The sequence below is a fragment of the Hippocampus bargibanti genome, linkage group LG01 (assembly GCF_051943395.1).
Source record: "Hippocampus bargibanti isolate YZ-2025 linkage group LG01, ASM5194339v1, whole genome shotgun sequence".
Classification (NCBI taxonomy): Eukaryota; Metazoa; Chordata; class Actinopteri; order Syngnathiformes; family Syngnathidae; genus Hippocampus; species Hippocampus bargibanti.
The window spans coordinates 8,062,117-8,134,205 of NC_142734.1; the positions used below are offsets into that span (position 1 = coordinate 8,062,117).

The window sequence follows — 72,089 nt, forward strand, 5'->3', positions numbered from 1 at the left end:
CATCAGAAAAAAAGAGTTAATTCCTACATTATATGGGTCTGTAGTTTTATGAGCTTGAAATGAAGGCAACAGTCCAAAATACAATGCAAAACATACATGTTGATTTATATAGTGCTTTGACAACAGCCTAAGCGGGAACAAAGCGCTAACAGGGAATAAAGGGAAACATTGCCAGAGGTCCGGCCAGCGCTTTATCGGCACCCAAGCAAGAAAAAACAAACCTGAATAAATTCGGGAATGACACTCTACGTCATATTTTCAATTCACGAATCAATTTGTGAATGGCAGTGAATGAGTTAAAGAACACGAACTTCGCTGGACTTTTTGAGGATCCTGGTACAGAGTAACAGTGTTTCTATTCATTTCAATGAGAAGATATTTGATTTTTTTTTACATTCAAGGTACCAGTGTTTGTGGTTCATACAATCACTGGGGCCCTCTGAGCAAAACAGTAACAATTGACTATTGCTGCCTGTGATAAAAAGACTCCTTACTAAGTTTTCAGTGAAGCTAGCATGCATATTTTGGGATGTGAAGAAAAAGCATACAAGTTCAATGAGTAGACAAACTTCACACAGGAAGGTGCCAAAAATCATCAGTGGGCTCATGGTAAGGACAGACAAAAGAGGTGACTCAGAGCGCTCATTTATAGCTCTGTTGCTCATGTAGCCCGGTTCTTTGCTCCAGACAGATTCCACCTGTGCTACAAAAGCAATGGGCTTTAAATGGCTGCACTTTTTATTTTTTACTCTGGGATGTAACAAAAGACGCTCAGGAAACTGGAAGCAAAGTGAGCCTGCAGCTATTTATGTTGTTGTTTCTTTTATTCATTATAAATAGTCAGGAGTCTGTTGCTAATCTATTACTTTTGAACACAGGTGCCTTGATGCACAGCCGGGGAATCTGATGTGGCCCATTAATGCAAATTGTTTAATTTGTACTACATTTTTATGACTATTAGCTAGCTAGCTCGGTTTCTATCTATTTGAGTTACTTCCGGGTTGAGTGAACGCTGGCTCATGTGGCTGCCGCTGCTCACCCACAGACAAATGTATCCCATGACTGTAAAGTGACCTTGAGAGTTTTGAAAGGCGCTTAGAAATGACATGTATTATTATTATTATTATTATTATTATTATTATAAAAGCCATTTCTGGAAAATTCTTGAAACTTGTCATCACTTTGAATAACACGAGGCATTTCTTTTTATTACTGACCACCGATTCAACAACTAGTATCGGTTTGCATAGCTGATCTAATATCAGTCAAGTGGCTCTGTACAGGAAATCTTAAAGGACAACCGACATCTCCGGACAAGTTGTGTCCATAATTTGTAAAATGGTTTCAAATAACTTCTACGGAGCGTATTTTAATAAGATTCCACCGCATATAGCTATATTTTACGTTTTAAGACTCGCTCTGAATATTCAGGAAGTCTTGTTTTTGAGTTGGTGACGAGTCCGTACGTGACGTCACTAAAGGAACGCCCCTAACCAAAAAAGACACATTGTAGCAGTCCTTCCATCACGTCAATGTATTTTGCTGTACATGTTTGGTCTGAAAACTGTGTTGCACCCAAAAGCTGCCAGAAGAGGGTGTCCAAGCTCCATATAAGGAATTTATCAGCCTGTGGAAACGGAGGTGGCCACAGGAGGTCGCCATTTTGTGCCTCTTTTCTGGTGATTGATTTCCCCCCAATTTTGCCTCAAAATGGCATGGAATAAATTCTTTAATCTATTGCAAACATGTATGCTTTCCTCTTCAGAACTATTTGAATCATATTCATAACTGGATGTGTAACAAGAAAGCATATTCTCCGAATCTGAAGCTATTGTTTGGATTCTCCAGCAATGCAAGACGTCTTGGCGTGATGACGAACTTGGCGTGATGACGAACTGGGGGCGGGACTTCCTGAAAAAGCCCAATTCGCAGCTCAATTTTTTTGCAGATTTTGGACACTAAGTCATTTTTATTGGTGTTTTGCATTTGAATAAAAATATCATACTGCGTGTTTTGGGTATTTTATATGCTATAAAACGTTTTTTCTGATGTCAGTTAAGAAACAAAAAAGTGATGTCGGTTGTCCTGTAACCACAAAATCAGTTCTGAAATCATATGAGAATCGAAATGACACATTGGTTGGAAAAAGAAATGAAGTGTAATGAAGAACTATTTGTTCTCTTTTAAACTATTCTCCCTCTCGCCAATGTTCTTTGGCTTTTGGATCTTTAATGGGGTAAAACGTCTGCCAGGAGTTGAGGAGGCAGTGCCGGAGAAACATTATTGCAAGGCAAGCATGCTGCCTTCATGACAACCTGCATTACACTTGTCTGATGTCATCACGGCGTTGCTTCCATGAAACTGGAGCGCCTCTCCAACCCCCACTTGAGTTTTTCTCTTTTTTGCAATGCTGCAGAGTCATCTGTATAGCACCAGTGAGTGTTTGGACCCCACGGTTGCCAAAACAAAGCATATTTGCGAGTGACGTTCACAATTGAATTTAATCTAATAAAAGTGTGGCCTGCGCAGCAAATCTAGCTATCAACTAAGATGTTGGGACGCACATGTTATTTGCATTTCATTAGTGCCACTTTACACCTGTTACCATCATATTTCATTCATTTAAAATTGTCCACATCTCCATTTCCTCAGCCTCCACGTACGGTGTATGACATAGTGGTCATAATGCAAGGAGCAGCGGAACTGTGACCGCAAGTACATATTAACCTGTGTATAAATGTTTTTAAAATTATTAAGAAATGACTTACTGGAAATGTGCATTAGGAAAAAGTTTTTTATTCACTTTACTTTGAATCACTACTTTAGATTAATTACGAAAGTTTAGGTAGCGGCGTCAACAAAGTAAGAACTTTCCAAATATTAAAACTTATTCACTGTCATTCACAAATTTATTTGGGAATTGAAAATATGACATGGAGCGCCATTCGCGAATTTGTTTGAGTTTTTTTTTTTTTGTTTTGCGGGGGTGACGCTAAAGCGCTGGTGAGAACTCTGGCAATGAATTTTCCCTTTCCATGTGGTGGCAGCATTTGCCTTTCGTACAGCCGCCTCCACTGGCACCTCATATTAATCCAGAACCAAAAAAGCTAGAAATGATTTTTTTTTTCATATAAAAGAAGATGGTCTACTGTTTCTTATGCTGCATTGAATGTTTATGTAGTCCTAAAACTCAATATTCTGTGGGTCCTGCAATTTAAGTGAAGATGACAAAACCCCTGGCACTGGAGTGGACACATTTTTGCACGTCGCCTGGCAGTGAATGAGTAAAACAGGAGCGATTCGATCGAGTACAGTCAACTGGTGTGCAGTATTTGATATGGAAAACAATTTTTTGGGTCTGTAAAAGTGATCCATCGGAAACAACACGCTACAGGAAATGATCATTAATGTGAAATCTTCAGAACTGCCTGAGAATGAAATGATTTGGATGAATGACAATATCCATATGCATCTCTCCATGGAAGCCTGGCCAAAATGCTTTCCAGTGTGTTTTTATATTTTTTCCCTCGGGGCCCTCTCATTGGATTGGGCCCAGAACACCTCGCCATTCTTAACAGATGCAAGAGTCACCCTATTTTGACCCTCCCGTACTCTGAGGCCCTCCCCAGTTGAGCCTGCTTCTCATCCTCTCTTTGAGGAAAGCCCAGACACCCTGTGGAAGAAAGTAATTTGGCCAGTTGGATGGGTGATTGTATTGTTTCGGTCACGACCAAGTGAGCATGACAACAGACCAAAGCTCAGATTTGGAGGCCATGCCAACCGCCTTACACCTGTCTGTGAACTATGTCAGTGAGAATTGGAGATTGCGGCTTGATCAAGCCAACAATATCTCATCAACTGCAAAAAAACAGAGATGCAATCCAAATGCCACCAAAACCAATGCTTTTACCCAGTTGTGGGTCATCAGGACCTTAAAAGCCTTCTCTGCTGGCTTAAAAATATCTGAACCACAGACTAATGTGAATTATATTTTGTCCATGAATTCTTATTAAATAATTCCAAAAGCTTTCAGCTTCCTTTCATTGATTTTCCCCTGTTGCGCTGCTTCCAGATATGTGTTTTCGATTTAAGCAGCTGGAAACGTCAGAGTTTACACAAATTATGATTGGCTCGTCACATGATTGGCTAGTCACAAGCCAGCAATAAGAGCATACTGGCCTCAGTGGCCTGAGATAGCACACTGTATCTGTAGCGACCTGCCTAAGTAAATATATTTTCGTGTTGATTTAATAGCAGTTTGGTCAACCCACAATAGCTGAAGGAGGAGAATAGATTTGGTTGCAGATATACTGTTAAAGCCATTTTCAAGATAGACTTATCAAGAATAGATGGACATCATTAAGAAAAGGTTGGACACCTCAGAAGGTAGCAGAAATAGCAAATATATTGAGATGTTATTAGGTTATCATGAATCCACGCATTTATTGTAAAAATTTGAACCGTTTTGTGACAGTATTTCTTATGTTTCAAGTCACAAGTCATAGCCTGACCAACGGCACCCTCTAGTGGACATGTAATAATATTTCACCACACTCGCAGCTGATTGATTCAGATGTAGCACGACTGAAGGCGTAGGAGTGACATGCACGGCACGCCACTGCTTTTCACCCTTATGTTGCGTCTAAAAAAAAATCATAAAAGTTAAGCCTGGTTCACATGGCGAGATTTAAAAACTGTCGGCAAACTTCCTTTCCGAGAGGTCAAAACCAATCTGATCAAGACATACTGCAGGAGAACATAATGCTTATGCTCTTTGGAGCTATTGCAATAATCGGCTTGTCAAGGTCATCTTTGTTGTCAAATGTGTTCTACGTATAACATACAGCATGGATTAAATGTCCTTACAACACATTAAGAGATGGAATTCAAATAATTACTTTTAAAAGATGGTAATAGTCATTTACAAATCACCGTGAAGAGTGAAGCTACATTAAGAAAGACTTGCGCAATGATTTCAAAACATTTTTAAAAAGTCAATTCATTATTTATTCTACCCTGCTTTTTCGGGGGTGGGGGGGTGCAAATTGTTTCCTGGGTTTGACTTTAAAAAGTTATTTTCTTGATCTTCCAAAATGAACCAGTTATCCTTTTTAAAATACGTACATTTTTCCTGGCAAATGCTCAAATAGACCAGATGAAAAATGTTTGAGTTTGCGTCACCAAGATGCATCTGGTGAAAAATATTGTGCCAAACAAATCACACGCTTTGTCCACCCCTGATTATCTGAATCTAAATTCAGATCAAGAACAATTTGTTTTCATACAGAGCTGCCAGCTGTTACGGATTGTCTGTATCTTGTTACATTTGTCGTATTGTGTCACTCAACTCCCTCTTATTACAGCCTTAAGACAGTCTTAAAAAGACCGGAAGCATACATGTAAACGCACACGCACATAAAAAAAAAAACATGGATCACCACGCTCAAACAGGTTAAAAAAGGAGACAAAAGACTTAGCGGTTCCGCTGATGTAATGCATCGCTCCTAATTCCACTCCACAGCACTAGGAATCAAGCAGAGGTGGGGATTCAGCCAAAAGATTATTTGAGAATAGGTGCTAGTGTTCACACATTAAGATCGAAGAAAAAGGGCAGCGGTTTCATCACCAGATTAGGATCCATAACGCATGGACAACAATTGATTGCTAATAACAAAATGATACAATCAAAGTGTTGGCACTGGGTCATGACTGCCATGCATCATACAGTGATACCTCAGCTCATGAACTTAATTGGTTCCCAGAAAATGTGTGTAAGGCAAAAAGTTCGTCTGCCGAACATTTACTGTAGAGACCATTAAAATGAGAATAATCTGTTCCCAGGTCCCCATAAAACATAATTTAACTAAATAAGCCTTAAAAGTACACACAGTATACCTTATTTTATGTATAATAAATGTGCTATGGTATTGTAATTAAAGAAATAAGCTGTACTATATAATAAAGTTGTTTTATTTACCTTTGTGATGGTTGTTGATGGCTTGATGGAATGGATAGCTTTTTTGTATAAAGTGTCTCAAGGAGCTCTGGGTTGTATATCTTAGAAGTTATGATATTGCAAAACTTACAGATGCAGGCAGACACGCTAGAACAGGGGTGGGCAAACTTTTTGACTCGCGGGCCGCATTGGGTTCTAAAATTTGACAGAGGGGCTGGGCCAGGAGCATTTAGAGGGAGTGTTTGGGCCAGAAATACTAAGCCTAAAGCATTAAAGGACAACCGACGCCTTCCGACAAGTTATGTCCATAATTTATAAAATCACTTCAAATGACTTTGACTGAGCGTATTTTACAAAGATTCCACAGCATATAGCTATAGTTTACGTTCTAAGACTTGCGCTGAATATTCACTAAGTCTTGTTTTCGAGTTGATGACGATCCCCATGTGACGTCACGTTTGGACCGCCCCTGACCGAGAAAGCGACACACAATGCATTTTGGGTACTTTGTTTGGTCTGAAAACTTCGTGTTGATGGCGAAATTAGAAGGAAAACACAACACATAAATAACGCCATGGTGAATCGTTGTGTGTTGCACCAAGACAACTATTTGATATTCGCTGACACAAATTCCCAGCTGACAAATCAGCCCATTTCCAACGGAGCTTGGGCGCAATCTTCTGCATTTTCTGGGTGCTACATTGCTGTCATTGGCGGCTCGAATTGATATGGGAGGACTCCTTGAATCAATTGCAAACATTTATGCTTTCCTCTTCAGAACTATTTGAATCATATTCATAACTGGATGAGTAACAAGAAAACATCTTCTCCGAATCTGAAGCCATTGTTTTGATTCTCGAGCAAGGCAAGACGTCTTGGCGTGGGGTGGGACCTTCTGAAACTGGCCATTTCCGGATTCATTTTGAAGTCATTTTTATTGGTGTTTTTCATTTAACTAAAAATATCAGCCTGCCTGTTTTGGGTATTATAGACGCTATAAAACGTTGTTATAATGTCAGTGGGAAACACGAAAAAATGGTGCCGGTTGTCCTTTAAATGTAGTGTGTACAAACCTCATAGCACAGTAAGACCCCAATTTATTAACTGTCTTTCAAATGTGAAAGATATCCCTGATCAGGTAAATTTGTCTCAAGGAATATGGCGTTTACAGACTATTTCGCAGATACTTGGAGGAGGAAATGGAAATAGATTAAAATAACATATGCATTGTGATTCATCAAGATTGCGTCTGTTTTTAATAAGTTTTCATTGGAGGGGCAAAGTTAAAGAAATCAACATTTATTGAAAAATGGAATCACTTTCAACATTCAAAACATATTATTCCACAACGAAATATTCAAGCTCAATAATGCCTACTTGTGTTAAATTCCGTCAAATCATAGATGGTTTGTCCTGACCGCGCGCTCAACAAACTCCTCACTGACGCCCTCGCCTTCACGCGCAAACAATACACGTGCACCGTCGCCGAGCACACAGACATAGGCAACCTGCAGTGAAATTTGCATACTCGGCACGGCAGCCAATCAGAAGCCTGCTTCTTTCTTCCGGACTTTCGCAAGCGTTATAAAGTCGTCCAATTGCATATAATTTTCCGAAATAGATGCACAGAACCTCAGCCCAGAAGAAAGATTCAAAAGAAGCTAACAACATATGTGACGCTACAAAATGTAAATTTACATTAAACCGTGACTGTAAAGTGTACGTGAGACTCATGAAAGGGGCTGAGTGGCTCGTAGGAAGCAATGCAAACGTTGCATTGTGCACCACAATGACAATCGACTACTGCAGCAAAATCTAGCCATGCACATTTACCGTAAATTATGCAAGGTAGCATTTGTAGTAGGTACATTCTTGATTTAAAAGAAAACGTTATACTTTGTGACAATGTTTTTTAATGTGATTAGTTGTCTCATTGTGCTTCAGGTTGTGAAAAATGGGGCAGGCAACTTTTCAGTTATCTGCCCTGTTGTCCGCTGACTTTTTGTCATGAGTTTCAGACGCTGTTTTTACTATAATTTGGACAGGTCCGGCGGGCCGGATTAAAAAGCCTAACGGGCCGTATGTGGCCCGCGGGCCGTAGTTTGCCCATACCTGCGCTAGAAACTTCATTAATAGCTGGTTCCCTTGCTTGTAGGTTCTCTTCAAATTAAAATTGTGCGGGTTATTTGTGGAGACTGATTGATGTGATATTTTAACCTTGCAGTCTGCACTCTGCCTTTGAACTTTTTTTTTGTTTTCAATCCATGTTCTCACCTTTTCACTTTTGTTTTTTTTTTTTTTTGTTTCAAGCTGTCGTCTCCCTTTCATGTGTGTGTGTGTGTGTGTGTGTGTGTGTGTGTGTGTGTGTGTGTGTGTGTGTGTGTGTGTTTCTGTAACCTCTCCCCCCCATTACTGCTGCATGTGTTCTGCTGCGTGTGTCCCCTCCTCTACTACGGATCTTGACCAATCACGTGTGGGTTTAACCGAAGACTGGGGTCGGGGAATAGAGGGGGAAAAAAAGCCGGGTGCCATTTTCAACTCCTTGTTAGGAGCGCCAAGAACTGGCTCGTTTGCGAACGACACATCACTCACTGTGGTTCTCCGTGTGTTTTCCGAAAAATAGTTTGTATGCCAAAATTATATTCTCGCAATTTTAACGTTCAGAAGGCAAAAAAGTTCGTGAGCTAAAGCGTTCGTAAGCCGAGGTATCACTGTACTTGGCAATAAAGATGATTGTGTTTCTGATTCTGATTCCATACAAACTATAGCACTAAAGCAATTTATGAACAAATTCACCTTACGAACAACCGTATCTCGTTCCTAAGTTGGGGAGTGTCTGTAATAATAATACATTTTATTTATAAGCACCTTTCAAAGCTCTCAAGGACACTTTACAATCACGAAGCAGGGACATAAGTAAAACCACAGATGAAATTATAAATAAGACAAAACAAACATTGTAAGAATTGTTTGCGCAAACGGTGTCAGACATGCTGGCTCAGCGTACGTGATGCGCCATCCATGAGAAAAACAAACTGTCATGTTTGCTTTTCAGATCTGTCTTTTTTTTATTTGTTCAGATCAAGATCATGAGGTCTCAGATGATTTTGAAATCTCAAGATTGGCAATTTGTTTTTTTTAGTTCTGTGGGTGAACCATGAACTAACAGTCAAACCCATGCGGCCTTGCACATTAAGGGGCGTCAAAACCCATGGCCCCTCAACACAAAAGCATTCAGGATGATGCTGCTCTAATGCTAATTCATGAGCTTTCATCTTTCCTTTAATCTTAGGAAAGCTACCGGCTGTCGGGGCAGTCTGGAGAGGGATGAAGCAGTAAATCCAGCAGGAATGAAGCCTTAAGCTGACTTGTCTGTTCTCAGCCCATCTCCTGCCATTAGCCTTTCTTTCCTAAGATGTATTTCTGGGCAGTCAATGTCTCCAACAGCTTTTGATCGTCTTGTAAGGATGCTGCGGAAGTGACAAATGACCAAGAAGCCGTTGCCGTGCCCTCGCACGAAGTGATTAACCTAGAGATTTTGAAATACTTCACATCTTGAAGGACAGCAATGTTAAGATCAGTCTGAGGATAAGGCTTTATCATTTTGTGTTTTCATATTATTTCACTCATGCTTCTTTCAGCGGTTCATTACGTGTACGCGATATGGCCTCCTTCCCGACTTCAAAGCTCCCGGCTTTGTCTGATCCATGGCTTCCGATCCTCCTGTTGCCAAATGCTGTGAAAACATCATGCAAGAAATGCTTTCGTGAGATATTCTTTGACCTGTAGGATGTGTCGGTGAACATGTTGCTTCATTTTTCTCCTTGTACATTAGCCCAATACTGCTTTTTAGCTTTCAACAATGAGGTGACTGTTATTTATGTATTACCTTATTATTTTTTTTGTTATTTTGTGGGGGTGACAGACCTGAAAATTGAGAATGAACGCCTTCCCCAACATATTTTTTAGTGAAAAATGTTGCTTTTTCAGACATTTTTTTTTAAAATTTATGTTCAATGTGGTATTGTTGATGCTGGTTCATATTCACTATCATCTGTTGAAGTAGACATTTGGGTTGTAAAATGCCACAAAAATAATGAATGCAAGAATGCAAATGTAGATGCGAACACCGTGACGACGACAACGGCTGTCGGAGCAAGTCTCGTAACAATGTCTTTGAAATCCCACAGCTCTACCCTATCGTGAAATTACTCGTTTCACATGTAGAATGGCTCACAAAGGCTTAAAATCGACTAGTATATACAAATGTAGCTGGTTTATTAAGGTACGTTGTAGGCAGTGACGTGCGGTGAGGTTCATGGCTGGTGAGGCACTGACGTCATCACAGTCAGATTTACAAAAATAGGAACTCTACAGAGTAGCTTATTCACCATTTGATTGGCAAGAGTTAACATGTTTTGTTTAAAATATCATGTCAGCATTCTTTATATCTACAAACTATAGCATAGAAAAAAAGAATTAAAAAAAACGGTAAGATCGTGTGACCTTTACTTATAAATGAAGTCCATGCGCCTCTCCTTCTGAAGAAAGGCATCGATAACTTCTTTGTAGAAGCCTTCCTTATTTTTTAAATTTGAATTTCTTTCAATTTAGACATGTAATCCTCCATTCTGAAAATAAGGCCAAGCAACCCGAAAAAATGACTGGATGGTTGCACTTGACTTGCTAACTGTTTACTGTAGCTTGCTCTCACTAATTCTATTATTCTGCAGCCGAGGAGGCGCAAGAAGAATAAGTAATCACCAGCACCCCCTTTCATGAGGCAGGAGAACTGTGTGCCTCACCTATGGACACAGTTTTGATAAAAATAAAATAAACTAAACACTGTAGTACAGTGTTTATAATGTAAAGTGACTGTACATTATATACACCAGGTAAACTGTAGAAATTTAGATCATATACTAAAAGTGTTTGAACACTTTAATAGCGATATGCAGAGGGACAGCAATGCGGGGCAAGCCAGCACAGTTAGCATAGTCATTGCGCAATCCACGGTGAGGCTCAGCCGGCTGCTGCCTCGCCGCTCGTCTCTACTTAGTATTGGAACGGTAAATGTGAACATTCAGCGATTTTGAAACAAAATCCAAAAATGAAGTTCAATGGAAAACACCTTTAAAGTACAAATCACTAAATTAATTGGATTTTGGATTGGATTTGCCTTTATTAGTCTCGCAGTGGAGAAATTTACATTTCACAGCAGCAAAGTGATAAAAGGGATGGAAGTAGAAAAACAAAATACATGAGCTGCTGTAAAAGCAGCCACTCTCGCGGCGCCGTCTTTTAGCACTATCATGACCGTCAAACAGTTGAGGTTTTTAAACAATAAGGTATGAGTGAAAATTTCAAAAAGCAAACAAAAATAACAATGACAAACTTGTGTCAGTGTAAAAACAAATACAAAACAATCCTTGGAAGATGGAACAAGTCAGGATAGTGACCTTAGTGTTTTCAAACACAAGCTGTACACAATGTGCATTGTATCAATGCAAGGCTAATTGCTTGTTGGATAGCTAACAGATGACGGTATATGTTGTCCTAGGGGTCCCATTTATGTAACTCCAAACCACCAACAAGATTTGTTTTCTTCTGTTTTTCGATGGTGGTATTGTACTTCTGTTTCCACGGCCCCTGTGCTCTCCTTGCCCTGGGAACCAACTCCAGGTTTCCTGAGAACTGGGCCACATGCTCACAAACCATCCAAGTAGACCTATCAGAACTCACACGCTTATTGGTGATTATTTAGGCAAGCTGAAAGTGCTACGCAACAGATTTGGTTCAAGCTGAGTCAAGCTGACACCCAATGCGCCTTCAGATATATCACAAAATGAGTCAACTACCGCTTGCAGACAATTAAGGTACACTGGAAATAAAAATATAACAAACATATACAACACAAAACAGTTTTTTGCATTCACAGAGTGATCAGATTATTATGCTAGGTTTAGTGTTGTTTTCCTAAATCAAAAGACAAACAAAAGTGGTACCTGTACTCAGGAAATTAATTGGTTCTGGAAGAGATTTCTTAGTCCAATGAAACAGTCAAATGTCAGTGGCACTTTGACAAGCCCCATGCTAATGTTAGCATCAATATACTTCTGCGAGAGACAGCAGAAAGCAAGTGTGGAAGCTAATGAGCCGTGTGCAGGCTAGCTTGCAGTACCTTCGCGTATGGACCCAGCAAGTTGACTTTCATTCCGATCATTTGGCTGGATTATTTTTACCAATCATGAGGAATAGAACAGTATTCATATTAATGGTGAGTATTATTTTAAATAATATATTCTGACATTTTGTTGAAATCACGTGCGTGCGTGCGTGTCTGTGTGTGTGTGTGTGTGTGTGTGCGTGCGTGCGTGCGTACATGGGTGTGTGTGGCTCTCACTGAAAAACATTTCTAAATATTTTACTTTTATGGCTCTCTTAGTCAATAAAGTTCCCGACCCCCTGGCCTACGGAATGCCAGGATGATGCTCGATAATAGCCAATGGCAGGGCAGTATATTGGGTTCAGGAAAGCTCCAAGTAGCAGAATATACTGTATTCTTACTTTTTGTACAATTCATATGAACAACGGACAATTTCATATGAAGAGACGTTTGTGAAGAGAGGTCCCACTGTATTTCGAAATTTTGAGGATGGCTTGTCATATCCTAAAAGTCAAAGTCAAGTATCAAACACCAAGTCAAAGGAAACTTGAGCTTTTCCTACGTTGGACCCAAATTGTCAAGTGTGAGTCGAGTCCTCCACCTCTGGTGCGATCTTGTACACAAGAAGCCCACCAAGAAAGCCGATAGTGAATCTGACACCTGCCAAACAGACAGTATGGTGACTGACTTAATGTTTCATTGAGTGTAACACGAGTGCAGCACCGTTTGTGTTTTATGCGCGCTTGTGTGTGCTCGCAACTATCTACATGCGCTCGCCTCAACTGGAGACTTTCCATGCGCCATCCAACCATGTTCTCCCCCAGAGGGAAAAACAGAAAGTTGACCCCTTTCGTAATCACTGCTCTCGTATTCTGCTTGGTTTATTCCATGGTCCAAAAACCTAATATCCCGGGTGCCTTCTCCGTTTGCTTGTTAACCTTGCTGTTCAGGGTAAAGCACGCAATTTGTGATCACAGATCGAATTGAAATTAGGTATCTCTTTTTTAACCACTCCAGTCGAGTGTCATAGCATCATTATCATACCCCAATCGCAATAAAGCCTTCCGGATGATGCACCATGACCATCTGTGTCTTGGATTTTGCTTCGCTTAAAGGACAACAACACCATTTTTTTGTTTCCTAACTGACATCAGAAAAACGTTTTATCGCATCTAAAATACCCAAAACACGCAGGCTGATATTTTTAGTCAAGTGAAAAACACCAAGAAAAATGAGTTCGTGTCCCAAAACTTCTTCAAAATGACCTCGGAGATGCAGTTTCAGAAGGTCCCGCCCCCTTGTTCATGACGTCACGCCAGGACGTCTTGCCTTGCTCTAGAATCAAAACAATGGCTTCAGATTTGGAGAAGATGCTTTGTTGTTACTCATCCAATTATGAATATGATTCAAATAGTTCTGAAGAGGAAAGCATAAATGTTTGCAATCGATGAAAGAAGTCCTCCCATATCAATTCGAGCCGTCAATGACACCAATGTAGCGTCCCAGAAAATGCACAAGATGGCGCCCAAGCTCTGTTGGAAATGAGCTGATTTGTCTGCTAGGAAACCATCGCGTTATTTATGTGTTTTCCTTCTAATTTCGCCATCAACACGGATCAACACGAAGTTTTTAGACCAAACAAAGTACCCAAAATGCATTGTGTATCGCTTTCTCGGTCTTTCTCGGTCAGGGATGTTCCTGACACCATGTCGCGTCATGAATCGTCACCAACTCAAAAACAAGACTTCTTGAATACCCAGCGCGAGACTTAAAATGTAAAATATAGCTATATGCGGTCGAATCTTTGTAAAATGCGCTCAGAAGTCATTTGAAGTGATTTTACAAATTATGGAAACAACTTGTCTGAAGGCGTCGGTTGTCCTTTAAGTTCAAAAAGCTACATACGGGGGTCTTGCGAACCAGCTACAGCGCATCACAGATACAACGTGTCTATGAACATGTTTGTCCTAAGAATTCCTGGATGGTTTACACTCGTCTTTGTCATCTGTTTCCTGTCCTCGCTGAGGCCTCTCTCACTTTGTTTGGAGGACAATTTGTCAGAGGCCTCTAACTGATGGATCCCTCTAAAGGATTTTCTTTTCTTGTGCGGCAAACATGCATAAAAACCCATATTAGTCAAAGAAAGACACTGACAGCAAAATATAAACACAACAGTTTAAGTAAACGAGTTTTTTTCCCCCTGAAAAGCCATTTAGACAATCTATGGGTAAGCTTTTCTGTTATCAAATAATGCCTGCCTCCATCCATATTGTTCTTTTAATTGTAAAGTGTCCTTAGGTGATTTGAAAGGTGCTTGTAAATTCAATGATTTATTATCATCATTATTATTATTATTATTATTATTATTATTATTATTATTATTATTATTATTATTATTATTATTATTATCATCATCCTTTTTTATGTCAGTTTTCAGATGCCAGGTGAGCTGGACGATGGGTTGCACAGCCTCGACTATTCACCAATAAATTCTTAATGAAGTCACACCGCAATGAGAGTTATTTGTGTTTGTCTGGTCACTTTGTTTTAATTTGAAAGAATTACTCTCTTCTCCTTTCTTACCTTTACTCCTGTGCCAATCTGATTCCCAGCCCGCACCGTGATTTTTTTTCACCTGTTGCTTCTCGTCTAAATTGTCCTTGTCTCCTGTCGTCTTGTGCAAGTGTCTTTCATAGATATCTTCATTGAGCAGAGCTGATTTTTGGACGAACTTTCCATAACCTTTGTGGAAAAGTTCACTGGGGTGAAGCAAAATCAAACTAAATTCAAGATGAAAATAATACCCTGTAAAAACATGACAATGACTCTTGACATAAATTAAACGTTTTTGAGTTGAGCATAAGCAGTAGTTACGTTATTTAAAGGACAACCAACGTCTCCGGACAAGTTTTGTCCATAATTTGTAAAATGGCTTCAAATGACTTCTACTGAGCGTATTTTAAAAAGATTTCACCGCATATAGCTATATTTTACATTTTAAGACTCGCACTGAATATTCAGGAAGTCTTTTGTCTTTTGTCTATTCAGTCTTTTTGAGTTGGTGACGAGTCCGTACGTGACGTCACTAAAGGAACGCCCACACCGAAAAAAAGACACATCGTAGCAGTCCTTCCATTACGTCAATGTATTTTGCTGTATTGTTTGGTCTGAAAACCTTGTGTTGCACTCAAAAGCCGCCAGAAGAGGGTGTCCAAGCTCCATATAAGGAATTTATCAGTCTGTGGAAACGGAGGTGGCCACAGGAGGTCGCCATTTTGTGCCTCTTTTCTGGTGATTGTTTCTCCCCAATGTTGCCTCAAAATGGCATGGAATAAATTATTTAATCGATTGCAAACATGTATGCTTTCCTCTTCAGAACTACAGTGATACCTCGGTTCTCGACCATAATCCGTTCCAGAACGCTGTTCGAAAAGCGATTTCTTCGAACACGAAACCATTTTTCCCATTATAAATAATGTAAATCGTTTTAATCCGTTCCAACACCCATAATGTTTACTTTTGGAGTACAGTTTTTTATACATTATTTTATGCATTAAAATTGCACATTAAAATGCTGTCCAACACATAAAAAGCAATGTATATCTCAGAAAATGTTAAGCAAAATGGCAAAGTCACAAATAACAAACATAAATGTAACCCAGGCTAATTGTACGTTCGTAAAGAAAAGAATTCTGAATAGGATTTTTTACCTTTGTGGTGGTCAGCAGAAGGCGCAGGTGGACGGCGCAGGTGGACGGCGCAGGTGGACGGCGCAGGTGGACGGAAGAAGGAAATGTATTGTTTGGAAGGAGAGTCACCTTCCATAAACACTTTGGGGAGCTCTTCTGTCTGAGGGGTGCTCACACGTTCAAATCTCTTTGCTACGGATGACTCGGCTACAGGATGTTCTTTTCTCTTAAAATATCTATCCAATGACACTTGCTCTCACTCCCATACCCACATCGCTAGATTTCACAGCCTCCTTATTCTTTAATATCGTACTGATCGTAGATTTCGCCATGCTGTATTCCCTACCAGGGGTGCTCAATACGTCGATCGTGATCGACCAATCGATCTCCAGGTACTATTGGTAGATCGCAAGACAAGGTGATGTGACATTGTCAGGAACTGACACTTAACAAATCAAGTGGAGTTCTTTTGAAAAAAACTTGACGTCAGCCAATCAGCCATCCCTGTATTTGATTGATACACCAGAGAACCAATCAAATGAGATCTCATTGAGAGACTCACTGCGGGCTCAAACAACGCTCCTTTGTTGCAAAGTGAACAAGGATGTCGTTAGTTACATCCTAATTTTTCGCTCGGTTTTTCCCCTTAAACGTAAGATAGAGTATAAAAAAGTGGAAGAGCTGGACCAAGTAAGAAGAAAAAACGTATCACTTTCATACGGAATGAGAGGATGACTTTTTTTCACGATGACATTTTCAAGTGCGGTTGTCTCGTCTGACAGTTATCAGAGTGAACTCAGGTAATGGCAAACAATTGGCATACGTACTTATGTTGTGTTGTGCAACATATGCGGACATACATCAACATAAATTGCAATAATCTTCACTATATTTCTCAATAAATATAATGAGTAGATCATTTTGACTTGGTCATTATCAAAAGTAGCTCCCTTGCTGAAAAAAGTGTGAGCACCCCTGCCCTAGCCAGATCAGACACTCGCACACCTCCTTCATATTTTGCTATTATTTCTTTCTTAAATGCAATAGTTGTACGCACTACTTTTCTTTTTTCACTTGTAGCAGCACTTACTTTCTTTGGAGGCATGATTAGGGGCTAAAACTCTTCGTACACCTATATTAAACGCGAGAGCAAAACGCAGCACGTCCGCAAGCGACAACAGTTGGTCACGAAGAGAGCGATATACGCGTACGCCGCTCAGCATCCCACCCTCGCGTACGCACTCACGCGTCGTACTGGCCTTCGAAATCCGATTGTTGTTTGAACTACGAAGCAAGAATTTCTCGAATATATTGTTCGGACTCCGATTTGTTCGAACTGTGAGTCGTTCGAAAACCGAGGTTCCACTGTATTTGAATCATATTCATAACTGGAGGTGTAACAAGAAAGCATATTCTCAGAATCTGAAGCCATTGTTTTGATTCTCCAGAAATGCAAGACGGCTTGGCGTGACGTCACGAACTGGGGGCCCACTTTCTGAAAATGCCCAAATCGCAGCTCAATTTTTTGCTGATTTTCTGATGTCAGAAACAAAAAAGTGACGTCGGTTGTCCTTTAAGTATACACTGAGCAAAGATGCAGGTGTTTGACTTTTCAAATAGTGGAGGCATTGCACAGCGTAAACATTACTTGTTCCGATGCTTGGCGACCAGATGCAAAAAGCTTGAAAAATGTGTGTTGTGGATGTGGAGGGTCTCTGATAATGTTTTGTAATCTCTTTGTGCCATGGCTGTCTTAGATATACTGTGGTAGGGTTGGAGGCTATTTCACAGATGTGATCAGCATTTTAAATGACATGCTGGACACCGTTTTTGTCATGTATGCAAGTTTTGCTTTTTAGAATACAGGAAGTCAGCACCAATAATCTTTTCCTAACTGACATTATAGCATGGCGTAGAGTAAGTGGGAATAACTATGGAGGGTCAATTTATGTTGCTGAATACATTCTTTCACCTAACATGCCTTTTTAAGTTTGTTTTTCTTCGTTCGTTACTGTTTTGTGGCGTACTGCTGACTTGCTCAAGATTTGGCTTTTTTTCCACAGGGTTTCTTTTCTTTTACTTCTGTATAATGAATTTTCCCTTTCACAAAGGATTATGGGTTACATCTATTTTGTCAGGGTTGATTGGAGTTTCCTATGCTCTGTGGGTTGAAGCTCGCATTGAGATACCACTGTTAACTCATTCACTGCCAGACGATGTGCAAAAATGTTGTCACTCCAGTGACAGGGTTTTTGTCATTTTCACTAAAATTGCAGGGCCCACAGTATAGTGAGTTTAAGGTCTACATACACATTCAATACAGCATTAGAAACCTTAGACTCTCTTCTTTCAACAGAAAAAATATTCAATTCCTAAGTTATATCGGTCTGGAATTATCTGAGCTTAAAATGGTGGCAATGCAATACATACATTTTGATTTATATGATTTATATAGAGCTTTAACAGCTGCTGAAGCTGTAAAGAAGCGCTAACATGGACAAAAGTCAAATGCTGCCCCTTCATGCAAGTGAAAAAAACATTGCCAGAGGTCTGACCAGCGCTTTATCGGCACCCCCGCAAGAAAAACCAAACCCGAACAAATTCAGGAATGGCACCCCACGTCACACTTTTCAAAACCCGAATAAATTCCGGAATGACAGGGAATGAGTTTCACAGTTTTAAAATGCAAACCTTTCCTGTGAGTACTTCTGTGTAACTTCATTCAGATAGAATAAGAAACCAAAGTTCTGAGGAAAAAAATATTTCAATAATAGGGATCATATTGACCTTTTATTGCATATTCACAAAACTACTTCTGAAACCAGAAGCCCAAGTAAATGTGTGTGCTTTTTTATACACCAATAAAGGTTAAATCAAGTTGCAGTTTTGTAGCAAAGGACATGAGAGAGGTAGCGGTCCACAAACACACCACGTGGCAAACTGGATGTGACTTTCCAAAAGAGATATGTCTTGTTATGCTCAGTGTATGAGCATCCTGGAAAAAGAAATACCGACTAGTGGCTGATTAGGAATCATAGGGATGAAGCAGAGAGGGCAAGAGAGTGGGCAATGGAAGGTGTATGTTCTGGTCACACACCAAAGTGGAGAAGCTGTGACATCACAACAAAATAAAGACTTTATTTCATGAGCATTGCCTCTGTGGACCCTTGAACACGCCTGTGAGCACAACGTGAGGCCGTGTACTCGCGTGTGAGTGCGCGCTTGTATACCTCGTGCATCTACGCAAGTGCAGAGCATGTTTCCATTCACATTGGAAGTTTGTTTAGAGAAGCATGAGAAGCGAGCTTGCAGATGCGGACGTGTTGAGTACGACTGTGCGTGTGAGAGCTCGCCACCATCGACCGTCACAAAACGTTTTCAGGTTTTTTTCTGGCTCTACGAGCTCATGTCAGTCAACACCTCATATTTGTGTACATGTCAGTTAACATATTAAGAAATGCATGTACATCATTTCATCAGGTGTACAGCCAGAAATCAAAAAGTTCACTGTGCCTCTGCCTGCAGATGCCAAAGGGCCCCAAAAGCCTGCATCAAAATTGGATTATATGTCCTTTTTTTTCCACGTCAAACCTTATTTACAGGAATTTGTTTAACTTCGTTTCACCTTATAGTGCACTTTACTTACCCCGTGTTCATAAAAATATCCTTGTACTAGAGTGTTTTTTTTTTCCCGGTTACTTTGCCGGGAAAAAAAAAGCGGAAAGTGAGGTGGAGGTAAAGATGGAAAGTCATTCCAAGGCTTTTTGTTTATTCGTCAGGGGCCATGTACAGAAAAGATTGAATTTAAGAAAAGAGATGTTTTATGCCAGATGATAGCTTTTTGGCTCATTTTCAATCTGAAGACCTTGTGTCAGGTAAGAAAGAAAGTTCTGTGGTAGAACTTAAATGAGAGTTGTCACAGTGTACAGCTTTACATTAATAAAGTGCGTAACTTAAAGGACAACCGACGTCACTTTTTTGTTTCCTGACATCAGAAAAACATTTTATAGCATCTAAAATACCCAAAACACGCAGTATGATATTTTTATTCAAATGCAAAACACCAATAAAAATGACTTAAAGTGTCCAAAATCTGCAAAAAATTGAGCTGCGAATTGGGAATTTTCAGAAAGTCCCGCCCCCAGTTCGTGACGTCACGCCAAGACGTCTTGCATTGCTGGAGAATCAAAACAATGGCTTCAGATTCTGAGAATATGCTTTCTTGTTACACCTCCAGTTATGAATATGATTCAAATAGTTCTGAAGAGGAAAGCATACATGTTTGCAATCGATTAAAGAATTTATTCCGTAACATTTTGAGGCAACATTGGGGGGAAATGTCTCACCCAAAAAGAGGCAGAAAATGGCCACCAACCTCCTGTCAGGAATGAATCAGCCCATTTCCACAGGCTGATAAATTCCTTATATGGAGCTTGGACGCCCTCTTCTGGCTCTTTCTGGTGCAACACAAGGTTTTCAGACCAAAGAAGCATTGGCGTGATGGAAGGACTGCTACAATGTGTCCTTTTTTTCAGTCAGGGGCATTCCTTCAGTGACGTCACGTACGGACTCGTCACCAACTCAAAAACAAGACTTCCGGAATATTCAGCACGAGTCTTAAAACGTAAAATCTAGCTATATGCGGTGGAATCTTTGTAAAATACGCTCAGTAGAAGTCATTTGAAGCCATTTTACAAATTATTGACACAACTTGTCCGGAGACGTCGGTTGTCTTTTAAAGGAAGGTAAACACAAGTCGATGCTGACAAGCTTTGCTTGTTGCAATCAAGGTTTTCGTTTCCTGAAAGAAGGTTGTGTAATTTCGATACAGTGGAGCACCTGATCCATTCTTTCAGGGCTATGACTTAAAAGTATGAGGCCACTATTAAAAAAAAATAGTCTTCACTGTGCACGAATCCACTTTTTACTTATTTGGTTGTTTGCAATATATTTTTAATTGGTTATTGGCTTGGGCCCTCCATGCAAAATAGAGGCAGCATAGAGTGTACGGGGTGTACCCATTAGCTCACTTTGGCTGCAGGGCCTCTTTCAGTAAGTAAACTATGAGCCACGCATCTTCTGAGCAGAGGCAAACGGGAGTGGAGATAGCTACCAGATGAGCTGCCGCTATTTGTTTTGAAAGCTCTGCCTGAATCCTGAAACATCTCATCCAAAAGCCCCCAAAAGAAAAGCTGTGTTAAACACCAGAAGAGATGGATGAAGACTTCCAGCTGTGGAGAAAATGAACTCGATGACAGTGGAAGCATATCAATCTCATGAGCAGGCAGAAACCAGACTGAAAGGTTTCTTAGGGAGAGAAGCAAAAGCCTGGGCTATTTTTTCTGACTGCATTTATTATTATTGTTATTGTAATATCTTATTATTTGTCTTCAAATCTTTAAATGGCCTCGCTCTTCCTTAACTCACCGAGCTCATTCACCCTTATACACCTTCTCAGCAACTCAGGCCTGCTGACCAGACATTATTAAATGTGCCAAAAACTAAACGGAGGCTCAGACATTGGCAAGCCCCCTCGCTCCCCATCTTTAAAACCCGTCTCAAAACTCACTTGTACTCTTTAGTATTTGACTCAGCATGATTCCAACTTTCACTCCCTGTTACTTTCTACTATCTTTGTCACTGCTTTATGTCCTGTATATGATAGCTGTCCATGTTAAGCGCTTTGTTACAGCGCTAAATAAACATGTATTGTATTATTATTATTAATAAATCATTTTCATAGTTCACAAGTCCACCGGTTTACAATTCAATGATCCAAACATCTGCGAATTACAAATGTGTTCACATGGTTGTAACATGAATTTCTTTTGAATTTCACCGCCATGAATATCTGGTCTTTCCTTCATTATATAGGATGAGTAAAAAAACAGCAGAGACCAAGAACATCAAGGTTCATTTTTACAACACTATTAAAGTAAAACAATGTATTAAATTGAATTTTTTTTAATCAGATTTGGTTTTCTTGTTTTGAAAGTCATCAGAAAAGAAGAGTAGACCAGATTAGTAACATTGAAATGTTACTTAGCGGACTAACTGTCTCTCTGTGTCTTTGTGTCATATTATTTATTTAGTTTTTTAGTTTACTTCGTTACTTCCCGGTTGAGTGTACGCTGGCGCGTGTGGCTGCCGCTGTTCGCCCGCAGAAAAAATATCCTGTGACTGTAAAGTGTCCTTGAGAGTTTTGAAAGGCACTTATAAATGAAACGTATTATTATTATTATTATTATTATTATTATTATTAGCATCATCATTATTATTATTAACTGTGTAGTTAGGAAACACTTTATGAAGGTGAACGTCTGGGCTCTGGCATGAAGGAAAAAAAATATGTTCTCAATGGGAAATGTTTTGAAAGTTTGAAAGTTGCCCAAATTTTCCAGAAAGGTAACAAGCAAGTATAGAAAGTGCAGACTCCCTTGTGGCAACTGTGAGACTAATAAAGGCATATCCAATCCAATCCAAATGGAGAGAGAGAGAGAGAGAGAGAGAGAGAGAGAGAGAGAGAGAGAGAGAGAGAGAGAGAGAGAGAGAGAGAGAGAGAGAGAGAGAGAGAGAGAGAGAGAGAGAGAGAGAGTGCATTTTGCCGTGTTCATTGCAACATAATTGGAGCAGACTTCACTTCGCAGGGGTTGACGTCATTGTGCATGTGATAATTATGATGCCCATGTTTATTCATCTGCAGCAGTGGATAGGGCTTGAATGAGCGTAGTGTGTGAGGAGCAGGAGATCAGCATGCAAGTAGGAGGAAGGAGCTTGCGAGGAAGAGGAGGCTACCCAAGATCGAGTCAATAGTGCTGTGTGCAAGATGCGAGGGGGGGGGGGTGCTTATAAGATGTTTCCAAGTAATGCTTTGCAAGGTTTTTCATTCCTGCATTATTGTCGTTCATCAAAGTGTGCGAAAGAGCGAGACGATAAGTAGATGGGATTGTTTTCTTCTAAGAAGTGATGGTCTGCTGTGCTAAATGGAAAACAAATAGAGCCCCCAGCATTCTGCCATTACACAAGGCAGTTGAACGGCATCCAAGTCGGAAAAGACATGATCATTTTTCACTTTCTCTGGCTAACGATGAGCGAATGTTTGTTTCACGCAAGCCGATGTGTGGAGCGCATTGTATGAGCTCCAAGTCAACCCTGATGTTGGGATGCCAACCCGGAAAAATAATTTCTCCACTGCGAGACTAATAAAAGTCAATCCAATCCAGTAAGGGAGGTTGTTTCGCAATGATTGTATTTTCTTGAAAACAACGTACATTTAAAAAAAAAAAAAAAAGCGAGCACATTATACACGACTTTACAGAAAAAGTGAAGATTCCTCACCAAAATGACATGTAAGGAGATAAGGTCAACTACAGTATATATGTAACTGCAGCTGGTTATATTGCAAGGATAAAAAATACATTATAATTGCTTTTGGACATTGTAAATTAGCCACAAAAATTGGATTATGTATAAAATGAATACAAGAACTCATCAAAATGTAAAATAGGTACCGTATATTCCGGTGTATAAGGCACACCAGAGTATAAAGGGCACCCACAATGGTGTATTTTCAAACTTTTTCCATGTATAAGGCACATCGGACTACAAGGCGCATCTTCAATGAATGAAAAACGTTTTTCAAATATAATATATAAATGTTTTCCAAATATAAGGCACAGCACATTATAAGGCGCTACAGTAGAGGCTGAGGTTACGCACTACTTCTTATATAGGGGGAAATGGAGTCGGTGGCTGCGGACAATAATTGCGAGACCGGTTGTGGGTCAATATTACTTGACATATAAGGCGCACCTGTGTATTAGTCACAGGGTTATCTTTTGGAGAAAATTAAGCCTTTTGGGTGCACCTTATACACTCTGAGTATTTCAAATAGATACACATATTAAGCAGTCCAATACCTTGCAAGTATAAAATATTGAAAAAGGTGTTTTGTTTTTCCTTTTAAATGTGAGTTTTCCTTTTATGGCAGCTCTGAATTGATTTCTTTTTTGTTTAACTGGACACAAAATAAGTTTATCGTGCACACGTAATACTGGTTGGCGGATTTAAAATCATTCCCACGAACGACTTGAATGTCTTGGTAAGCAAATGGAGCGTAACTGCACTCCTGAGGAGACACATGCCATTTTCTCATTTTACTGTCCAGGATTGAGAATATTTATGAAGTTGTATTTTGCAAGCATTCGAACCATTGACCAATGTTAAACGAATTGATGAACACTACATTGCCTGTTGGAACACGACGACTACTAATATGACGCTCAAGCTGAGGATCAGTTTGGTGTTATTTTCCAAGCTGTCCAGTGAAGCAAGGAGTGTCATTTGAGTCTAAAATACTAGGTAAGGTGAGAACTGCAAGCTATCTGAAGGATTTAGGAGTAGCAGGAAGAAAGTACAAACACTGGGTGGGGGAAGTGGGCTCGTTACCTGGCTCAGGTAGCGAAAACTAAGCCACACAACCACAAGACATTTATCTCTATTTACGTTGTGATTGACAGCTGACTGCACTTTGATCTACCTGGCCTCTTGTTCAAAAGCCTGGGATAGGTGAGATTGGGTGTATTTGTATTTTATTTATTTATGTTTCTATGACGATCTTCACGGGAATGCATCCCCTACTGTGATGAAAGTCAGAAAGATCGGCATCTCAGGAGAATATCGGGGTATAGGTACGACTTCAAAGATTTCAAATGCGCTTTTGATCGACTGTGGCTTGTGACACGTAATGTCGAATTACAATCTGTGCGATCAAGGCCCTCACGACAATGATTACAGTCCTTGCACATCATGGAGAATGTTCGGCGCATTGCTGCAACTCATTAGAGATGAGATCATGAGTGCTTGTGACAAACCACATACGTAAATGTGGACCATATTTGCAACCTCGTTCGTTGATAATGGCCATTTAATGGAGTAAGAAAGAGCCACAAGTTTTCCTGGGCAGAACACCGGTCAGCGCCGAAGAAGTCAAACGTCGTTAGCAAGGATGAAATCATCTTTCTCAAGTTAAAGCTATGAGCGCAAGATGCAGACCAAACACAACCAGCCTGTGACTACTGTGCGAGTCACATCGAGATGTCAACATGGGTAATCCTCACTGACAGAATATATGACACCCCAGATCATCTCAGTCAAAGTCCTTTGTTAAACGTGTTAATCTTCCATTTGCCAGATGATTGACTGAAAATGCAACATGTCCCTACCAATGGAGGCCACCTTTGTCATGGACCGTTGCAAAAAGTCAACAGTGGCTTAACCTGTCAGAGTCCAAAGACTGCTAAAAAAAAGACCGGACGGTTCAAGAACAACTACGGCTCAATTCAAGTAAGAGGCAGAGAGAGAGTATTTTGTGACACTTTATCTGAAACTATGATGTTGGTAAAAGCTGGAAGTTAGCCTAAAGTAAGTATGGTCAAGTTTTCGGAACTGCGCTGAATTTACAGAGAATGAGTAAAGCAAAGTTGGCTAACAAGCCGGGTGGGTTTTCCTGCACAGTGGTGCAAACGCCCCCCTCTGCTTATGCTTGATAATAGTAAAGAAAGACATCTTCAACCAGGCGCAGAGTGAGACTTGCAGATTTACTCTGGGCACGAAAATAGAACCCTAAATATCCAAAACAAGCCAATGAAAATAGACAGAGTGGTGGAAAAATCAATAGCACTGAGGATAAGAGAGGCTGGGGTGGAAATAAAGCATCTTATTACTGACTCAGCAAACTTGGAATCACAGGAGAGGACTATCCAGCTGGTATCCTTCTGCGTTATTCATGGCTTGACTGACAGTAAATGGCTCTCGCAGAGGTGTCTTCGTTTGTTGTGTGCCAACAGGTGTTGTGTTCCCGTGTGCTCCTCAAGCCAAGTCATGGCTCCGTCCGAAGCATGCAAAACAAAGACAAATCCTTTGGCCTCTCACATTCCACTCAAACCGAAAAACATCTTTTTTTTAAGATGTTGGCAGCCATTAGCGGAATGTGACTGAATGCCAAAGGAATCCGAGAAACCTGGAAATTTGATTGAAGGAATGCAGGAGCCACTGATGAATGGCTTTGTCATGTAACAGTAATGACATTGCAACATTTGTTGTAATCGTCCTCACTGATTCACTGAAACGTCTCTGCTAATCGAGGAAAATAACTGTATTTTCATTTCTGCGGAAATATATGACAACATGGCATTTCAGAATGGCATTGTGGTGATGCTAGCAGTAATCAGAATCACAGTCGTCTTTATTGGCCAAGTATGTAGAACACACAAGGAATTTGTCTCTGGTAGAACACGCTGCACTAGTATAATCATAAAAAAGACAAGACAAATAAGTATGGAGGTCACTAATAAAGGCTAATCTAATCTAATCTAATCTAATTCCTTAATGTACCTCTCGGGAACATCTGTGAGACAACGTGCAAAGTATCAAGCAGACTGTGGTTCAAGTGAATTCGAGCTCTGGAGCTACTAAGATTATGACGGGATGCTGTTCCATAGGGTTGTGCAAAATTGCAAAGAGGCACTATACAGTTACATTTGGGTTACTGTTTAGAGAGTTAATGGGTAGGCCGGCCGGGACTAGGTAGCGCCTGCCTAAAGGGAGTAGCTGGAAAAGGTGGTTGGTGGTGTGCGGAGGGTCCAGTAGGATTTTCCGCACTCTTGTCAGAATCCGAATCAGAATCAGAATCATCTTTATTGCCAAGTATGTAGAACACACAAGGAATTTGTTTCCGATAGAACACGCTGCACTAGTATCTAGTAGTAAGTGGCACTATATAGTTCCATTTGGGCTACTGATGAAAGAGTTCAAAGAGTTCAAAGAGTTAATAGCTTGGGGGAAGAAGCTGTTTAAATGTCTGCTGGATTTGGTGCGCATGGATCGGTAGCGCCTGCCTGAGGGGAGTAGCTGGAAAAGGTGGTGGGCAGGGTGCGGAGGGTCCAGTAGGATTTTACGAGCCCTAGTTTGGATTCTTGCAGTGTGCAAGTCCTTGATGTCTTGATTCTTGCAGTGTGCAAGTCCTCGAGAGTGGGTATGGCGGTGCCAATTTTGTATTGGCCCTGTAAATATGTTAAGGCAAGCCAAAATGTTGAGAATGTAAGTCAAGCTAACCATGCGCATCAACTTGAGAATATAAGCCTAGAAAGGTTTTTGAGGTTATGGTTTGAGAAGCTTTTGTTTTAAAGTTGCCAGTTTCTTACGTTATAAGGATTTTGCAAATCACTTGAAACATCAAAATGACAGCACACGTGATAAATAAACTGTTTAAAAAAACGTATTTTTATTTTTTTTTTTTTTTATTTGAGGCCCTCAAATTACCAAAGGCGTCTTATGAGTATCACAAGAACAAGGAAGAAATAGAATGACAGATTGCTGCGGGATCATGTGACGTCCCAGTATGCCGTAAAAGCTCCAGGGAAAGCTGGGGACTAAAATTGAGAAGTAATCTCAGTCCTGTTGTGGACTAGCCCATGGATTCAAACTTTAACTGATATTTAACTCATTCTCTGCCAGATGATGTGCAAAAATGTGTCCACTCCAGTGCCAAGGTTTTTGTCATTTTCACTAAAATTGCAGGACGCACAGAATATTGAGTTTTAGGACTACACAAACATTCAAATCAGCGTCAGAAACCTTAGACTCACTTCTTTCATAAAAAAAAAGTTAATTCCAAAATCTATATGGGTCTGGAGTTATCTGAGCTTGAAATGGGAGCTGCTGTTAAAAATACAATACAATAAATACATATTGATTTATATAGCGCTTTAACACCAGGTGAAGCTGTAACAAAGCTCTAACATGGACAAAAGGTAAAGACTGCCCCCTCGCGGGAGGGAAAAACATTGGCAGAGGTCTGACCAGCGCTTTATCGGCACCCCCGCAAGAAAAAACAACCTGAACAAATTTGGGAATGGCGCTCCACGTCATGCTTTTCAATTCCCATATGAATTTGGGAATAGCAGTGAATGAGTTAAAAGATGACTTTTAAAAATAACCGGTTTAGAAATTACCCACTTTGGGGCAGAAGAAAAAAAAACGTTTGAAGAAGACTCCCCAACCAGCGCTCCAATCTAAACTTAACGTCTCTCTGACATACAACAATCTTGGCTGTCAAAAAAGATGTATGACTTCGACATGCTCAATTGTAACAAATCACTGTACTACCCATTTCGACAAGGCATTCGTTGCATCTTGAACTGTTTAAGGGTGTTCCAGAAAGAGCACAAATAATGGGGCATATTTAAATCGAAATTGACTGCAGAGGTTCCACCTGGTGTTGTAAAATTTTTGCAAGTGCAACGGACTTACTCAAAGTCACTTAGAGAACAGGCCTGACATTGAATGCGCGGGAGAGACTTTTTTTCTCCCCCACGTCAACCTTTGTACCTGCCAAGGTCAAATGTGCTGACTCAGCCAAATGACATTCCTGCATACATCGTGATGTCCAACAGGCACTCGGCCTCCAACAACAAAGGACAAGGCAGGGGCGTGCTCCGAATTAAAAGAAAAGTGGCATATATGCACAAGGCACACATGGGTTGAATGGGGCAAGGGACCCCCACCCTACACACACACGCCCTCCCACCGGCAAACATGAAGCTTGATTTGTTCCGAACATGCGAGCTGTGGCGCATTGACACTTCACAGGCATGTAGAACAATCACAGCCCTCCTAGCGCGCCTCCACGTTCGCTCCACCCTCAGCCCTTGAGGACAGGCTTGACCCAGGAGGAGGGGATACACCAGGGGGAATAGGGGGAGGCAGCAGCTCAAATGTATTTGCACTGGTGCAGCAAGCAGAAGGCAGAGCACGGTGGAAGAGCAGAAAAAAGTGACACACAAGCCGGTAACCATTGTGGATTACTCCAAAAATTACAAGAGAGGACTTTTGGGGGAGAAAAAACTAAAACGACAACAACAAATGCTTACATGAAGGTGCGGTGACATTTGTTGTTTATTTACCATCCAACCTGAGTCATAGCAGAGCCGCCAGACCTGGATCTACTATTTATTTCTTCTGACAACTCTCACACAGTTGCACAGCCAAAGTGGATGAAACGTGAGTATCTTTCATGTAAACCCTCAACTCTTTTTACTATTATAATGGTTGTTTTTAGTGTCATCATGGCACACATGTTGAAATCCTATTCCCCTTGAGTGGTTGTGTGGGTCATCTATCTGCAAACAAACAGCTGAGGTCTCCACGAGACTCACACACGCCGCCTTGACGGTGTCGTTATGAGCGCTCAAACAATTCAGTCATTTATGTGTTATATTATATAAAGCGCACCCTCACTAGCAGGCAATGCAAAAGAATAACGTGTAACCTGAGCGGCGTGGGGATGCATGCAAATTCCAAAACAAATGCGTGACATGGTGCTTCTTTTTGTAATAAGATGATCGGAGCAACCAGAGGGAAGTTGTGAAATATTTACCCTCAAAACAAGAGCGGTAATTCAATATTATTATTTGTCTGAATAAACGGCACTTCAAACGAACAGTAGACAGACTTTGACCGAAACCAATTAATGAGTAGAGAACTGTTTTGAATCTTCATTTTGATTATATATAGGAGAATATAAACTAAACTAAGATTAGTACAAAAATGAACATCAAGGTTCATTTTTACAACACTGTCAATATGTCCTCCAAGAGCGCCACTGGCTCCCGGTCTAATATAGAATCAACTTTAAAATTCTTCTTTATACATTTAAAGCTATCCACAACCTTGCCCCCTATACTTAGATTAGATTAGATTTGTCTTTATTAGTCTCGCAGTGGAGAAATTTACATTTCACAGCAGCAAAGTGATGAAAGGAATGAAAGTAAAAAAACAAAATACATGAACTCCTGGAAAGGCAGCTCATGTAAAGGCAGGCATATCACAACACAAAGACAATATGACAACACATAGACACATAGTCATTCCTTCTTAAGCACTCTCTGTACCCTTTTTGTTACATGAAGCAGTTCTAGATGAAAGAGGAGAGGATCACAGCATCTTTTCACCAGTAGATCAGGGACATCATGGTGGAATGTGCACGTCGAGTACAAGCTAAATGTTGAAAGCAAACATGCAGCTGTAGCATCCATTGACGAAAAGAAACCTATCTGACCTTCTTCAAATTTCTATTCCGTCTCGTTCCCTTAGATCCTCTTCCTCCCTCCAGCTCTGTGTGCCCCCCCTGCCCGTCTCAGCACAATGGGGGGCAGAGCTTTTAGCTGCTCTGCCCCAAACTCTGGAACTCACATCCTCACAATATTTGTAACATCGATTCTCTTCCCACCTTCAAATCCCATCTCAAAACCCACCTATTTAAAACTGCATTTTCTGTGTAGCTCTATCTCTTGTTTCTATTTATAATTGTATTTTATTTATTGTATTCTATTTATAATTGCATTTTATTTATTATTGTATATATGCTTGTCTGTGACTGTAAAGTGTCCTTGAGAGCTTTGAAAGGCACTTAAAATAAAATTTATTATTATTTTTCTAAATTATTATGATTATTATTGTATCGATAAAAAATATTGCAGTAAAATAAGTGTATTTGTGTAACGGCACGGGTCCCTCACAAGGTGTATGGCTGGATTAGTCTAGAAACAGTACCATTTGACACGTGTGAAGCGCTGAAGCCTGAAATGTTAATGGGCTTTAAATGGTAGGGGCGCCAATATTTTGTCTAGCAGTCACGGTCGTAAAAACCTGCACGGGGAACCGCACATAGTAAGCTGGGAGGAAGCGTGTGCATTTGCGCCACACGTTTTAATAATTGATCAAATAATCATTTAGAATTCTGCCGATTGCTGGAAGTGAGAATTGATTCATCGCGTCTTTAGCGGGGGATGGTGGTATATGATGCTGAAAGCCTTTGGGGCCCATTTTCACACCCAGTTCAAGTCTAGTGCAGAAAGCCGTCGAACGATGCACATGGGTGAGTTGACATGCCTCTTGACCACTTCTATTCCCTTTAAATTCAGCGACTTTGATGATGTGGAAATAGAAATAAACTCGCTGGGGTCCACTGAGATGATCGACGCATGCAGAGTAGTTTCACAGACGATGATAATAATGATGCGTTTAGTGACTTTATTTCAACAATGATTCCAAGGGTTCACTCCACGTTGTTACTGTCATTTTAAATTACTGTAATGTATTTTCCAGTGTAGAAGACACACCCAAAAGCCTTGATGTTTTTTCAAAAGATGACCATGCGCGTATATGCGAAGTAATATTTACCCATAACAGGACTTGCAACTCCTGTCAGCAGCTACCGACTCCATTTCCCCCTGTAGAAGAAGTGGTACGTAACCTCAACCTCTACTGTAGCGCCTTATAATGTGATTTGCCTTATATTTGGAAAATATTTGTACATTTATATATTATATTTGGAAAGGTTATTTCATTCATCTAAGGTGCGCCTTAACATTTAAAGCATTTTTCTCAAGATTCTATATTTGCAAGGTGTGTTCAAGTACCGTATTGTCTGGTGTATAAAGCGCACCCAAAATCCTTGATTTTCTTCAAAGGTTGACCCTGCGCCATATACACAGATGTGCCTTATATGTGAAGTAATATTGAGCAACAACAGGTCTCGCAACTACTCCATTTCCCCCCCGTAGGAGAAGTTGTGCGTAACCCCAGTCTGTACCGTAGAGCCTTATAATGTGTTGTGCCTTATATTTGGTATAGTTTTATATATTTATATATTATATTTGTAAAACGTTTTTAATTCATTAAAGGTGTACCTTATCCTCAGATGCAACTTATATATGAAACAAGTTTGAAAATACACCATTCATAGGGGCTTATACTCCGGTGCGCCTTCTGCACCGGAAAATATGGTAATACAATGACATACATGCACTCAACACATCAGTGTAACCTAAAATCTGTTTGCCTGCTCTAAACGGATCTAAAGACTCGTCCATGTTCAGTCACCATATTTTCAGTTGACATGAAAGCAACTGCTTTAATTTGGGGCACATGTGCACCTGTCAAAAAATGGAGTTGTCGATGTAATAGGACTTCAAAAAAGCAAAACTTCAATACGTCCAAATTCCTCAAATCACAACTTCTAATCCATGTGCCGATTTGTCACTTTAGATTGTTTTAACTTCATTCCACATCTTTGGTGGAGTGAACCAAACTGCACTAGGGTCCAGATATCAGCGTTCACTTTGTACCATAGGGCATAAGCAGTCCTGCAATCGCAGCAGAGGACTTTTGAACGCAAGCAAATGTGACAAATGTGGGCGGGGAATTATCATACTTCTCATTTTCCAATCCCCAGTAATTTTTCCCATATTTTTTTTTATTACTGTGTCTGAAGAAGATTGCTTTTTTTTAACACCAAAGCCTGAGAAAAGCATATTTTTATCCCGCACGTGTGCTCGCAGTACTTTCCAGATGGCGCAATAGCAATTAATCCCAGAATGTTTTTCAGTGTGTCTGCTAAAACAGCGAATCAATTTTTGGCAAATATCTGAATGACAAAGTCCAAGAATGCATTTGTTATTTTTTGCATCAACACTGAGGCTCCAGCAGGCTTGTTCCATTCATCATTCAATACATTTAATTACCAGCCCCCCATCTCCATCCCCCAAGTGCTTTGTCCGGTCCAGGACGAGCACAAAAGGACTTCCCTTGGCCTGTTGTCATGTGGAAAAATCCGCCATGTCACCTCTCCTCTCCTCTGCGGCAAATAGTTTGTTCAAAGCACGTGTTGCTGGTTAATGATACATTGAACACTCCGCACCCCCACAACAAGAGCAAACTTCTTCATTACTGCCCTATTGGTGCGCTGTGTATTGTGGAAATACACGTCGCCTGTTTGCGAGTGACACAGAGTGAAGGTGGTAGTGACAATGAGGGTGACTAATGAGGTGTGGTTCCACACCATTAACATTTAATGATCTGTTGTGGTGTCGCAGTGCAAGAACAAATTGTTTACTTTTATTACCCATATAGCACTACGTCTGATGAATAAATCAGCCACCAATTGCCGCTAATCCACATTAAAAGGGTAGAACATTCCACCTGTTTACTGGCATGCGTTTGGGCTCGCATATAGTCTCTCATCCAAGTCCAAGATGGCGCCCGAGTAGGCAGCCGTCAGCAAGTGCTCTCATGAGCCTTGCTTTTTTTGGTTGTTTTTGTCTTGTTTTGTGTTTTCTTTTGTCACTTTGTGTCGTTGGGCGTCGTGTGGAATGGATACGGATTGTTTTTCAGCATTTTTGACCACAACATTCATCAAGGAGGAGACTGTGCTGAGCGGTTGCGCCTTTTCGGCAGCATGAATATGCCAGTACTGTTTTTGAATGGGAGGAATGTCGGTGCCATTCGACTGTCATCGCTGTACAGCTCTGGGGCCATTTAGATTTTTTGCGCCTGTAATGGGCAGCACCTTCACATCCCTGCTTTGTTCAGTGGAAGGTCGGTGCTGTTGGACAGTCTGCGGCTGGATGGATACATGGCTTGAGGAGCCCGCGATAAAAAGGAAGGAGCGTCAGCGCAGAGCGCCGATGCGTATATGGAACTGTCGCGGGATGGAATTGAAGCTGATTTATGGGGGACAGGAGATGTGAGACAATCTCTTTTCGTCAATGGATGCTACACCTGCGTGTTTGCTTTCAACATTTAGCTTGTAGTCGACGTGCACGTTCCACCATGATGTCCTTGATCCGCTGGTGGAAAGACGCTTTGATCCTCTCCTCTTTCATCTAGAACTGCTTCATGTCATCGCGAAGAGGGTACAGCAAGTCCTGAAGAATGACTCTCCGTGTCTTTGTTTTCAGAATCAGAATCAGAATACCTTTATTCGTCCCACAATGGGGAAATTTGTCTTTGTGCTGTCATATTATTTCATATTTCATATATACAGTAAAGTCTCGTTATATCGATATCGGATATATCGATAGTCCCGGTTATATCGATACTATTTCTATGCACGCACGGAGAAAATTACATGCAAACAGGGTCGGATATATCGATAGTCCCGGTTATATCGATATTTTTTCGGACTCCCTTGAATATCGATATAACGAGACTTTACTGTATTATTATTGTCATATTATTTGTTTAGTTTTATTTGTTCTTTTGACTTCAAGACGGCGCCGCGAGAGTGGCTGCCTTTCCAGCATGTATATTTTGTTTTTCTACTTTCATTCCTTTCATCACTTTGCTGCTGTGAAATGTAAATTTCTCCACTGTGAGACTAATAAAGGCAAATCCAATCCAATCCAATCCAATATAATGACAGTTAACCAAGAAAGCCCGCCGGCGCAGGTTTTGTGATGTGCAGGTGACTCACCCGGCCCGTTGTTGTATCGATCAATATGGAAATGAATTATTTTGCCTCAGCAACACAAAACTCACCACACTGGACTTTGCAAATATCGTTGCTGTACATTGTACAGTAACATTATTAGGTTCAGGGGTAGGGAACCTATGGCTGACGAGCCATATATGGCTCTTTTGATGATTCATTATGGTTCGGCGATCTAAATCTAAATCTAAATACATATTCTCGCTTTTTTTCTGTTCATTTTTTGTTGGTGCTGCAGTTGGCGGAAAGCGCAATTTTGATTGGATGACACTGACATAGGTCGGCGGAAAGCGCAATTTTGATTGGATGATACTGGCCATCAGTCGAAAAAGGTAAACGGCCCTTTAAATGAGCCCCACGAGTAAAAACAAAGTACGTACACTTTAGCTTGAATACACCGAGGATTCGCCTTTGTGGAGAGAAAAGGTTCTGATTGTAATTTGCAATGAAACAATACCATCGATGCTAGTTAGTTATTACTAGTGCAGCGTGTTCTATCGGAAACAAATTCCTTGTGTGTTCTACATACTTGGCAATAAAGATGATTTTGATTCTGATTCTGATGAAACAGTCAAATGTCAGTGACATTTTAACAAGTCCCATGTTAACGTTAGCATCAACATACTTCTGTGAGAAGTATGTTGCATAGCAAGTGTGGAAGCTAATGAGCCGTGTGCAGGTATACGCAGGTGCGTCTTATATGAGAAGTAATATTGAGCCACAACAGGTCTCGCAACTACTGTCAGCAGCCACCGACTGTATTTCCCCCCCCGTAGAAGTAGTGCATTACCCCAGCCTCTACAGAACCGCCTTATAATATGGTGTGCCTTATATTTGGGACTTTTATCTATTTATATTTATAACTTTTATCTATTTATATATTATACTATTTGGAAAACTTTTCATTCATTCATTGAAGGTGCGCCTTATAGTCCAGTGTGCCTTATATATATGGAAAAGGTTTGAAAATACACCTTTATTTGGGGTGCGCTTTATACTCCAGTGCATCTTTTACACCGGAAAATACAGTATTCGTATGCCATGGCACCCTCACCCCAACAGTATTTATGAGGCTTCTTCCCTGACTGAATTTTGACGAGATATACAGAGAAGCAGTGGTGCCTTGAAGTTCCACTATACTCCGTTCCCACGCAGGCATCAGTCCCCTAAATAAATACATGAGCTCAACTTCCCATAGTTTGTAATGGTTTGTACTTGATGAAATGAGCACTCAACAGTTCACATTACATATTGCCATCATGCTGAATGCAGTTGTTTTCATGCATGCCGCGTTTCTTTCCAATGAGGCGGTCTTGTTTCGCTTCAATGGCTGACAAAGACGTGTATTTTGTTGAATTGTTTTGCACTATGTCTTTAATTTTTTATCCAAGTTCTGCGGCCATATTTCATCGGATAATGTCCGAGAGTTGGACGGTGTGTGCATAGTTTGCCCATGACATCATTTTCAGCCTTTTGAGCCAAACGCACACAGGACTGACGCGTTGAAAGCTTCCTGAGGCTGCTCATATTTTATCACGCGTGTTTCAGTCAAGGCTAAGGCATTGTTTCTGAATAGGCTGAGCTTGGAGAGGACAAGGACGCCACAGAAAGTGATGGCTGTGCACAGGTTTGTCTCTGGAAAGATACATGGGGAATGAGCAGACGCCTTCATTAATCTGAGTGAAAGCCGGAGAGTCAAGCCAACGCCCAGTGTCGCATGCATGACAATCAAGAGCAATGACTGCAGCCCGTCCAATCAATGCTATTTATTTTCTATGTGCTTATAAAACAACTAATGTTCAACAAAGTGTTGTATTCGGAGATGAAAATGGGATTCTATTCATTTAAGGAACTAAATCATCCAAAATAAGTACCTGTACTGTAAAATCTACTCAAGGCAAGACTGATATCATAGATAGATAGATAGCATGACCCAAAATAAGCACAGGATGCGTGGATCAGTTGTGGTCAAGCTTCGGCTTTCGGAGCTTTCGGAGCCATTTGAAAATCAGGATGCAAAATAGCATACATTTTTTGTACATTAGAGGGAGGATGAGTTATCTAGTACACTGTGAAGCGGAAACTCCCAAACTTGCCTCTGTCATATTTTAACGTTTTTGCAAAATATGAAAACAAATCAAAATAACAAAAAAACAAAGCCAAACAAATAGAGTCTAATTGCATAAATTCACACTTGATAGATTACAATGACCTGGATGAGAACCCCCATAGACAAAGAAAAAAATAATATTTGTAGCCTTTTTTTCAATAATGTGATATAATGTGATATCAGAAAACAAAAAGACACAGCACTACTCATATTTCTTGACAAATACGTATGTTTCAAAGTTGGATTTTGGTTGGATTTATCATATACAATTTGGTCTCTTAATTGCGTTTTAAACTTCTTGTGCTTTTGTTGATTTTTAATTGTATACTTCTTTTGTGTGCCAGTGTTATTAAATCATGAAGTGAAATGTGATGTTCACTATATCTTCATCAAATTGGAGTTAGCTTTTGGGGTTTTGCCTTGTAATCATACCTTATTGGCTTCCAGGCGGAAAAAAAAACAAGATAATGAGATGATATTACGGGCACAAAGAATCCTCTATGGCCTAATTACAGAGAGGGGAGCAAGAAAGAAAGAGGCCAAAGGAAATTAAAACCTCCTTATAACACTATACCTTAATTAAATAAAGGAATAAAGAACTTGGAAAAACAGTTATTCACATCACGCCATATCTATCCGAAGGCAACAACAATTCACAAAAGCCCCCTTTTGCTAAAGGCTGTTTTGGTGTGCCGTATACAATATATTGCAATACATATTGATTTATATAGCGCCTTAACAACAGCTGAAGCTGTAACAATGCGCTTAACATGGACAACTATCATACAGGAAATAATATGGATAAAGTACAGTCATAACAGATGAGAATATTTGAAAACCAAGGACATGGAGATGTGGAGGAATGTTTGACAAGAGAAGAGTCCTATTCTCCAAGTCTCATCGACGTCCATCTGGCATGGCTTCTCACACATTCCTCTGTCAAAGTCGGCATGCGACACTTGACGGGAAGTCACGCGGCACGATTAGTGCTGGTAAGTTTAGTTCACTGACAAAGCTCTTCTTATGAGGAGCGAAACATCCGACACCGTCAAAGAAGTACAGATGACGGCTGAAGAAACCTTTTCATTGATGGACCACTCCTGTACGACTGAGAGTCTAAACCAGGGGTCGGGAACCTTTTTGACTAAGAGAGCCATAAAAGTAAAATATTTAGAAATGTTTTTCAGCGAAAGCCACACGCACGCGCGCGCACACATACAAACGCACGCGCGCGCACACACACACACATGCGCACGTGCGGCTACTTTTCAAGAAAATATCAGAATGTATTATTTAAAATAACTTTGTGATAGTACTCACCGTTAACATGGATGGTTTTCTGTTCCTCGTGTTTGGTAAAAATCCATGAAAATGATCGGAATGAAATTCAATTTGCCGGTCCAGAGGCGAAGTTACTGCTAGCTAGCCTGCACACGGCTCATAAGCTTCCACACTTGCTATCTGCAATCTACTTCTCGCAGAAGTATGTCAATGCTAACGTTAACATGGGGCTTGTTAAAATGTCACTGACATTCGACTGTTTCATCGATGGTATTGTTTCATTGCAAATTAGAATCAGAACATTTTCTCTCCTCTAATGCTCCGGTGCATTCACGCTGAAGTGCACAAGTTGGGCTCATTTAAAGGGGCGTTTACCTATTTCAACATGACGGCCACTATCATCCAATCAACATGGCGCATTCGGCCATTCTAGGTCAGTGTCATCCAATCAAAATTGCGCTTTCCGCCAACTGCAGCCCCAACGGGAAATGAATGACGAAAAAAACGTCAATATGTATTATAATATGTAATATTTATCGGTGAGCCATATGCAATCATCAAAAGAGCCATATATGGCTCGCGAGCCATAGGTTCCCGACCCCTGGTCTAAACAGATGTGAGGACCAAACAGCTAAACTAAGATCAAGTCTGAGGAAGTAGAAAGCAACCAAAGCAAAAGCGTTAACAGAACTAAATAGGTCCTCAGAGAAGAAAGAGGCATCCATGTGATCGCTGGCACGAGAAGCATCACACAGTTAAAGCCGCTGCATTGAACGCAACCAACCTCTCTTAAGAGCCATAACGAGCCACCCGCACCTTTCTGATCATCAACTATGACTTTTTGACTTTATCTGTACTATTTTCTTTTCTGGAATCCACCTCCACACTCCCCTCATCATATTTTCTCGTACTTTCTTCTATGTCCATGTTTATTTGCGAAGCATTGCTCACAGACTCCCATGAACCCGTTGTTCCTTAGATTGTCATGTCATTCCTCTCTTGCGACATTCAAGAAATTTATTTATAAGCAAGGGAAAACAAACGTGACTTTTATTCCACTCAACAGTGACACGGGGAGGAGAAAAGAATGAGATGTATACGCAAGGCAGCAAAAGAAAAATAAGGGAAAGCGGGAATGTGGCGGGTACGCATGGGGTGATAAAGTGGAGGCAAGGTGACGGAATACATTTGGAGGGATCAAGGGAAAAATCTGTCTATCAACTTTGCGAAAATATGAAAGGGAAAATAAACGGTGCTGGATTTGCGTCAAACTGAACAGAATAATCCGGGAAGTGGACAAATTCCCAGACGGACGATAGGGATTTATTATAAAGCAGAGATGGAATGATATTCACATGGAAATATGATCGCCTGTCAAATAATGTTGAGGCTGTTTGTAGCTAATGCTACGATTTTCAGCGCCTCCAATGTGGAGAGTAAAGACCAAAACAAGCAAAATTAAAACAAGAGACTTAACCAGTTTTGATAAAATAATGACAACGGTCATCTCATGATTGCACCAAGCAAAACCTTTTCATCATTCCCCACACATAGTAAACGAGGAGAACCCTTGACCATGTCATTTCTCTTGCAGGAATGGAAAGCATCAGTGTCCAAACAGACTGGGATGCCTTAACCCTCTCCTCTCTGGTGGCGATGGGAAGAAACAACCGCACTTCGTCGTCTCTGTTTGAGCTCAACAGCCTCAACGGCTCCCGCAGCGGAAGCTCCTTCTTCGGGATATTTCCGGAGAATGGCTCCACCACCACCCCGTACCCATTGCCCCAGCCCAGGGTGAGGGACCAGGGCCTAGCCCGGGCCGAAATCGCCGTGCTCGGGGTGGTGCTGGCTCTGACCACCCTGGGGAACAGCTTTGTGCTGTGGGTCCTACTCAGGAGGAGGAAGCACAATGCACCCATGCATGTGTTCATGGTCAACTTGTGTGTGGCTGACCTGGTGGTGGCCTTTTTTCAGGTGACCTCATGACTTCCCATCTTTGGTATTTATGCCTACGAGTTCGATGACGCATTGCTAATATAACAGTTCCTTTTTCAGATGTCTCCCTCCTCTAATACGCCCAATTCAAATGAACTATTGTGTCGGAGGAGGGGCACATCTAAAACGTGCTGGATAGGCTCTTGGGGCCAGAACTTGGGCACCCCGGGGGTTATATACATTCCCCAAGGGATAACTGTTCTCACAGGCATTTGCTTGGGTTGTACAGTAAAAATAACAAAACAAGATTATTTTGGGTGACTTGACCCATGCGTTCTCTATCAATCTGATCATCTTCTCTCAGTCAATTTTAAATAGCTATCGGTTACGTAAAACGAATGAAAACAGTTACGGATGAGGACTGGTATCCTGTATGAACGCAACGTTTTGGGGGTCTTCCAGTCAAGATAATACATAGAGTAGAGTCAGTCCTGAGTTTTTTCATGACATCATCCTGGCAAATGACACAGGAGGCTATGTGTGTCTGTTTTTGCTGGTTTTAACTGCGACACTTGATACACTGAAGCGATGTATTTTGGGGGGCGCTCGTTTGCAGCACCTGATGGGCATTGGCGGCAGCACTATTCAGTGGTTTCGGTTCTATTTGGCTCACAAAACGTTTGGAGTTCACCTTGGTTGCTGAGTCACAAACTGGCACACTGCCACGTGGTGCTCCACAGAGCTCCTTTCTAGGGCCTCTGCTGTTCTTGCAGTATCTGCACGTTTTGGGTTCCATCTTAAGGAGACATGCTATATATCCTTCCACTGCTATGTGGGTGGCTGTCTGATCATTGTGCTGATGAGCAAAGATTATACTTTATGTTTGAGGCCACTTTCATCCAGTCTGGTGAAAATCAAGACCTGCTTAGCACTGAATGTCTTTAATTCCAATGAAAAGAAAACAGATGTGACGGTTCCAGTGACCCTTGTAAATCTCATCATGTGTACACGGGCTCCCTTCGCTTCAGCAACAATGTTGAACTTAGATCTTGAACCAGGTTTCAATTTTAATTTGGACGGACAAATTGGTGCTGTTGATAAATCCAGATTCTTTCATTTGTAAAAGCTCTCCTTTCTCAGGAGCATTTTGGAAAAGTAATTTGTGGCATCATTACACCTCGACTTGATTGTAATGCACTTTTCAGGATTGCATACCGAAAAGATTAAGTGATTATACAAGTTATTTATTATTTTGAAAATGGAAAAGTTGTCAACAAAGAAATTAATCATTGCACTACTGATGTGGATTCCTATTTTTGAAATTCACTTTAACATGTGTTTTTATTGTGAAATGTATTCTTATAATAATGAAGTTATTATTCTGTCCTTTAAAAGCCAGAATATCACATTCCTTGTGCCTTTACTAAAGATCGTGAGTGTAAGCTGTCACTCAACGGACAATAGGAAAGCGGCAGGTCTCATTAAGGCTACTACTTAAAGCACTGGCATCATAAGGCTAACTTCGAACATCTGCAAATCATTTTCAAGATCCTGCATCTGTCTGACTCGCTGATTGGGGATTTCTTGCCAGCAGCTCAAATAACATCATCATCATCATTGATGCCAACTCGGTGAAGCAATCACAACCATTCAAAGATATGAATCAACAGGTCAAAGAATCATTTCTCCTATAGAGATGTGTTTTCCCAAATGTCAGTTGCAAGAAACTCCAGTTGGCAACAGTAAAACCAAAAAATAAAGACAATCAACCGAAATAATAATAATTATAATAATGTGTGTATCCAGGTTCTTCCTCAGCTCATTTGGGACATCACAGATAAATTTCAGGGACCCGATTTCCTGTGCCGCTCCATCAAGTACTTGCAGATAGTCGGAATGTTTGCATCTTCCTACATGATCGTGGCCATGACGGTGGACAGGCACCACGCCATCTGCTGCCCGCTGCAGGCTTACCGTAGTGGGGCAGTGTCCAGCTGGAACACACCGGTCATGGTTGCTTGGGGTTTGGCACTTGTCCTCAGCCTACCTCAGGTAAGCGCTCATATAATCACCTTTCACTTTTGTACCAAAGCCAGGCTGGTGACTACACAGACCAGAGAACTAAATTTATTTTTTGAGCAATGAGGTCACTGCTGAATTAAGATTGATGTGAACTTGAAGAAAGTGCCGTCTTTTCATTCTATCAGGTGTTTATCTTCTCACGCTCAGAAGTGAATCCTGGAGAGTTTGAGTGCTGGGGTCACTTTGCCGAGGTGTGGGGTCTCAAAGCCTACATCACCTGGATGACGGTGGCCGTCTTTCTCCTGCCCGCCCTCATCATAACCATCTGTCAGGTAAGATTGTTTTCAGACAATTCTGGCTCATACACAAAGACCAGGATGTCGACTACTTTGAGGCAGACAATTGAATCCCATAATCATGTGTGCTGTCTGGCTACTATAACAAGAGTAGACAAACACTGGAATTGTGTGCATGAGCCTTCAACAACAAGAAAATTAGCCAAGATGCAACTGGTGATGTGCCCTTTATATAAATCAACAAGCCACGGAGCTTGGCGGTCGGTGTTTGTCACATCCATCCATGGTAGGCAGGTCTCCTGGCAGCAACCCAAACCACTGGCATAACTCGTTACTTTTCTATTTGGAGAACGATATTACCGGAGTCGAGCTGTTATCACTAATTAAGACAACAGTTGGAGGACCACCGCTGAAATGGGCTGCCCAAAACAGCTGCCCACATGGGAACTCTCTGCCAAAGACAGTTGATCTCAGCCAAACAGAATGGCTGACAATTTATTTTTATGAGCCCATTGCACGTTTCAGGCACATTTTCAAATGCGACATTTTCTCTGCCAATAAGAAATTCAGCATTTCAATCGACTTAGCTGTTTCGATACATGCTAGCTAGCTGTCTATCTATTATGTCTACTAGCGATCACGTCTAGAAAAAAAAAGAAAAAAGTAGTAAATGTCAAAAGTAATGTTGGGGATTAAGGAACACAAGTTATTTTAAAGATAATTAGATCACCATGTGGCTATGAGCACTGAGGGTTCATTTTGAACACAAATTATAAAGTGAATTGGATCATGCCGCACAAAAAAGTCTGTGGTTGGTTTACTGCTAATGGTGAAGGTCAACACACACAACACAAACACACTCATTCTTTTGTTTTTATATCCTGAAACTCTCCAACCACAAATACAAACATGATAACTTGCAGCTTAATCTGGCCATTGCCCATTGTAAAATTGAAGCCAAAACAAATGTCTTGATGATGACATTTCAACTGTGTTAATTGGCCATTTTCTAGATAAGAATCTTCCGGGAGATCCACAATAACATCTACCTTAAGTCGGAGAGGACGGTGGTGGAGGTTAAGAGGAATGAAATCTTCTTCCGCTTCAAAAGCTTTAGGCAGGAAGAGGAACGGACTCGGCCAAGGGGTTGGCGGACATCTGGAGGTGGAGGTTGGGGAGGGCTGCATTTGAAGCCCGTGAAAAACAAAGTCCACAAAAATACATCCAGTGCAAGTCAGGTGGGAGACGCCACAGCAAAAACCACACCGCCGGCAGCTCAGCAGCAAGTGAGCAGTTCTGACTGTCAGGAGTCCTGCACATCATACGAGGTGGCCTCAGGTTCACCTCGCTGCTCCCTCGATTATGTCCCCCATGACTCTGCCTCTGTGCCGCCATCAAGCATCACCAGAGCCATGTCCAAAACAGTGAGAATGACACTTGTCATCGTCCTGGTCTACACCGTCTGCTGGTCCCCTTTCTTCATTGTCCAACTGTGGGCCGCATGGGACCCGAACTCTCCCAACCAAGGTGAGTAACGTATACGTTGATAAAAAGTTTGAGATGTTTGACTTTGGGTTCTTTAATTTGTCTCTAAGCTTTTAAGTACACACATCCAACTTCCCACTGTGCTGCCACATGCCGAAGCTCCTCATTCAATATGTTGTATGTCACTCATAAAAATTCATAAAAAGATAGTGTTTGATAGGGAAATTCGAATGTAACTCATGTATGCATTCATTGATCGGACAAGAATGAATTGACTCAATAAATTAAAGACTAAAAACTAGCATTGTAGTAAATTATTAGAGAAGGGCAAGAGCAAAATTAAAAACACATGAAGGACAATAAAAGACTTTCAACAAGGGGAATTTGATGGCAACAAAGCCCAACTATTTCGTCATAAATTATGTCACTACCACTTGTGCCATGGCCAAAACTGCTCAGGAATTCAACACTCGTGCCGTTCCAGGTTTGGTTAATGAGATTGCAGAATCTCGTGATGAAGCGGTAAAGAGCAAAGATATGTCAAAGAAACATTTTTTCCCATGAGGAACTAATGAAAAATAAATCATTGATGCCGTGAAAAAATAGAGAAATATATCGTACTGATATCAATATGACAGCTGTTAAAAGCATAATGGCGGACATTGCCAGCTCTCTGTCTCACATCTGCAAAATGTCTTTACAAACTGGCATATTTCAGAGTAAAATTAAAACCGTTACAAGAAACATGTACTGTTAAACAAAAGACCCATTTTACTACTACCACAGTTCTTCAAAAGATTCAACACAAGACTGGGTCACCTCATCAACAACATAATGAAGTCAACAAGCTACAATATGGATTCGGGACAAAAAAGGACAACTTAATTAGCACATAGAAAATATGTTGAAGGCATCACAATTGCAATAGAAATAATATGAATATTCTTGGACTAAAAATAAAGACTGTATGTTGATGACACAAAGCTCCCATGCCATGGCAACATCTTGGAGCGACCATTACAAAATGCACATTGAGAGCCGAGAAGGATAAAGATGTAGGTTTACCAGGTTCAAATGACATTACATTTTATGAAAATGTAAACTAAACTTAGAATCGCATCGGAACTGGTCAATAAATTCCAGCCAGAAATACATGACAATCACCACAAAGTGAAAAAAATAACAAATACATTTTCCAGAATAAATTGAGAATATATTTAGCAAGCATTGATGAATTTTACCTATGCCGAAACATCCAAATAAATTGCAATAAGACAATACTGAACTTTTTGAACATACACGCTTTTTGACTGTTTGCTTACACTGCCATACATTTCTTAATTGGAAATGCGGCAAACACAAACAAAACACATCTAGCACGTATTCGTCCTACAAAACGAGTCATTCGTATCGTCAATTAAACCCAGAGAGCAGACAAACCCAAGTAATCAAATTACAATTACCCAAATTCAATGATCTAATTGTCTATAAAATTCTCAAAATCCTGCAGAAAGCAACTGACCACTGGTTACCCTGCAGTATCCATACAAGAGTGGTCCCAGCTGAGAGAAAATAAACACAATACCAAGGGAAATTTCATGTTCCAAAAAAACAGCTTCGGAATAAACGTTTAAACCGACGGAAATCACAAGACACCTTAATCAAGTCCAAAAATATTTAGAAACCCGAACTCCAAAATATGATATGACAATATTATTATAAATGTGGTCGTGTTTTGTTTTACTTTGCCAGATTTAAAATCATGTTTTTTCTTTGTTTCATTTTTATGTAAATTTTTACATATCTACACATCCACAAATATGAATCGGGTAAGCACTCACGTATGCCCCGATGAGCTGTACCCTTAAAAATCAACAAAACGGGAAACGAAAGTAGACAAAAGTTTGCGGGTTTGTGAAAAGCAAATCACTGCCTACCTTCATAGAGACCAGACGCACTTTTGCAGCGTGTTCACAATCGTCGTTCCGTGCACCGTTTCAAAATGTCAGTTACTTTTCCGAATGCTCCGTGACACAAACACTGAATTAAAATAGTAATTATAAGATAAAACTCAACAGGTTTAATCGCAAACTGCAACTTCCGGTAAAGCTAGTCACGTGCCGTTTTATATTAGTTTTTAAAGACTTTTTGTGAGAGAGCATGCATCTTAATTCTCCCGATTTTGATCACAATACTTGCAATACTCACTTTATAAAGCAACTATTAACACAATACAGACAGTTCATTAATAAGGTAAAAAAAGAACATGCAAAAAACAAAATACATTTTATACTAATTGAATTTATAAAAAAAACATTGAAAGCATTTTTGTGTTTCATTTATTACAAAATTACAAATTCTCCCATGTAAACCACAATAACAGTCATTATTTTTGACTTAATTAAATTAGTTAATTTGTTGTGCACTCTGTATGTAAAATGTGGAGGGGAGGAAACATTCTAATGGCTTCTAACAGCCACCGAAAGGAAACTGTAACTACAATGTGGCCCGCGGCAAAAAAAATTCCTGACACCTGTGGTTTAAACAATCAATTTGCAATCATATTTGTTGTACTATGCAAACACGCACAAACAGTGCTCGGCGACCTATTGATGAAGTGCTTTTATGACTCAGCATTGCCATCAGTGACAGCGGGAACTCAACCCCCAAAGAATAAAAATGGTTTTTAAGATGAGTATTAAAGATGTTCTAAGAGGGGCCTTGCCTCACGTTCGGAGGCAGATCAATCCAAAGATAAATTGGGTACGACAATAAGGTCATACTGTTTTCAGGAGTGGCCTTCACGATCCTCATGCTGCTGGCCAGTCTTAACTCTTGCACGAATCCGTGGATCTACGCAGCCTTCTCCAGCAGCGTGTCCAGAGAGCTGCAACATCTACTTCACTGTGGCTCGCGAGCCGGGCGTCGGGGATCGCTGCCCGATGACTCCACCGCCACACACACTTCCACTACCAAGGACAGCCAGTACTGACTGACCGAGACAACCTCGGGGACGCACGTGCGTCCTTGCCTCATCCTCTGAAGGTGACTCGCTTGCACCAGATGTTCCAGACGACAAATGACAGCTAGTTGTCAGCAGGAACTAGCAGGGTGTTGGCGGAGGTGTCTATGCATGATGGAATGCTCAGCGACAAGGTGGTTTGGGCCCGGCATTTGAGTGCCACAAAGAAGTTGTGTCATTTTAAGGAGATAAAGAACGCAAGGTGTGAATCATGAAGGACATATTCTAGGACAAAGGGCAAGCATGCAGACAGTGGAGACGGCGAAGCTGCCGCCGCCATGGGACTGGCAACAGACGGCGGTGCTGGTGAACAATGTGGTGAATGATGTGAACAAACTTTGTTAAATCAATACAAGCGATGGCTATAAGAAACCCGTGGAGTTTCTCAGTCCAACAGGGAGCTGCAAGCAAGCTGGACACAGGCTCATTCAAGAACTGAAACATCCACAGTCACACACTCGGATACATTCACCCAAACAAACACGAACAATTCAGCTTTCCGCAAGCCAGTGGGATACAATGATGTGTTTTTATTACACGTACAAAAAACAAGTGAAGGATACAAATGGACCTTCCTGACTGTAAAGCCTTTGGCAATCAGCTGAAGGAACAAGAGGAAACGTTTCCAAAAACATTCCACGTACGAGAACAAACTACACGTCAAAACTGATCATGCACATCAGACTAGACGTGCAATGTCAATGTTATCGCATATTATCATTTATATGGTCATAAAGCTGTTTAACCTGTATGGAAATACTCCAGTCAAAGATAAGCTTATGGTCTTCTTTACCAGAAAAGGACCCTCCAAGGCTATCAGAAGAAACAAATAAAGTGGAAGCTATTCAGAAAGTAGTCCCAGTTCAAAGCAAGTGTCTGTGAATAGCCATGGACACACACACACACACACACACACACACACACACACACACACACACACACACACACACACACACACACACACACACACACACACACACACACACGCACACACACACACACACACACACACCGCCCTACCCCCCCAAGTTTAACATCCCGCTAATGTCAGCCATGTTGTTCTCAGAGGCGCTATCACCAGAGGCCGGCTCCTGTGTTCTATCTCGCCAGCACCCCTTCATATTTCAACAATTTCTATTTTATGTCTGCTTGCAAAATTGAAATACTGTGTTCTGTTCCTTGACTGCTGACAGGCATCAAGTACACCTATGAATGTTTTTTTTTGTTTTTTTTTTTTTTTTTTTTTTGGGGGGGGGGGTTTGCTACACGAGCTTCTGAGAATGCAAATAGATGTGAGTGTGTATTAACTGAGATCACAACAAAGTGTACAGTCCTAGGCCACAGCATTGGGTACACGTGCAAGAGCATTCAATGTTATAATTACACTGCTGGTTGAAGTGCCTGATTCTGATGCCACCCTTTCCCTTGTCAACCGGGATAGTAAATACCTTATGTACAGTATTTATTTATTTATTTTAAATTTCATTCCATTCACTAAAGCTGTCAACCCGCTGGAGGAATTTCTGACACGTTGCTTTATTTGGCATGTTCGTTCCACACCGCACCAGGAATCATATGTTACAAATGCTGCCTGGATAGGGAAAGATTGGCTTGGATTAGCCTTTGTTCATCTTGCAGTGGAGAAATGTACTATTCACAGCACCAAAGTGATGAAAGTAAGCGGAAAGGAAAGGAAGAAGTAGAAAAACAAAATACAGGACCTGTTGTAAAGGCAGGCACTCTCGCGGCGCCATCTTGAAGTTGAAAACTACAACAAAATTACCTAAATAACAAACAACGTGACACAACACAAAAGACACATAGCACTTTCTGCACCCTCTGTGTTGAATGAAGCGTTTCTAGATAAAAGCGGAGAGGATCAAAGCGTCTTTTTCTCCAGTGAATCAGGGACGTCATGGTGGAATGTGCACGTCTACTACAAGCTAAATGTTGAAGGCAAACACAACGCTGTAGCACCCATTGACAAAAAGAGATTGTTTGACATTTCCTGTCCCACGTAAATCCGCTTCAATTTCAAGCGTCGAAAGTTCCGCATACGCATCGGCGCTCTGCCCCGACGCTCCTTTCGCGGGGCTGTGAAAATCTTGCCAGGCACAAAAAAGCACAATCGCTCCAGAGCTGTCCAGCGATGACAGTCAAATGGCACAGACATTCCTCCCAAATCAAAAACGGTGCTGGCATATTTGTGCTGCCGATGAAGGCGCAACCGCTCAGCAGAGTATCCTCCTTGATGAATTTCGTGGCGTAAAATGCTGAAAAGCAATCCGTATCCATTCCACATGATGCACAACAACTCAAAGTGACAAAAGAAAAGATAAAAACTACACAAACGCAAAAAAATAAATACAAAATAAAAAATAAAGCAAGGCTCGTGGAGAGCACCTGCTGACGGCTGTCTACTCGGGTGCCATCTTGCACTTCATAGTGATGTCAGAGTGATAAATCCATGATGTGAATGTGGTGGAAACAAGCATATCTGATTCGCCACATTGACATAAACCTGACATGATTGAAAAGCAAGCACATGTGGTGGTGGTGTCAAACATGTAAATATTTGAGTATGGGTGTGGATGATGAAATAAGAAAATAGACTCCTACTAGACTAAATAGACTCCTACTAGAAGTTGGCGGAATAATATTTACCTGGCAGCTTATGACTGCCCATCAGCGGCAGGTATAGCTGTACGTTTGGTATATTTGTTCCGTTTCCTGCTACATTTTGTATTTAGGGGAGGATTTCAACTTGTAAATGTACATTGAATAGAAGCAAAGGACATGGTAAAAAAAGTGCTTCAAATTCTATTTACTGGTGATATTAAAGCATGGGCAGCCCGGTATTCGAGTAGTTCGCACGGCAACTTCACAGTGCAGGGGTACCGGGTTCAATTGCAGCTTTGGCCTCCTGTGTGGAGTTTGACTGTTCTACTCGGGCCTGCGTGGGTTTTCTCCGGTTCCTACGGCTGCCTCCCATATTCCAAAAGACTAATTGAACACGCTAAATTGTCCCGAGGTGTGAATGTGACATTGAATGATTGTTCGTTTCTGTGGGCCTTGATTGCTGGCAACCAGTTCAGTGTGTCCCCTTCCTTCCTTTTGCCCGAAGATAGAAGTTGTGATAGGCTCCAGCATCACTCGTGACCATAGTGAGGATAAAGCAGTTCATAAATTATGAATCGTAATCATGAATATTAATGTTTTTTTTTAAATTTTATTTTACATAGTGCATTTTTTATGGGAGCCTGGACTAGATTGTCATTTTCATTCATCTAAGTGGATGAAGACGATTTCAGAGTGTTTTGAGTTAGGAGCACAATCATGGAACAGATTAAAAATGTCCACAAGGCACCACTGTAGAAATGAGTTTACAGTATAACATGGAACACTGCAATCTATGCCGGCAGGATCATATACATCCGGTATTGTTCCATTCATTCATTCATTCACAAAGCCTCATTAAATTGTTCAGACGGAGCCATTGAAGAGGACAAGATCAAAAGCATACATTTCAGATGTTTTGTTTTTGTGTTCAACTCACAAAAGCCTGAAGACAATGATGAGATGCTTTCAAGATGTCTCTGGAATCCTCGTTCGTGTCGAAGGAGAAGCCTCACCTTTTCCTCTCATCCGGCTCTCCGTTGCATTTGTTCCACAGCCACAAGGTTCCACTTTGAAACTTTGCCAGATGAGAAGTTACATCAACACCCTGTCGTGTCCAACTTTGTTTCATCAGGAAATGGATGAAGTTCTCCCACATCTCATTTGGGTGTTAATATATGATCCTCTTCTTGATAGGAAATGGTGAGGTCAATGGATTCTTCTCCACTGCTAATCCTCATTCATTGCCTTTGAACATTTCTGCTCCTCAATAATACACACGAGAGCTTGCAGACGCCCAAATACACACACTGAACTTCGTCCCATACACACCAAACATTGCGATGTGACGCTAGCACTGAACCATTCATCATAATCGTGATCTTAGCAAGGTTTTTGATCGTCTAATCCTTTCCCTGAAATGATTAATATGAATACCAGGCAACTTGGGTAACCATTCAGTCTCTGTTTAAAACAGTGTAGTCTCATGTCTAAATATGGGAAAAATATCTTCACAAGATTTTACATTTGTGTAAGAACATTTTTCATCGACATGTGTGAAATATGTTTGGTTAATTCATCCATTTTTAAAAACACGACTACCAGTAATCATTTTCTCTCTTCTTTCAACAGCAAGAAAGAGTCAATTCCTAAATTACATAGGTCTGGAGTTATATGATCTTGAAATAAGGGTGACTGTCCAAAATACAATGCTTATACATACATATTGGTTTATATTGCGCTTTAACGGCTGAAGATGGAACAGAGTGCTAACATGGACAAAAGGGAAATGCTGCTCCCTTGTGGAAAAGAAAAACATTGCCAGAGGCCATTGCCAGAGGCCATGGCCACCGCTTTATCAGCACCCAACCCTGAAAAAAACAAAACTCGAACAAATTCGGGAAATGTGCTCTAGGTCATATTTTCAATTCCCGAATAAATTTGTGAATGCCAGTGAATGTGTTAAACATGACGGAAAGAAATAGTTCTTGCTTAGATTAACCATTTTTTTTTAGATCTTGAAAAAGAACTGCCTCCTCAGTGTCCACACTTGATTAGAGTTCTACCATTTAATGTTTTGACGGTATGACGGAATTTTCCATCAATTGCACTGAAGTTTGATTAAATTGCAATATCTTTCAGGAAAAAAAAACCCTATCCAATCGTTTCTTCAAACCGTTAAGCCTCATCTGAGGCACTCCACTCGTAATAGCCTCAGAAGACAAAGTCCAGATGAAGTCCATTTGTATGTAAAGGTGAGCAAAAATAATAAACTCATAAAGCATAGATCCTTTTAATTTACTTGGGTCACTGTTTCTGTATATTTAAAAGGGTAATGCTCTTATTTAAATTAGGGGAAAATTTAAGTGTACAGTGTTCACCCCCTCACCTTTCTGTTTGTTCCTGTTATAGTTCGATGCACATTGTGATGTTCCTTCTGGTGTACACGCCTTCGCCACCTGAAGACACCACAATAAGAGTGTTTGTTCATGGAGATGGTGTCATGATCTGGTTGGCGACCAACGGGGGGCGCTGTCGGCCCCGCCTGCACCTGCACAGGTGCTGGTCGTCCCGATCAGATTGGCGACCAGCGGGTAGTGACGTCAGCCCTGCCGGCAGCCTCGCAGGTGCTGGTCGTTATAATCAATAACACTTAAAAGGACACCTGGCACGATCATCCGGTGCCGATTCATTGTTTGTTTGCTGTTTGTTTGCTGCATGCATTGTGTACGTGTTTGTTTAACCTTGGCGGACTTTTACACTTGGTTTTCTTTTGCTACTTTGTATTTTTTCCATTCAGATCATTTTGATGTTTTACATTTTGTTACTGCTGACCTTTATTTTAATACAATTTGTCAAACAACCTCCTGCTCCCTCCTGCCTGCTTTTTGGGATCCGAACCCGCCATCACCACCTCGCAAAACGTGACAGAATGAATCGGACAACGATCGGATCCCGCAGGTACATCGGACCCGTCTCATTTCCACCCTGTGCCTGGCAATGCTACGTCCACGTTAGTGCAAGCCTCGTCGCGTTTGAATTGCGTCACTCGACGAGCCGCAACGTCCACGTAAACGTCCGGCCGAGACCTCCTTCCAGGTGGCCGTCCAGGGTGAAACTGGGGGACTGGCATTGCACGCCCACGTCCAGCCACGCGGTCGTCATGCATGACGAATTGAGTCTCATCCACGACGAGCCGTGCAACGTCCGCGTCAACGTCAGTCCGAGACCCCACTCACCGCTGGATCCCGGAGCGGCTCTGGACTGGTCTCGTTCCCCCGGAGCCGGGCAGTTCACGCCCACGTCGGCGTCCGGCCGAGACCTGATCCCATACGGCCGTACGGGGTGCCATTCTGCGCCTGGCAATTCGACGTCCACGCAGAGCCATGCGCCGTCGCGTGAATGTGCGAGAGGGATCGCACTCACGCCCACGACGATGCGTGCCGCGTCTTCGTCCACCCCAGGCCGAGTCCCGTTCCCATCAGGCCGCCGCCCGTCGTATGCTGGAGAGGCAGCGGTTGCCCTCTCCACCGACCGTTCCCTGGCGAGTGGACCTTTTGGGAGACTGTTGGGACTTCTGGAAGCAGCCCCTTGAAGGGGGGGTACTGTCATGATCTGGTTGGCGACCAACGGGGGGCGCTGTCGGCCCCGCCTGCACCTGCACAGGTGCTGGTCGTCCCGATCAGATTGGCGACCAGCGGGTAGCGACGTCAGCCCTGCCAGCAGCCTCGCAGGTGCTGGTCGTTATAATCAATAACACTTAAAAGGACACCTGGCACGATCATCCGGTGCCGATTCATTGTTTGTTTGCTGCTTGGTTGCAGCATGCATTGTGTACGTGTTTGTTTAACCTTGGCGGACTTTTACACTTGGTTTTCTGTTGCTACTTTGTATTTTTTCCATTCAGATCATTTTGATGTTTTACATTTTGTTCCTGCTGACTTTATTTTAATACAATTTGTCAAACAACCTCCTGCTCCCTCCTGCCTGCTTTTTGGGATCCGAACCCGCCATCACCACCTCGCAAACCGCGACAGATGGTTACAGGTCTTTAATAAGCTGGAGTTATATCTGTCATTACATGCAAAGAACATACATATATACTGTATATATAAATGTCAACACGTTTCTTCAAATTTTCAGAACGTTTTCACAGCGACAACATTAAGACATTTTATATTGAATCTAGTGTCTACAGAAAAAGTGGACACAATGAAATCTTATTTTTCTGTTTGCGAGGTCACAAGCAGTCATGACAAGCATCTTTTGTCTGGCAGCAATAACCCGGACAAAGAATTTTAAATTTGACGCTTGGGTCAAAAGATGTCCTTAAAGCAATTGAAAGGTTAGAGCATTTGTGCGTGTTCGGTGAGTGAGTGTTTGGTGAGTATGTGTGTGTGTGCTCGCGATACATCGTGATGGGATTGCATTTCACACAGAAAGGAGGCTGATGTTACAAGTCAAGGTGATGTCGTGCTGCGGTGGCGTTTCCTGCCAAGCGACGGACTATAATAGGAATGAATGAGTTCGCTTGGAGGCTGTCGCAAGGTCGGCAAAACAGGTGAATAGTGCGCAATGGTTGGGCCACCAGCATTGATCAAAGTCAGTATAAATCAGAGCCACCAAGAGCTTTGCTTGATCCAGGAGAAATTTGTCATTTTTGCACTTATCTTCACACCAGACAATGAGCACATCTGCAGACCGTCGACGAGTCTACCACTTGCGCACTGCAGCATTCAACTCATGTAGCAGAGGGAGCCAAAGAACAAATAGTGCAATTGCTCTTGACCTTTCAAGACAATGTTTTTTTTCTAAAAGTCCTAGACATCTGAAATCAAATCATCCACAGATGTGATGTGGGGTTAGCTCATCTACTTCACCTCCCGCATCCCAAATCTGCAAATGTTAACAACATTGAAGTGTACCGTGCTACTATTGCAATTTTTATGTTAATGACAAGGTATGATACAACATTTTTTACGATGAGTCACCTATGAGTGCATTTCCAAACATCAAGGTCACTGAGCATAATTGTCTTTATCATTTCCCTAACTAAAAAGGTAAACGTTGTCGTCTAGGACATGAGCAACACATTCATTTTGAATGTCTCTCTGTGTCTTTGTTTTGTCATATTGTCTCTATGCTGTCATATTATTCGTTATTTACTTTTTTGTTCTTTTGACTTCAAGACGGCGCCGCGAGAGTGGCTGCCTTTCCAGCAGCTCATGTATTTTGTTTTTCTACTTTCATTCCTTTCATCACTTTGCTGCTGTGAAATGTAAATTTCTCCACTGTGAGACTAATAAAGGCATATCCAATCCAATCCAATCCAATTTTGCTGAAAATTCACCTCATCCTAATGCAAATGAGGCCAAATTAACAAAAGTTGCCTTTGGAATGTCGATGTGGCATCATACATGGTTTCAATCCAATTGAGATGGTATAACTTGACCTCATGAGAGCCGGTCATATCCTGGGAACGTTTACATGCTATGGTCTATAAAAATATGAAAACATACAAACAACTATGTGTGTGATATTAGTTTACGCAGACTTGTGATTTAAGTCAATTACTATGGCTGGTTTATAGTTTGTAGAAATGTCAACAGTTTGATAAATCTTTTCCTCCCACTGTTTCGTGACAAGCAGAAAAATGAATTGCTCTTCCATAAGATTTCTGGCAAGCTAGCAGGTTTGATAACAGTTTCTCTTTTTTTGAGGATCAGATAACCTTGCTAACACTGGAAAGAAGTATTTGAATAAATATCTCTTCTGCTTCAAATCGGATTTGGATTGGGCCATTCATAATGTCATCCTTTCTATAACAAAATGTCCCGAGAAACAAAAAACAAACAAACAAATAAACCACAAGCAGACCTGACTCATGTATGATGTTGGTTTGAACTCAAAAAATAGATCATTTATTGTAGCATTTGTCAATGTTTTGATGGACCTCTAAACTCAAAAATATAGCCAGAGTTCTATTTTTACACTTAGTAGTTTTTAAGAAATGTTCACCTTATTCTTTCTACAGATTTTTTACTTATTGAGAAGGGTTCACACCAAGAGCTGGAAGGGATGAAGGTGAGCTTTTGGATCGTTCGCCCACTTTGTTTTTATAATTTAGAGGGCATTTGTGTTTACACCTCCACAAAGATGTCCACAGGTGTCAAAGTCCAGTACCGGGGGCCAGATCTGGCCCACCCCATCATTTTATTCGGGCCGCGAAAGCGAACCAAACTTGTGAAATTCTATGATGCCTACTAAAGTGGTAGAAATGTTCAAATCGTCGTATGTAAATCACAATAACAGTCATTATTCTTGACTTCGGATTTGAAAACTAGATATTCATCAATTTGTTGAGCTTTGCGTGTAATATGTGGAGGGGAGGAAACAATCCCCAACAGCTTCCCCAATTTTATAACGGGCCTCGAAAGGAAACCGTAACTACAATGTGGCTCGTGGCAAAAAAATGAGTTTGACATCCTTGATTTAGGGCGACCGTAACGGTTTGGCATGCTGCATCTGCTCCTGTCTCATTCGTCATATTTCATGGCTGACCTCCAGTCAGGAGCAGTAAATGAGATTGTGGACTGTTACCGTGGCGATTGAGTGAAATAGACTCCAGTATGATGGAAAAGCAAAATGAAAACAGAAGCCAAAGAAAGGGTGCAGCTTCCATATATGGCTTTTGACAAGAAACTCGGCTGGCACTCAAAGTGGATTATTAGACGCTCGCACAGGACAAGATGATGGGCTTACATGGCTTAAAAGTCTGTTGTTTTTGTAGTTGTTCATATAGAATATGTCAGAGCCTGCATACTTCAACACTCAGAAAATCACCATAACAGTCACTGTGATTGAAGTACAGTAGGAAGCCAAGCATTAGCTGAAAAGATACAAAGTGACTGTGTGACAGTCATTTTTGGGATATAGTTACAGTATTACATTCCAGACAATGGAATCTCACTTTGGGTTACTGAAGCAGGAGTGCAATATTTGGCTGATGTTGATGCAGGCTGTTCCTGTTTGCTAACAATACTAAAGTGTTGCCTTGGCATAGGCCCTGTGACCGACTGGCAACATGGTCGCAATGTGGTCTGCCTTTCACCGGGGATAAGCTGGAATAGGCTGTAACAACCCACTACCATTAACAGAATAAGTACAACAGAAAATAGATGGACAAACTAATGGAATCTCACAAAGACTGACATGAGTGAACTGGAGATGTTTTAGACTGGTTTTTGTCACTGGCCGTAAACCGTAGTCACGGTTTTTCTGGGAGTACCATAATCACTGTGAAAGCGTCTAAATGTGTAAAGGACAACCGACGTCACTTTTTTGTTTTTTAACTGACATCAGAAAAACGTTTTATAGCATCTAAAATACCCAAAACACGCAGTATGATATTTTTAGTCAAATGCAAAACACCAATAAAAATGACTTAGTGTCCAAAATCTGCAAAAAATTGAGCTGCGAATTGGGCATTTTCAGAAAGTCCCGCCCCCAGTTCGTGACGTCACGCCAAGACGTATTGCATTGCTTGTGAATCAAAACAATGGCTTCAGATTCGGGGAATATGCTTTCTTGTTACACATCCAGTTATGAATATGATTCAAATAGTTCTGAAGAGGAAAGCATACATGTTTGCAATCGATTAAAAAATTATATGTGCCATTTCGAGACAACATTGGGGGAAAATCTCTCACCCCAAAAAAAGAGGCACAAAATGGCGACCTCCAGTGGCCACCTCCGCTTCCACAGGCTGATAAATTCCTTATATGGAGCTTGGATGCCCTCTTCTGGCGGCTTTTGGGTGCAACACGATTCTCAGACCAACTGTGCAGCAAAATACATTGACGTGATGGAAGGACTGCTACAATGTGTCTTTTTTCGGTCAGGGGGCGGTCCTTTCGTGACGTCACGTGCGGTCTCGTCACCAACTCAAAAACAAGACTTCCTGAATATTCAGAGTGAGTCTTAAAACGTAAAATATAGCTATATGCGGTGGAATCTTATTAAAATACGCTCAGTAGAAGTCATTTGAAGCCATTTTACAAATTATGGACACAACTTGTCCGGAGACGTCGGTTGTCCTTTAATCATTGTATTTATTAGCAGTACACAAACAGATAATACATTTTAAAATCAAAAGTAAAGGATAGTAGTTTGTCAAGGAAAAGGTTTCTTCAGCCGTCATCTGTACTTCTTTGAAGGTGTCGGATGTTTCGCCCCTCATGCGAAGAGCTTCGTCAGCGAACTAAAGTTGTGCTGGTAACTCTGGCCCTACATCCCTGATGGATAGAGGTTGTCGTGGCGGACCCCTGCTCTTATAGGTCCCTGCCCTAAGGTTGGGAGAGCAGTAGAGCTCTTCCTGAAGCCAATTTACTTCTATTGTTCTATCCCTGGCTCTGGTTTCACCTCATTAGCATGATAGTCCAATAAAGGTAATCAGATTGGCTTCAGGGAGTGGTCCACTGATCCCTTAGAACAGGGACCTATCAGAGAAGGCATCTGGCACAGGGACCTATCAGAGCAGAGGTTTGGCAAATCCACTTCTGTTCATGAGGGATATAGGGCCACGGTTACCAGCATAACTTTAGTTCACTGATGAAGCTCTTTGGATGAGGAGCGAAATGTCCGACACCTTCAAAGAAGTACGGATGAAGGCTGAAGAAACCTGTTCCTCGATTGACCACTCCTGTACGACTGAGAGCCTACACAGAAGGATAGTAGTTTGTTCAACTGCTGTTCAATTTACCGTAATAAAACATTTACAATATCGCAACATGATTTATTCTACTTCTTCTTTTCCTTTCGGCTTTTCCCTTCAAGGGGTCGCCACAGCAAATCAGTGTCCTCCATCTTTAGAGGTTTGATCCACATGCTTGTTTTGGCCAAGCTTGTACGTCGGATGCCCTTCCTGACACAACCCACTGTATTTATCCGGGCTTGGGACTGGCACAAGAAGACTTATTTATTACATCTGACAATTTGAAATTGTGGCACAGATTTTAGCAAGCATCAAGTTGAGCTGCATGATTTTCTTTCACGGGCCACATAAAATAATGTAGGCCTGTAGGCTTGGCCTTACACACACACACACACACACACACACACACACACACACACACACACACACACACACACACACACGCGCACACACACACACACACACACACACACACACACGCAAAGCCCAGAACTGAAGAATGAGCTCAGTGTGTGTTTAGAATTTTACATGGTCTTTGTGGATTTTTGCCGGACGTGCCCCTCTCTCTCGATTACGAGCGTGCACACACACACACACACACACACACACACACACACACACACACACACACACACACACACACACACACACACACACACACACACACACACACACACACACACACATTCCCTGAGTTCCGTGTGTAGATGTTATTTCCCCTCACTGACAACGTGGCATGCATTTAAATGGCAACCATCCCATGAACTCGTCCATCTTTCGGCTCCAGCTTTCCATGACCCTGAATCGGACAAGCTCTATCAACGAATGGATGTATGGCTGTAACCGGGGGGAAAAAAATGATAAATATCATATAGACACTTTGATGTGCTTAATTCATCTTCAACCATGAAACTACTTGACAATCTAGTATGACCTTTCGCTAATCCAACAGGCAAAGGATAATACAAAATAAACTTGCCGTGGCTGCAATTATTCTGAAACCAAAACAAGAAATGTCAACAGATTTAATTTGTACTGCCGCAGTAATGCGTCATAATACCTTGGAACACCACCACACAACTTGTAGATATAGAAAGACTACCCTGAAGCCTTTTGCGCGTTTATTTGTTCTATCCATCTAGTGAAGAAGGATTGGTTCCCACAGTCTCATCGGTAACTCCATCTGGTCATGCCTCCAACTCACATTCCCTCTTATTCATCAATAACTGAACATCTCCATTGTCCTTTGGCCAAGATGACTGCACATGATCAAGGTTTTACATTTGGAAACTCCAACCCTGTTGTAGGTTTGGCCCTCATACATTATACTGTGCAGAGTGTATTGGATTTTATTCAGCCACAAAAACTGACAAGTTTTGCTTTATTTGACAAGCAACTTTCTATTTTTTTAATCCCTGAAACCTGAAGCAAGGATTGTATTCAATACCTATAACATAAATATGACTAAATAACATTATATCTTTCCATTTTACACAATAATGTATGTATACAGTACTCAAGTCCAGGTCTGATCACAGCATACCGCCCAAATCACATGCCCCCTTTTAGGTACTTTTATCCGTATAGGCCACAACTTCTTCTTTTCCTTTCAGCTTTTCCCTTCAAGGGGTCGCCACAGCAAATCAGTGTCCTCCATCTTTAGAGGTTTGATCCGCATGTTTGTTTTGGCCAAGCTTTTACGTCGGATGCCCTTCCTGACACAACCCTCTGTATTTATCCGGGCTTGGGACCGGCACAAGAAGACTTATGTCCCTTTGTGGCTACAGAACAAGCAACTCCCTCAGTAAAAGGCTCCCAAACACGAAATGGCCACAACTAATAGCAGATAATTATTTTTTCACTACCGGTCCCATCACAGCAATGATTGGGTCATTTTTTTTCTCCAGACAATTGTCTGCTATTTTGTAGTGGTGCGCCATGGACTTTATCGCTTGGCCTTCGTTAGTGCTACATTATCTTGAGTGTTGAAAGGCGCTTATGAATGAAATGTATTATTATTATTACATCTGAATCAATCCGGACTCAAAAAAGTGTAGTGTGATTTATTACAAGTCCACTCGAGGGTACCATTAGCCAGGAAATAACTGACCAACATTTCTTAATGATGTCCATTTTTTCTTAAAAAAGTCTGTCTTGAAAATGGCTTTAACAGTAAATCTCCAATTACATCCATTTCTTCTCCTTCTTCAGCCATTGTGGGTTGACAAAACTGCTATTAAATCAACACAACAATATATTTTCTGATGCAGCTCGCGACAGAATCAGTGTGCTAGCTCTCCTGTATGTTCTTGTAAGTAGCGGCTTTTGATCAGAGCAGTTTGGCCATCATAGTTCTCGAAAACTCTTATGTTGACCAGCGCCTCCAAGCCCTTTTGGGTTGCCAACTCGAAATCTGATTGGTTAGAGCAACAGTTCGATCTACACATTTGATCCAACAGGGCCTGCAGAACTGATTGTGAAGGCGTCCAGGTAGATTTCTGACCCTGGTAACTAATGATGGCTGAAATGTGATTGGTAAAATGGTTAAATGGTTAAATGCTTAAATACGAAAACACACACCTGGAAGCAGCGCAACAGGGTAAAAGTAATGAAAGGAAGCTGAGAGACAATTTGGAATTACTGTTTATCATAAGAATGCATGGACACAAGATAATTAACATCAGTCCATGATTCTGATATTTTTAGGCCAGAAGGTTTTGCAGGCCTTGACGATCCGCCACTGCTATTTTGGTATTCAACAGTTGGATATGCTCAGTTTTAACATGGATCCAGAGAGACTTACTAAACATAGTTGCTACACGCATTAAATAATAGCCAAAAACACCGACCAGACGATTTCGACCACGGTACCGGATGTGGGTGTGAGCATAGTGCGAGTGCAGAAACGGAAGATGACCCACTCACCTGTTCACATTTCAAACTGATTTGAACAGAGGACTACAGCGACCCCTGACGGTGAAACCTGTATTGAAAGATTCCACCAATGACATCGCGCATCCCTGGTGGTCTAGTGGCTAGGATTCGGCGCTCTCACCGCCGCGGCCCGGGTTCGATTCCCGGTCAGGGAATTCCTTTTGCAAATTTACCCATTGTGCGACGATTAAATGGCTTCTAATTCTATTTACATTTCTCTTGGTGCTCCACTGTTAGCGAGAACAGCAAATTATTTTCTTGTTGGTGATAATGAAGCAATTTGACAAAAAGGTCACCATTGTTAGTGGCCAAACCGTGAACGAAATTTATCTGGGGAGAGATCCTTTCTGAAACTACTAGTAGTGCCACTTAGCAGTTTTGTTTTGTTTTTTTTTTTTTTTTTTTTGACGACGATACTAGTGCAGCGTGTTCTACCGGAAACAAATTCCTTGTGTGTTCTACATACTTGTCAATAAAGATGATTCTGATTCTGATTCTGATTCTGAAACATATATTGCAGTTACAAAATGTGCCACAAGAGGCCGCTGTTATCATTTGAATGCATCTGCCCAGTTTCCTTCGGTATTGAACAATAATGTACCCTATTCGTACTGCATGATAATTTTTAAACGTAATATTAAATTTAGATTTTGTAACCTTTTACGTATTTTAGTTGAATTATGAAGCCCTTTGAGGCTGTTGTGATTAAAGTGGATACCCCTTTTTAAAAATCTGGAATACTGTAATAATACGTCCAAAGTTTATTCTTATAATACAATATAATACTACATATTGATTTATATATTGCTTTAACATGAATGCCCTGATAAAATAACATTTGTTGGAAGAGCGCTGAGCCCGTCTGCCTCAATGTCCACTACTTTGTGTTTCAAATCTTGGCTCAGGATTGCCAATGTGGAGTTTGCATGTTTTTCTTGTGATTGTGTGGCGGCTTCTTCCTTCGTTTCAAAAACATGCGTTTGAGAAGACTGTTAATTGTCCAGCCAAGTTGTAAATAGTTGTTTGTTACCCGCGCGGCCTGGTAGTCAAGTGGTTGGCACGCCAACTTCACAGTGCAGAGGTCGTTAGTTCAAGACCCAGTCTGGCCTCCCTGTGTGGAGTTTGCATGTTCTCCCCAGGCCTGCATGGGTTTTCTCAGGTGTCTTCTGGTTTCCTCCCACTTTACGAAAACATGCATGGAAGCCTGATTGAACACTATAAAATCTAAATTGTCCCTAGGTGTGAGTTGTTTGTCTCTGGGATCAGATCCAGGACAGCGATCTGAGATTACAAAATGTTTCTGATAGAGAAATTGAACCTTTGACCTTCATCAGTCAATTGTGGATATAGCGGTTAGTGAAAATCATGAACCTGAACATATGAGTTGCATACAGGCTCTGTAATTCCCCATCCTTGATCCTTAAATCCGATTTTATTTAAAGCTGCTGCATTCCTCTCTCAGAAGACGCAGATCTTTTTGAGACAGTACAGTGCCAGAAATAACAGGTTTGAACAAACACATGGCTGAGGCGTGGTCAGCTTGGCTGACCATGACTAAGTTCCACTGTGGTTTTTGCTCCACTGTTCTTTTGCTTGTGTCTCTTAGTCTGGTTTTCCCCCAGGCAGCAGAGTTTAAAAAGAGTGGGTGTAAGGTTTAGTAGTAGTGGTTTGTCAGCATCATCATTGGAAGTGGCGAAAGAAAACCAAAGCACAGCATTAAGTCTGGGAATGCAGGTGACTGTAGTTGGAGGCTACAGTGTGATGCGTCTAATTGAATTGCAGGATGTCAGTGACCAGCGACAGCATCAACTTGCTCTCTTGATATACCTTTGTTTGATGTTTTTCTAACACTTTTTTGCTTTTGTCCATCCGTCCATCCATCCATCCGTTCATCCGTCCATCCATCCATCCATCCGTCCGTCCGTCCGTCCATCCATCCAGCTAGCTCTCAAGTTACGGTTGCCTTTAATTCTCTGTGCATTTTAGAATGTTGTCATACCCGTCAACCTCCACGGCTCCATGCCCTTACAAACTGTTGTATTTTCCCTTACAAAATACAAAATAATCGTACACCATATTTTTTTTCCAAACGTGTTTATTTATGCAGTTTAACATGTTATATTGTACATGTGTTTCGTTATATCATTCAGTACAAATTCTGAATAAATGATGACATTACACGTGTTGCTTAATTACTACAGTGTTCTCTATTGTATGCTATTGTACGATCGATGTTTTCCAGACTTCTACGTTTTTGGCGTGGCTCTTTGTATCAAAATGCGTCTTTAAATCATAGAAACCGGAGGCAGCAGCTACTTTCACATCTTTTTTGCAAGCAACACTATACGAATATTCCACACCTTTCTTCGAAGATTGTATAAATCCCTGAGGTTTATCCCTCGTATCGTCCTGACTTTCGCTTTGTTCACTTGTGCTCGGAATGACGCAATGGGAAAACCCCAGGCGGCAGACGCATGCGCACAGTAGCATAAAACCGCTCGCTTCGTTTGCAACGAAAAGAAACGACACCGAGATAGAGGCTACCGTGGCGAATTCGTTTGACTTGATTGATTTGCCGTTTCGTGATAGTCGGTGTATACCGCATGGTACCCATAATGGACAAATTTGCGTTTTTTCGTACAGATTTTCTTGTATGTTGTACATGTCTTTAAATGCACAATAAACATACTTTGTACGGCAAAAACGTACAGGTTGACAGGTATGTGTTGTGCAGGCATCTGCTGAAGGCTTTTGACCAGGGGTGCTCACACTTTTTCAGCATACGAGCTACTTATAAAAACAACCAAGTCAAAATGATCTACCCACTACAAAAATGCAAAACATAATTATTTTCAAATGTATTAAGGATTCTTTGTATGTACAATGTATGTTGATATACCTTGCATAACTGAATAAGCCAATATTGCACAACACGCATAATAACTACATATACATAACATAATAAATAACTATTAAAAAAAATGTAATTACCTGAGTTTACTTTGATGACTTGCACTGAATTGAATCAGCCAGGGATGCATAGTCCGGACAGTAGCTGCTGACAGCCAGCCTCAAACACATTTCCAAATGTTCATCAGTCATAGTGGAACGGTATTTGGACTTAATGATCTTCATGTAGGAAAAGGCTGACTCACATAAATAAGTGGAGTCGAAAAATGCAGTCAAGGAGGTAGCACATTTCCTCATGTTGGGGGACTTTTCCTCTGTGAGTAAGTTCCAGAACTGTCCATGAGCCCTGGACTTCAGCAGTGAGAATACTCACAATCTCCGATGTCTTTCCACATTTGCTGGGTTAAATCCTCAGCCATGGTTTCACAGCGCTGTGTAACTGTATGTCTTGACAGCTACAGAGCTTTGATTGAAGATAATATCTCCGCCTTATTTTTAAAGTCTCGGAACAAGGAGTCAGCTGCTTCAACGAATGCTTCTTTTACCATCTCTCCATCTTGGAAGGATTTATTGTTTTTAACGATGGCGTGACTCACCCGGAACGATGCTTCGGTGGCGGCTTTCGCGTTTGAAGTATGTTGAGTGAAAAATGACTGCTGTCCGGACAACTGGGATTTTAGTTCGTCCACCTTTCTTTTTCTCAGCTGGCTTTTCGGCGGGAAGTCAATGTCGTATTTTCCATGAACAGTCCGAAAATGGCGCTCCACATTTTCCCATTCCGTATGAAAGTAATATGTTTTGCCCCCTTACTTGGTCCCGCTTTCTCACTCATTTTGATCACCATATGTTTTAGCAAGGGCTTAAAATCTGAGGTAATTCGCTGACTAGCTTGTAAATTTTGCTGCGTTTAGCGCCGTTGGCGACCTAAAGGTAAAAAATTCAGTTGTCATCTGAATGGTTGCCCTGTATGCCAATCAAGTGACGGGACGTTTGATAGGCTGACAAATGTTTTTTTTACTGTCACGCTGCGATCGACCAGTACTACCTCCGCGATTGACCAGTAGATCGCGATCGACGTAATGAGCACCCCTGCTTTTGACAGTAGGAAAGTAGAAAATACTGTACAGATAACCATCCGTGCATCCATCTATTATTCATTCAAGTCGCTATCCTCATACTTTACATCCCACCTTATTTCGGACAGTTGATGAGGTACCCCTTAAACTGGTTGTCAGCGCACAAACAACCATATACAGTACATTCACAATCATACCTTGGGACAATTTAGAAGGTTCCACTAACCCGTCATACTTGTTTTTGGAATGTGAGAGGGAACCGAAGTACAAGAAGAAAATGCAAATTCCACAGCAGAAGGCCGTGGAATTTGCTAAATTAAACTTTGGACGTCTGTACTATGAGGCACATGTGCGAACCAGTCAGTAACCTTGTCACCGTGACTCATCTGAAAGTACAGATCTGTGTTTCCAAATTGAGCGACTGTGTGTAAAAAATGTTAGAGGAAGGTATATCAAAAGTGTAGAATTTGAAACATTCACAGTATACAGTACTTAATTATCGGAACAGAACAGTATTGTTGTTTGGATACTTGACACCACTTATATATGGAAGACTTTCTATGCTGCACTTGGGGGCCATACACAAGATGACCTATATGGGAAAAAAACTTGCACTGGCCAGTCATCCATCCATCCATCCATCCATTTTCCAGACCGCTTTATCCCCATTAGGGTCGCGGGGGATACTGGAGCCCATCCCAGCCGTCTTCGGGCACTAGGCGGGACACCCTGAATTCGCCAGGTGCGGACACGCCAGCCAATCGCAGGGCACATAGAGACAAACAACATCCAGTTGTTTCCTTTAGATTTTTGATGCTTTTTCTGTGTCACAACTGTGTCTGTTATTAGCCCTTCAAGTCAGCTGGCTTGAGGCCAGTTATATAGCTGAACTTATTTAGCAGTTTCTGCTCCATGTGACATTTTGAATAAAATATCCATCAGGGAAAGTGACAACGACTGCATGTTTGACATGTGAAGTTGTGCTGGAGCCCTGGGATGTGGCGTCATGCATTATTTGGCAGGAAGATAACAGTAATTTTGCATTAGACTCACGGCCCAGTGCATCGGCATATTTTTAATACGCACACATACACACACACACACGCACACACAAACATTCATGTTTGTCACCTCTCTCGACCGTGTGTACAAGAATGTAGGTCAGACAGTGCATGTGAAAATTGGTGTTTGTGTGTGTGCTGTGGGTGGATGCACCTTCACGATCCAGTGGTAGGTCACGTTAATATTTAATTGGGCTGATGGACGGTGTCAGTTGCGCTGCAAGACAAACATCATTATGACACACTAAGTGACTGAAATCTAATTAGAGCTGAAAATCACATTATAGACGCTCAGTGATACTGTATATGAAAATGCTCAGCAATCCGACCCACCTTTTTTTTAAAACGCTTCTCACCATGGTAGCAAAAAACGGCACTGGTTAAACTAATAATTGGCTATCCATGATTACATAGAAGGTCACAATAATCAGATCAGGTGCATAGGACAAGGAATTGGGGTTGATCTGATCAAATATGGCGTCGTGTTGAGATTTGGGTCATGTCAGAAAAATATATTTTTTTGGACAAAGCAACAACTTAATGCTCAAAATCATCACATTTCTGAGCTATTTCTCACCCAAGTAAAACAAAATAACACAAAAATCAGGTGTGAGTGTGAGCGTGTGTCTCTGTGTGTTTGTGCTATAATTTATGCACAATGAGGGCATAAACAGCTTCCCCTTTGGCTACATGCTTTTGCACTTTGATTGTGTGTATATGCATGTTAGTGTTTGACTGCGGTGAACAGCTATGTTTTTACATTTTCGGCATCTACATCGTAATTTGTTCGTTGTTAATGAATGCGGGGCGGAGTGCGTGAGGGTCCAAGTGAAAAGCATGTAGTGTGAAATGGGAATTTTCAAAATACTTCTCGGAGCTTAGGTTGTTGAAAATGGGGAAAAATGTTCACCATAGCAAAATAAATCACAAAGGTGAAATTTGGGTCAGTGCTTTTGGGTAAGGGACTAAATGCATCCAATATGTGACAATGAAAATGCATCGAAAATCATAGTGCCGAAGGCCTTCTAAGTTTACTTGATTATAGGCTTGGGGAAATGTATATATTTTTTCTTGCTTGTATCCAAGATGCCTTTTTCATGAAAGGCCTCACAAATCTGAATTTGTGTTCTTTTAAGCACAGTCTCTGATTTGTCTCTCAGATGTGACGGTCTTCATGTTGAGCACTTTAAAAGCGATGCCCTATCAGAGTGCCGCGTTTCAGCCTTGACCATGGGAGCTATGCCCTTGTTCTCTCCTTCTGCCGATTCCCGCCGTCCCTCACTGTTTGCGCTGAACAGATGCCAGCGTTGGGTAAAGTCCTCTCTGTTGGGGCCACCAGCAGCATACTGGTTTATAATTAATGAAATTAGGGCCCATGTCAGCCGAGGAGACTTCAAGTACCGTCATGCGGTATAGACTGCTACCTTCAACTAGGGAAGAAATAGACTGTACCGCTGGATCACATACTGCTCGAGTAAATTTTGGCAAGGGAAATGCTATGGCTTCCATAAGTGCAATATAGAAGGCCAAAAGTTATGTCCTGAGACGATCAGTCCAACGTGAAGCTAACACAAAAGACGTACAACCATTCATGTTGACGCCTTTGGACACATGGCGCTAACCCTCACAGTTTTTCAACTACTAGTGCTCTTGTAATTCTGCTGGTGTTGTCCACTTGTCTCACCAGAGGGAACAAAGAGCACACAAGTACCGTATTTTCCGGTGTATAAGGTGCACCAGAGTATAAGGCGCACCCCCAATGAATGGGGTTTTCAAACTTTTTCCATATACAGTATAAGGCGCACCGGAGTATAAGGCGCACCTTTAATGAATGAAAAAAGTTTACCAAATCATATATAAATGCATAAAAGTTTTCCAAATATAAGGCACACTACATTATAAGATGCTACAGTGGAGACTGGGGTTATGCTGTACTTCTACGGGGGCAATGGAGTCGGTGGTTGCTGGCAGTAGTTGTGAGACCTATTGTGGCTCAATTCCTTCACGTATAAGGTGCACCTGCGTATAAGGCACAGGGTAATCTTTTGAAGAAAATGAAGGCTTTTGGAAGCGCCTTAAACACCGGGAAATACGGTCCATGAATGTTCAGCTGGACAACAGTGATACTGAATAAATGCTCAAACGGCTTGCAACATTTGTCACATGCACATGTGAATGAGTGTACAGTTAACAGTTTTGCCTTACTAGTGACATGTAGTTGTTCGACGAGTATTGCAAGATTTTCAGACAAGAAAAGGAAAGCAGTTTTGAGAAAAAAAAAAAAAACATTCTTATGAGCAGTGACGTGCGGTGAGGTTCATGGCTGGTGAGGCACTGACGTCATCACAGTCAGATTTACAAATAGGAACTCTACAGAGTAGCTTATTCACCATTTGATTGGCAACAGTTAACGTGTTTTGTTTAAAATGTCATGTCACCATTCTTTATATAAACAGTAGCATAGAAAAAACGAATAAAAAAATGTGATTATCGTGTTACCTTTACTTATAAATGAAGTCCATGCCCCGCTCCTTCTGAAGAAAGGCATTGATAACTTCTTTGTAGAAGCCTTCCTTATATTTCTTCAGTTTTAAAAGTCTGTCTATTTCTTTCAATTTAGATATGTAATCCTCCATTTTGAAAATAAGGCCAAGCAACATGAAAAAATGACTGGATGGTTGCACTTAACTTGCTAACTGTTTACTGTAGCTTGCTCTCACTAATTCTATTATTCTGCAGCCGAGGAGGCGCAAGAAGAATCTGTAATCACCAGCGCCTCCTGTCATGAGGCAGGAGAACTGTGTGCCTCACCTAGGCACACAGTTTTGATAAAAAAAAAAAAAAATAAACACTGTAGTACAGTGTTTATAATGTAAAGTGACTCTACAGTATATACACAAGGTAAACTGTAGACATTTAGTTCATATACTAAAAGTTTTGGAACACTTAGCATAGTCATTGCAATACATGGTGAGGCTCAGCCGGCTGCTGCCTCACCGCTCGTCTCTACTTAGTATTTGAACGGTAAATGTGAAAATTCAGCGATTTAGAAAAAAAAAATCCAAAAATAGTGAAGTTAAAAGGAAAAGAACTTTAAAGTACAAATCACTTAATAAATATAACGGTTTAATTTTTCTTTATTTTTTGATATTTCCATGATGACAGGTGAGGCACGGCCTCACCTGCCTCCCCTGACTGCACGTCACTGCTTATTAGAGACGTTTTTTTCACACTACCAGTGTATCAAAGCAATTTGACGACTTTAAAGTGCACTGAATTGTGTGACTGGAAGAGTATCAGTATGTGGACCTTAATTAGGCTGGTGCAATTGGTGCCCACTGAAGATCCCTGACCAACCTGCACCTGACTGCCAGCACCCAAAGAAGCACTTATGCATGCTTACCACTCTGTGAGACTCATAGGTAGCGAGGAAGCAGTGACTTTGACAGTCTATCACTGATAGAAGCAAGGAAAAGCAGCTTTTAATCGTCCCTGTATAAACGGTTCAGCAGGCCGCGAATGGGAACCAGCGAAGAAAGGAAGGTGGAGTGAAATCTGAGACACCCGGTGGCGCTTTAAACAGCCCGGTGTGCAGCTGGTGCAAGAAAGCACATAACCCAGCTGTTGGTTCTTGACAGATCTCGAGACTTGAGTAAGTGCATGCACTGATTAAATCCTCCGATAGGCCTCTCTGTTTGGCCGCTCAATTCCAAACTACAACGTGAACCAAGATTTGGTGCAATATTTACGCACAGTGCGTTCGTAATGATTCAGCGAGCATGAAGTTAGCCTGTTGTGTTACGTAATCAGAGTGCCTCAACAGCACATCGGGCAACAGCTGAGGTCAAAGCTCAGTTTGTTTAGGAGCCATGGCTCCTGTCAAAAATTTGTTTTATATTTTTATTTATTAGATTTCAGTGATTAACAACAGACTTATGAAAGTCAAATACTATGCTCCATGTTGTAATGAGCTGTAATGTTGCTATCTATATAGGTCCCTGCTCTCAGGTTGGGGGGAGCAGAGGACCACTCCCTGTGGCCCCACTGATTGTACCTACATTCCTGACTAACGACTGGCCTATTTGCCCCACTCCCACCGGTATCACCTCATCAGCATTACGAATGTTGCCTAACCTGTTTTGCCTAAGCAGGCTATTGTATGAACGATCCAAATTGAACCTCACCCCACCAAACCGGTTTAATGAAGGATTTAGCTGTTTTATGAAAACCGCTTCTTTTACTCCCCTTTCAAACCATCTATGTTCTTTCGCTAAGATTTTAACCTTATTGTCGTCAAATGAGTGGTTGCTAGCTTTTAGGTTCAAATGTACTGCCGATTGACTAATTAAATAACATTGAATTCAACTCTGTAGACATCAACATTAAATTTACTCGTGAGGACATTAAAGAGAACCAACTAGCCTTCTTGGATTGTAAAGTAATTCTAAAAGAAGACAGAGCGCTAACACCCCCATACTGGATGTAATCCCAAACCATGATTTTTCCTCCACCAAACTTGACTGTTTTCTGGGTGAATCTTGGGTCCATGCGGGTTCCAACAGGTCTTCTACGGGTGGGCGGACTGACAGACAGATAGCAACAGGTACGGTGCTCAACACATTTTTAAAGAAAGACAAGAAAAAGGAGGTAAAAATGAACCACACCAAGTGTCCATACTCAAAGTACAGAATTGCTCAGGGACAAGTTATACAGTACATTGGAATGTGTTGGCCGTGTATGCCTAAGCCTGTTATTCAAAACCCTGTGACAGAGGTCCAGTCGGTTAAGGTTGTTTACTTCATGCTTGTATCTTGTTGAGCTTTTGCGTCAGAGGCGGCCGACTGTACATAATGGTTGCATGCTAATCAGCTGTATAGTGCCAAAGACCCATCTTGTGATTTCACTTCTAATTGAGTGCACTACGGTGTGACATACAGACTTAGCAAATGAGCAAAAGTACTTTGATGTGAAAAACGGTTGATTTGAAAGCACACAAAACACACACAGTGCTGATTATGTTGTGTTGTCATCAGCGGTTTGTAAAGTTTTGTCGCTCTGAGTATCGCTCTGAGTATAAGGGAGGGAGGGAGAGAGAGAGAGAGAGAGAGAGAGAGAGAGAGAGAGAGAGAGAGAGAGAGAGAGAGAGAGAGAGAGAGAGAGAGAGAGAGAGAAAGAGGGAGAGAGAGAGACAGACAGATCATGTGCGCAGAGGATCACAGGTGTGTTTGTAAGCTCCACATGAGAGCCTCCTTCCTCCAAAGCCCCTCTGCCCCCGGCCCTGAGCATCCTGAGTAATATCAGCCTGCAGAGAGCACCTGCGTTCTTATCCCACAACACACACGCACATGCACACACACACGCAAACACACGCACACACACACGCAAACACACGCACACATACACACACACACACACACACACACACACACACACACACACACACACACACACACACACACACACACACACACACACACACACACACGTCTAATGGCCCTTTATCGGTCCGCCATACGGATCTAATAGCCAGCTGTGTGCAAAGAGCCAACGGAGCGTGCCAACAGTCACTGATGCAGTTGTCATATTAGATGAGAGCAAATTTCACAAACATTTCAAAGCCAAACACGGCTCGCTCACACACATTTTATCTCCAAAATGCTCAATGTAAGCGGACAAAGTAGACACCAAAAGTCATGGTAAGGAAAGCAGTAATTCTTTATTTTTTTCCGGTAAATATAAAGGTTGTAATAAATACAGATATCTATCATCGCGCTGTTGAGCGTCACATCAAGTTTAGTTGCTGCAGCAACAATCGAACAATAAATTATGTATCAGTGTATACAATATGTGGCTCCAGTTTGTGTGGAGGTTTTGGTGCTGTTGTGCCCATGCGGCTCTCATAAACCAAAAATGACAATGGAGGACATTAAATTTCACGAGCGATTTTCTCTCCTTTTGTTATCTGTGATGCCCTGCAGAGTTTGGGCTGTCCTGGCTGCTATTTGGCGACAAAGACAACGTTGCTGGTGCCGAAGCTCTTCCATCAACACTCTCCTTCTGATCCACTTCTGGCTCTCTATGAGTAGCAAACGTGTCTGCTGAGGCTCTTCCATCTTCACTGGAGTCCATGGGAACGGAAAGCTGCTCCTCTTCCCGTCCCGTCTCCGGGTTGTCCTCCTCAAGGCCCGGCTCCCTTGAATTGTGGTGCTTGAAGTTGTAGCGCTGGTTTTGGAAGAACTTGACAATAGTGTGCTTAGGCAGGTCCAGTTGTGCCGACAAGGTGTGGATGGCCTCCTGGTCCGGGTAGAGCCCTACGTCGCCAATGAAACTCTGCAAGATCCCTAGCGCCTCCAAGGAAATCCTTGTTCGTGAACGGGCTTTTTTTGCTTCTCTGAGGCCAGGGCTCATTCCACGGCAAGGCCCACTTTCGGCCCCACTGAGCAGGGGTAAGGCTGTAAACTGTGGCTGCGTGTAAAGAGGGGATAG

General features: G+C 41.4%; 2 protein-coding genes and 1 non-coding gene across 5 annotated transcripts in view; 2 read left to right on the forward strand and 1 right to left on the reverse strand.

Moving 5' to 3' along the window:
* Nucleotides 1-28,607: 28,607 nt before the first annotated feature.
* Nucleotides 28,608-47,521, forward strand: avpr2aa (arginine vasopressin receptor 2a, duplicate a). 2 transcript variants are annotated; one of them, XM_088993628.1, is made up of 6 exons: nucleotides 28,608-28,873; nucleotides 39,128-39,507; nucleotides 41,275-41,520; nucleotides 41,676-41,822; nucleotides 42,800-43,313; nucleotides 46,064-47,519. In XM_088993628.1, exons 1-6 carry the CDS (start codon nucleotides 28,867-28,869, stop codon nucleotides 46,261-46,263), a joined length of 1,494 nt encoding a protein of 497 aa, XP_088849754.1. In that variant the 5' UTR covers nucleotides 28,608-28,866; the 3' UTR covers nucleotides 46,264-47,519. The 2 variants fall into 2 exon arrangements, with proteins under 2 accessions (XP_088849754.1, XP_088849763.1); XM_088993637.1 differs by lacking the exon at nucleotides 28,608-28,873 and adding an exon at nucleotides 34,258-34,474 and having other exon boundaries at nucleotides 46,064-47,521.
* A 13,118-nt stretch (nucleotides 47,522-60,639) lies between these two features.
* On the forward strand, nucleotides 60,640-60,711 carry trnae-cuc (transfer RNA glutamic acid (anticodon CUC)). The gene has a single exon. It is a non-coding gene; the product is annotated as a tRNA-Glu (tRNA).
* A 10,616-nt stretch (nucleotides 60,712-71,327) lies between these two features.
* The window catches only part of LOC148902950 (DNA-binding protein SATB2-like), a 14,733-nt gene continuing 13,971 nt past the window's right edge, over nucleotides 71,328-72,089 (reverse strand). For both annotated transcript variants that reach the window (XM_088993614.1, XM_088993605.1), the window contains exon 12: nucleotides 71,328-72,089. This exon is cut by the window's right edge and continues 30 nt beyond it. In XM_088993614.1, the coding sequence (XP_088849740.1) occupies nucleotides 71,562-72,089 (528 nt within the window). In that variant the 3' untranslated portion in view covers nucleotides 71,328-71,561.

What these genes read in the sequence shown, in the direction of transcription:
- avpr2aa (XM_088993628.1), top strand. An exon ending in TCATCATAACCATCTGTCAG is followed by an intron (nt 41,823 to 42,799) that starts GTAAGATTGTTT and finishes GCCATTTTCTAG; the next exon opens with ATAAGAATCTTCCGGGAGAT. An exon ending in CCCGAACTCTCCCAACCAAG is followed by an intron (nt 43,314 to 46,063) that starts GTGAGTAACGTA and finishes TACTGTTTTCAG; the next exon opens with GAGTGGCCTTCACGATCCTC.